The sequence below is a fragment of the Dama dama genome, chromosome 1 (genome assembly GCF_033118175.1).
Source record: "Dama dama isolate Ldn47 chromosome 1, ASM3311817v1, whole genome shotgun sequence".
NCBI classification, from domain to species: domain Eukaryota; kingdom Metazoa; phylum Chordata; class Mammalia; order Artiodactyla; family Cervidae; genus Dama; species Dama dama.
The window spans coordinates 63,841,577-63,909,206 of NC_083681.1; the positions used below are offsets into that span (position 1 = coordinate 63,841,577).

The 67,630-nt window shown below is 45.0% G+C and overlaps 1 protein-coding gene across 4 annotated transcripts; it reads left to right on the top strand.

Annotated features, from left to right (window-relative positions):
- The first annotated feature begins 20,664 nt into the window (after window positions 1-20,664).
- On the top strand, window positions 20,665-60,314 carry EHF (ETS homologous factor). 4 transcript variants are annotated; one of them, XM_061151773.1, is made up of 9 exons: window positions 20,665-20,816; window positions 42,413-42,512; window positions 46,173-46,418; window positions 48,966-49,028; window positions 52,350-52,418; window positions 52,538-52,606; window positions 57,964-58,026; window positions 59,707-59,902; window positions 60,006-60,314. In XM_061151773.1, the coding sequence occupies exons 2-9, from the start codon at window positions 42,416-42,418 to the stop codon at window positions 60,103-60,105; spliced, it is 903 nt and encodes a 300-aa protein (XP_061007756.1). In that variant the 5' UTR covers window positions 20,665-20,816; window positions 42,413-42,415; the 3' UTR covers window positions 60,106-60,314. The 4 variants fall into 4 exon arrangements, with proteins under 4 accessions (XP_061007756.1, XP_061007766.1, XP_061007783.1 ...); XM_061151783.1 differs by having other exon boundaries at window positions 57,967-58,026; XM_061151800.1 differs by lacking the exon at window positions 57,964-58,026.
- The last annotated feature ends 7,316 nt before the right edge of the window (window positions 60,315-67,630 follow it).

The window sequence follows — 67,630 nt, forward strand, 5'->3', positions numbered from 1 at the left end:
TTACCCCCTTTTCTAGCCAAGGTGAATGAGGCTCAGCGTGGTTAAGCCGCTTGCCTGAGGCAGCTCAGCCACTTCCTTGTGGTGATTTGAATCCAGGTTTGCTCAACTCCAAAGCCCAAGCACCTGAGCTTGCTGCCTTGATAATGCAACTGCGGGTCCTTCTTTGGCCACACAGGAAGCCCACTGAGCAGGCCTTTCAAACCAAGAACTTCCTGACCCGCAGATAAATGAAACAGGAGGAAATGGGGCAGGGCACAGCTTTGAAAGAACGACATGGCCATAGGACACGGCATAAACTGGGTCCAGGATGGGTCCAAATGGGTCCAAGATGGCAGATGAGTCGACTTCCACTAGACCTTGAGCCCTCAGTATCTGCTCATGGTAACACACCAGCAAGCTAAATGACACACCCATTAGTGCCAAGACAGTTCCAAGGCCAACCATAAAGACCAAAAAGTGGGCAGTGGCCCAGTTCCTGGAAATCCCAGCCCCTTCTCCCAAATAGTTGAAAAACTCCTTCCACAGATAAGCCTATGAAATTACCCAGCCTATAAAAACTAACCACACCATATTTCAAGGCCACTCTTGCCTTTTGGCATGGCCCATACTCTGTCTGCAGAGTGTATGTCTCTCTAAATAAATCCTTTTCTTACCTATCACTTTGTCTCTCAGTGAACTCTTTCTGTGATGAGACATTAAGAACCCGAGCTTACTTGAATCCTGAAACCAGGTGTGTGAACTCAGTTAAAAGCATGTGGGCTCAAGTCCCAATCTGAGTTACATGGTTTCACAAACATGGTTGGCAGGGTCACAGAATGCAGTCTTCCAGGCCCCATCTTGCAATGACTGACTCATCAAGTCTGCGCGGGGCCCAAGCCCCTTAGGTTCTGGTAAGTCTTCTCGGGTGCCTCTGACACTGAGCCAGCCCAGAGCGGTGGATCTGGAAATAAATGGGATTCGGTGAGGGCTGCATTCAGAGCAGGAGCCCAGCTTCTGGGAAGAAAGGCCACTGATGTGGAGGGAGCTTCCTGAGAGTGACCTTTGCCCTCAGTGAAAGTGTGGGGATTGAGATAAGGCAGAGAGATTACTGGCGGCAGAGAGCGGGCGGGCAGGGTGTTTGCTGTCTGGCTCCAGACTCAGCTGCTGTGACCTCTCTGCTGGAGACAGTGTGGGGCCAGCCCAGTGGAGATCGGAGGGTGCCGGAGTGAGGGAGACGGGTGTGGGTTTCATTTAAGCATGAAGCAGCGATGCTACCCCAACTGGTTCTTTGAAAGCCCCCCCCAAAAGGCAACATGAGCGTGTCTCAGTCTCAAGATGCACAAGTGCTTTCAGTCACACCGCCTAATTCAAGGCCCCCAAACCCAGGGCTTTGCTCTAGTCACTGGTCAGCAGTCCTATGGCTAGCCTCGTACAGCCTTCTTTAAAGTGACTCCCTGATCAGAGAATTTACGTCTATTTAGAAAGCGACTCTATCTCTACCCTTGATGGAAAATTAACATCACTGGCCACAGATACACGTTAACTGTTACTGAAGTGTTAGTCCCTTAGTTGTGTCTGACTCTCTGCCACCCCACGGACTGTAGCCCACCAGGTTCCTGTGTCCATGAAATTCTTCAGGCAAGAATACTGGAGTGGGTTGCCATTGCCTTCTCCAGGGGATCTTCCTGACCCAGAGATTGAACCTGAGCTTCCTGCATTGCAGGCAAATTCTTTACCTTCTGAGCCATCAGGGAAGCCCTTTACTAAATAGGGTGAAAATCCAGCAATGGGATAAACTTCTCACTGGCTCCTGCCACCGTGCCCTTTTTGTTAAAAGGGGCTATCAGCAGACTGAGACCTCCTTTAAAGTGTGTGAAAAGAAAAAAGAATTTGAAAGGTACACTTTTCTCATGATATGCCCCAGTGCTGTTGAATTCCATCTGCTATGCCTGCATCTCTATTCCTGCCCTGGAAATAGTTTAATCTGTACCACTTTTTAAGATTCTACGTATGTGCATTAATATACATTTGTTTTTCTCTTTCCGACATACTTCACTATGTATAACAGATTCTTGGACTATCCATGTCTCTACAAATGACTCTATTTCATTCCATTTAGTGGCTGAGTAATATTCCACTGCATACACATACCACATCTTCTTTATCTATTATCCATCCATGGACATTTCTGTTGCTTCCATGTCCTGGCTGTTGTAAATAGTGCTGCAGTGAACACTGGGGTACATGTGTCTTTTCGAATTATGGCTTGACATTTATACACTACCGTATGCGACGTAGATAGGTAGCAGAAACCCGCTATAAGGCACAGGAAGCTGAGCTTGGTGCTTTATGATGACCTGGTCGGGTGGGATGGTGTGGGGTGGGAGGGCAGAGATATATGTATACATAGAGCTGATTTACTTCATTGTACAGCAGAAACTAACGTGACACTGTAAGGCAATTATATGCCAATAAAAAATTAAGTCATGTCACTTGTAGCCACTAATAAATGCTACAGTATGAGAAGGTAAGCTCCATGAGGGCAGGGTTTATGTTTTTAAAATCTGTTTTAGTTGTTTTTCTATTCCTAGTTTTCTGACAGCATGGAACAGTGCCTGGAACATAGTAGGTGCCCAGATAGTTACTGAAAGTGTGGACTGTGGGACCCATGGACCATGGGGCATGTGGGCTGGGCTGTTCCATCTCTCTCTTCTTTCAGGACTGAGAAGCAGAATGTCAAAAGCAGAGGGCTTCAGACCGGCAACCAAACGTCTTGGTTCCTTAATTCCCAGCTCTTTGTTTAGGACTGAGACCTCTGGGAGCCAGAGCCAAAGCCTGCTCAGCCCAGCTCCTTCCCAAGCCTGGAGGGATTGTGAGGAGCCAGTGAGATGCTGGGCGGCCAGGACCTTGTGTGCCCAGGGCAGGGCTGGGTTAATTGTAAATGACAGGTGCCTGATTGTGACCCTGATGCTTTTGTGCACCCAAGGTCTGATCCTATAGTGTTTTCTTTGCCCTGTCTTGAGAGAGCCTGCTTGCTTTCCTTCTCCTCACCCTGGGGACTCACACTGGCCTGAGGAATGCACCCAGACCTCATGATGTGGAGACCTGCTTCCGTGTCCTGAGCACTGGGAGGTTGTGACGCCATCCTCCCTGTCAGTGCTTATCTTCCGTGGAACCATTGCTACACAGCTAAGAATATTAATAAAATACCCTCCTACTGATAATCCAAGGAGGCACCCTCTTGTCTGTCACTGAGCCAGTCTGGCTGGGAGGCAGGGGGATGGACTCCGGACCTCATAAGCCTGGTCACAGGCCTCTGCTTCTATCAGTTCTTTGCACACATGAGGGAGTCCTGTCCCCCACCCCCACCCTGCCCCACCCAAGGAATGGTGATTAGAATCGGCCAGAAATTTCTTGCAGCACATCTCCCAGTAGTTACTGCCCTTTGTAACATACCTTATTCAAAGCTTCAGATTCGCCAGACAAAGGCAGAGAGGAGCTGGCCCTGTGGATGAAGGCAGCAAGATGCCTGACACCTACCAGGACTGTGAGGCAAAGTTCCGTCGCTGAGGTCTGATACCTGTCACCTATGGTGGGTATCAGACTGGCAACCACCACACCATGACATCCCTCATTCATTAACTCTGTTCTCCGGGATTCCTATAGACACTTGCCTCTGAGCTGGTCTAGCCAAGAAGAGAGACAAGTGACGAAGCCATTGCAAAGCAGTGTAGGCCTAGAGGGAGGAAGACCCAAGGAGAGAGAGGCAACTACTCAGGGGTGATGGGGGAGGGGATGATGTCAGGGCCATCTATCAGCAAATCTCCCCAGATGATGCTCCATTTGGGTTGAGATCTGAAGCTTGGGTAGCAGTTGGCCTGGAGAAACAGGGGCAGTGAGTATTCCCTGGCAGATGGTTCAGCATATGAGATAGATCGGAGAATACAGAGACGGAGAGAGGAGAGGAGTGTGACCAGCCGGTCTGGGGGGCTGACTGGAGCCAGTATGTAGAATCAGTTCAGTTCAGCCACTCAGTCGTGCCCGACTCTTTGCGACCCCATGGACTGCAGCACGCCAGGCTTCCCTGTCCATCACCAACTCCCAGAGCTTACTCAAACTCATGTCCATTGAGTCGGAGATGCCATCCAACCATCTCATCCTCTGTTGTCCCCTTCTCCTCCTGCCTTCAATCTTTCCCAGCATTAGAGTCTTTTCAAATGAGTCAGTTCTTCACATGAGGTGACCAAAGTATTGGAGCTTCAGCTTCAGCATCAGTCCTCCCAATGAATATTCAGGGTTGATTTTGTTTAGGATGGACTGGTTTGATCTCCTTGCAGTCCAAGGGACTTTCAAGAGTCTTCTCCAACACCACAGTTCAAAAGCATCAATTCTTTGGAACTCAGCTTTCTTTATAGTCCAACTCTCACATCCATACATGACTACTGGAAAAACCATAGCTTTGACTAGATGGACCTTTGTTGGCAAAGTAATATCTCTGCTTTTTAATATGCTGTCTAGGTTGGTCATAAGAATGTCCAGTGGGAAATAACTGGAGATGAGCTTGAAGAAGTAGGAACCAAATCACAAAAGGCCTGGTGAATCAGGTGATGGAGGTTAAGCTTTACTCCAAAGGGCATGGGAGCCACAGGAGCATGTTAAACCAACAGATGAGCATTATAGAAAGGCCTCTGAGATGGCTTCTTCCACCAGAGGCTCTGAGGACAGATCCCCAAGGGCCTTCTGGGCAGAAGTTCCTGCGACATACCTTAGGTGGGAGCCATCCCACTACCATGGGGAGGTTGAGGCTCTGCTCTCAAACAGCTGAGATGACTCAGCCCCCAGACAATGAAGCAGCTAGGGGAAGGAAGCGCATGTTAGGGTCTTGCTGGCTTCCTGACGCGTGCGTGCTTGTGTGCTAAGTCACTTCAGTTATGTTTGACTCTTTGCAACCCTATGGACTGGAGCCCACCAGGCTCCTCTGTCCATGGGGATTCTCCAGGTAAGAATACTGGAGTGGGTTGCCATGCTCTCCTTCAGGGGATCTTCCCGACCCAGGGATCAAACCCATGTCTCTTATGTCTCCTGCTTTGGCAGGCTGGTTCTTTACCACTAGCACCATCTGGGAAGCCCTGATGGCCTACACACTTAATTACTAAACATTCTGACATGCTCTTGTCCTTCACAACCCCTTTTGAATCTCTGTTCTCCACCAAACTCCTCACTTTTCCCCACGCTGCTCTTCTTTCCTCTGCTCTCAGCTTTCTTAGCCATACGCAGGTATCCTGGTTTTTACCTTGGACCAAAGAAGACCTGAGGCAGCATCACTTGATCTTGGCCTTGGCAGGAGCACTGCAGGCATTGGCTGGGAGGGCTGGGAGGGTGCCTGGCACTGGGGCAGGAAAACCTAGGCTTCTCATCCTGCTGTACCAACCACCAGCCCTTAGACACAGGGCAGAACCACTTTTCCTCTCTGCATTTCTGTGTTCTCATCTGTAAAATGGGGACGGTCTCACAAGGATGGTGTGAGATTTTGATGTTATTTTATCTGTGAAAGTGCTTTGTAAACAGCAAAGCTCTGAATAAATGTTTATTTTGGGTTATTATGCACTGCTGGAGGATTCTGCAATAAAGATGTCAGGGAGAAAAATGGAGGGATCTACTGCTTTGGGATATTTTCATCACATAGATATAAATAGATAAATATACACCTGTCACAAAATGTAAACAAAGAAGAATGGGACATTTCCTCCCAGTCCTACCCCCACCCCCAGCAGCAACTATTAACATGGTCATGTATTCTCTCCCAGTCATACACAAAGTACAAATATTTAAATCAAAAAAACAAAACAGGTTTGTAAGTCTTGTTTTTTAGCTTTTTTCACTGTATGTGGACATTTTTTAATGTCATAGTATAGTCTATGGGTTCGCAAAGAGTCGGACACAATTTAGTGACTAAACAACAACAACATACAGACCTAACACTATCTTCCTAATAAAACTTTATAGTATAGACGGACCATAGTTTATTTTGTTTTTACAATATTTTTATTTATTTATTTGGCTGTATCAGGTCTCAGCTGTCATATGCGGGATCTAGTTCCCTGACCAGGGATCAAACCTGAGCCCCTTGCATGGGGAGCATCGAGCCTTAGCCACTAGACCATCCAGGAAGTCTCCATAGCTTGTTTTGACTTTCTCTTGTTGGTGAACATTAATATCATTTCCAAATTTTCATCGTGTATTTCTGTGGTCTTTTGTGCATACACCAATGCAAAAAATTCTGAGGAATGGGGTTGCCGGGTCAGAGGATATGAGCATTCACATTTTGGTAGATAACACCAAATTGCCCTCTATTAAGATTATACAAACATACCCTCCCAAAAACAGTGTCCCTCCCTCCACATGCTTGAACCAATAGTGGGTATTAACAGTAACAGTTCAGCTGGAGCTTTTAAAACTCTCGGGCCACCCCACTCTCCCAACCCACACACACACACAGCTTGCACTGGCCGTGTGGGCCACTGTCCAGCTTTATTCCACTTCTCCTCTGCCTGATAAGCTGAGTGCCACACGATAGCAGTGGGCAGAAGCCATCTGAGAAATGGTTACCCAAGGAAATGGTAGGAACCAGGCCCAAAGCTTGCCTTGAGGGTTCAGTGGAGTCTTAATGTTTCCAAACACAAAATCTCGAAGTAACAGAGTCATCTACTTTAAGCACTGTGCTTGACACAAAATAGTATTACTTTTATAGGTTTTGTTATTCTAGAAAGTTCTGACACATTGGTCTTTGTTGTGTTTCGGGAGATGGTAGTGAGAGAGAGGAAGAAGATGTGGAAAGGTTGAGGTGTGAGTTTAAAAAAAAAAGTGTGACTTTGTCATTGTCAGGCTGTCACTGGTCACATGTCCTGGTTGCATTCCAGGCTTTTGGTGTTACAAGATGCAAATCACCAGGTAACCAAAGAACATTTCCATGGAAAGAGCCCATGACCTCCTGTTGCTGTGTGCAGGTGACATAGTGCTATGGAAAGAAGAGAAGGATGAGAGTGGGGAGGGGTAGACGGTGGCCTTGCCAGCCTTTAAAACCTAAGCAAGGAGCCGTTGGAAAGTTCCAGACCCAAGTACTGACAACATGGGGCCCACTTGTGTTAACCAAATACTTACAGCCAACTTGGGCTGGGTTACCAATTCAACTGGCCTCATTCTAAAATTCCTTCAAGCAGGGACAGGGAGTCAAGTCCAATGGACTATGGGGAGGTGGTGATCAGTGAAAACTGTGTGAGACAGGAGCTTGAGGAAGAAGAGGCAGAATTCAGAATGACAGGAATAATGAATCAAGCAACTGACAAAAGTAGCCCTTTACATGTATTACCTAACTGAATTCCTTTAATTATCCTACAGAGTTAGTACTCTGATGGTGCACATCCAATAAACGAGCAAGTAGAGGCTCAGAGAGGTCAAGTCACTTGGCCAAGGTCACACAGCCACAAGTGACAGATCTGGAACACAAACTGAGGTTTCTCTGACCCTAAACCCCAGTGCTGAGGAGAACTTCTATCATGACCTAGCAGGACTCAGGACTCACCCCATATCTCTGGATATGGGAGTGGGAGGGTTTTTTTTTTTTTTTATACTGATGGAAAATGACCTTTTTTACCCTTTTGTAGGACCACATGAAGAGCCTGCCTGGCTTCCATTTTTTAACCAGGTGGCCGATTTTTGTATATTTGACAATTCTACCACACTCCAATGGTACACTCTCCTCCCACTCTTTTTGAGAATTTTGGGCTGGACGGAGCCATCCTAGGAGGCTTAGGCATGGGTTTATGAAGGCTGGCAAGGCATGAGGGTATGAGGTGTGGTAGTTGGGATGAGGGGTAGGACGTCTGGGCTTCTGTTTTAGAAATCCTAGTTGGGTCCCCAGTGGCCTGGTGGAGCTTCTGGACCTCAAAGGCTCTGAGGCTGTGATTCATCAGTGTGTGAACCAGCCAGTCCTCGGTCTTCATGCTGCCTCTCCAGCCTGTAATTAGCCTCAGCCCAGGTTGCTGCCTGGCTTTGTTCTGCAGTGAGAGGCTCTTTCCCTGGTCCTCTCCATTCCCGAGGCACTGCCACGCTCACAGGTGCCGAACCAGGCTGGCCCATTGTTCGCTACCACCTTGGAGGGCAGTCCTACCTACCACCTTAGGAAGGAAGAGGTGCCCCCGTGAGGAGGGTACTTTCACCCTGAGCCCCTCTCTTGACTTTCCAGGCACTAGTAAGGATTGCAGGCTGAGATTTGTGGAGCAGAGGATGCTACTACAGGGTGACCTTTGAGGTGGGCATGTTCACGTGTCCCATCTCATTGAAATCTTTACAGTACAGTACAGTATTACAAGAGTACATGGGGAGATGAGGCAGAGGGGTAGAGGGCAAAAATCTTGTGTCGAGCCATCTGGGTTTCAGACCCTGCTTTGTCTCTTACTAGGTCTATGACTTTGGTCAAATTTCCTAACTTCTCTGAGTCTCTATTTCCTCAACTGTAAAACAGATATAAAAAATAGTAACTGAATCAAAGAGCTTTTGAGAGGATTTAATGCAAAGATACAAGTAAGTGTTAAGCATACCTGTAAGTTCTCCATGAGGGGTGATGATGATGACACTGGGACAAACTTTATGCCCGTTTTACAGATGGGAACACTGAGCCTCAAGTTGTCAAAACTGGCATAGCTCATCAGCGGTGAAGTTGTGATGAAAACTTCAGTCTGTTTCCAAGTCAAGAGCCTTGTCCTCCGTACTGGACAGTCTACAGGAATTAGTCTACGTATAAGACTGTCATGGCCTGAAAAACAATACATCCTGCCAACTTGGGTTGGTTCTGTGTTTTCTGCAGTCTCAAGCTGGGGATCAATGTAATGAGATTATGTAAATATTTACTCAGGGTTCTGGGAAACCCAGCAGGGTTGCCGGATAAACTATTACCTCCCAGCAAGCAAGGGCTGCTAATTCCCCTTCTCCACGATGCTGATCAGATTGCTCAGTTTCTTCTATTGTAGGGGAGGAAAGTGATCAGCTCCCACCCGAGAGGATGTTTTTCACTTAAGGTTAGAGGTGGTTAGGGATGGAGGCTCTGAGGTCAGACAGTCCTGGTTTCTCTCTGTCCTTCCCAGCAGTGTGACCTCAGGCAAATTACTAAATCCCCCTCAGCCTCAGGTTCCTCATCATTAAAATGGGGGATTATAATACTACACTGAGGGGCTGCTGTGAGGATTAGATAAGAAATTGTATGTAAATAAAGTACTTAGTTTCTGGCATACAATATGTACTTAATAAAAATAATAAGGCCAGAAGTGGGTGGATTGGGGCATTGATTTACAGCACTTTGCTGGCAAATCTCTTGTTTCTTGCCAGTTGGAGGCCCTGGTAAGACTATGTCCTTGTGGCCACCTGATCCCTGGCATGGCCACCTCTAAAATAGCCACTTGGCAAGCATTAACCAGCTCATCAGTTCAGTTCAGTTCAGTTCAGTCGCTCAGTCGTGTCCGACTCTTTGCGACCCCGTGGACTGCGGCTCGTCAGGCCTCCCTGTCCATCACCAGCTCCCAGAGTTTACTCAGACTCATGTCCATTGAGTCGGTGATGCCATCCAACCATCTCATCCTCTGTCGGCCCCTTCTTTTCCCGCCTTCAATCTTTCCCAACATCAGGGTCTTTTCAAATGAGTCAGTTCTTCACATCAGGTGGCCAAAGTAGTGGAGTTTCAGCTTCAGCATCAGTCCTTCCAATGAATATTCAGGACTGATTTCCTTTAGGATGGACTGGTTGGGTCTCCTTGTAGTCCAAAAGACCAGCTCATAGGACCTTGGGTTCAACTCCAGGTCTCAGTCCAGCCTCCAAAGGCATTAATACCAGCCACCATTTATGGTGCACTGGTGTGCTCCCTAAACATATAATACCTCTTTAGTCCTCTCCAGTGCTGGGGGGGATGGTATATCTCCATTTGCCGATGAGAGCATGGGGACTCAGAGGTGGTAGGTAAGTGCCCAAGGACCCACAGCTGTGAGGGAAGATCAGACTGGAGCACAGTCTTTGTAACACACTGGTGGACTGACCAACCTTCTTGGTTTACTAGAAATTTCCTGGACCATGGCGTTTCCTGGGAGGTGGGGCACTCATTGCTAAAACCAGGGAAGTCTGGCATGAGTTAGGTTCTCTATATGCTGCCTCCCTGACAAGATCGGGCAGTGATTCTGAGAGTCAGACTGAGAGAGAGGAGAGGAGAGTGATGCAGAGAGAGAGAGTAGCAGGAATAACTTTGCACCGCTTCTTTCTGGGAAGACGGCTGCGGCTACTTCCTCTCCAGACAGTGTTCTCCGGCACCCTCCTCTTTCCTGAGGTCACTACAGAGTCTTGAGCCAGGAAGATGCTCCTTCTGTGGGTTTGATTCCCAGAGGGAATTAGAGCTGTCTGTGCCTGGAGGTGCCTCTCCTGAGGCTGGAGGAGAGTGTGCAGGACCCAGAGGACCCGCTGGGAACCATGCCTGTGACGCCTGTCCACCACGCAGTCACTGAATGACCTCTGGATAGATGCCAAACCAAGCGGGGAGGTATATCATTTCAACCATCTTGTGTGCATCACATGTCCCAGGGATTTGGGGAGCATCTAAGGAGATACACAGAGGAAACAGTTTCTAAAGCACCATAGACACACAGTGTATGTAGGTTATGCCATCACTTCTAGACACCTGAGCCCCAGCTTTGGAGTTTCACCGACTCGGTGCCCTGATACTTGAGAGAAGTACGTTAAGCCTTTCTGGGGATAGGCAACGTAGACCCTGTCTGCCTGAGTTACCCAAGCTGGCTGGGGAAACACAAAACCCCAAATGGCCCCACATGGCAGACTAGTAAATGTACTGAAGTCTTGCTTCATTAGAATCTGTGTTCCATGATAGCAGGAATTTTTATCTTTTATTTTTTCCCTCCTGTGGCTAAATCCCCATTTTCTGGTACGGTGCCTGGCCCATGGCACAAACTCAGTAAACATTTGTTGACTGCTGAATGGTTCCAAGTACAAACAAATCCTTTGGGAGCACAGATTCTAACGAAGCAACTGGGGGAGCCTGAGTAGAGAAAATGGGTTGGGTTCTGCTGGGCAAAGATGCAGAAAGGTCCATGTGGTGGGTTGGCAGGAAACAGAGAAGCACGTGGCACATGTGCAGAAACCATGTGGGTCCATCATATCTGGGATGTATATCAGACGTGCAGCTGGAGACTGTGGAACTGAGGACATGGGTGGAGACCAAGTGATGGGGATGGGTAACGGTGTGCCCTCAGAGTGTTGGGACTGTCTGCCTTTGAGCCTTTATTTTCCAAATTTTAATCACTCAAATTTTATTATCTCTATTTTTCACTATGTCTATGTACCTGTTCATATTATTTGCTTAATAACTTTCATTTTGACTTACACTGACTCTCTTTTACTTTACTAAGTTAGTTTTCACATGAAAACATATAATTGTTAAAATAGAAATTATTATTTGTGCGTAAAAATCATCCTGTCAAAAAAAAAATCATCTTGTCATCCTTTGAGGGACACAGCTCCAGGGGATGGGGAAACTGGTAAAGACTTTTTTGTCTGCCCTGGATCTTCACTGTTGTATGTGGGCTTTCTCTAGCCATGGTGAGCAGAGTGTGGAGCATGGGATCCAGGCAGGCGGACTCAGTAGTTGGGGTGTCCAGGTTTAGTTGCTCAGTAGAACATTGGATCTTCCTGGGATTGAACCTGTGTCCCCTTCGTCGGCAGGCAGATTCTTAACAACTGGATCACCAGGGAAATCCTGGTAAAGATTTCTGAGCGGGAGAATGATCTAGTTGCTTTTTGAGAAGGCGGCAAACATGAAGAATGGTGGTGTGTAAATACAATTCTGGTTCAGTTGTGACTAGAATGGTAAGGAAAATTACCAAGGTGAGTTTTGGGGGACAAGTCAGCTTCTCTAAGTCTTCAGAATGAAGCACACAGTTAACTGCTCTCTGTCTGTCTCTTTCCTTCTTGGTCTCTGCTTACCCTCTTTTCCAGCAACTCTGCCCTACCATCTACTGCTTGCTGCCAACAGGTCTGAGGAGTGGAGAGGGGTTAGAACAAAGAGTTGTCCGCTGGGGGTCAGGCCATGGGCTGGGCATGACCCATGGTGGGTCTTGATGCCCAACAATTGAGTCCATGGCGGCATAGTGCTATGGCTTCCTAGGCTCGTCTTACCTGGTTGTTCAAAGAATGTTACCCCCAGTCAAGGCTCATGTTCACAGAGCCTTGACCCATCCCCTAACAAGCCTATTTTTCCCAGCTGTGCATTCAGCATCCAAGTTAAGGTGACCTGCCAACTGAAAAGAAAATGGATTGGCAAAAATCAGAAATTTGCCAAGGGCTCCCTTCCTCCACCACAACCACATAGGATTGTGAGAGCTAAGTTTGGACTCCCTGAGGTTTTCTGCTCTAGTGAGTCTTGCAATTCCTGGGGAACCACAAACAGGTGAACTTAAGGATGATAAACCTTGGTCAGACTTTGAAGTCTTTTGGTGCTGATGGAGAAAGCCCCTGAACCACCTGGTTTTGGTGTTGATGGAGAATGTCTATGGCAAGCTGACCATGCCCTTTTTGGATGCTCACCTGGTCAGGTTGCTCTGTCCCCTGCCCTCCATTTCCCATTCTTTCCAACAGAACAGAGTTCGAGGGCCTCCTTACTTTCCACTGTAAGGAAGTGGGCAGACTGTGGCCAGTCTCTTGGGGCTGTCCTCCCAAGAGAAGTTTTCAGATGAACCGACTCTGCAGATTTTTGGTTCAGTTTACAGAGGAGTTCCTTATTTCAGTTTTACTGTATACCCACCTACACAATTATCTTTTGGTTCTCAGAATTTCAGAGCTATTAACCTCCAACCTTAAATCAGGATTCTCATAAAACTTTCCTGGCGCGCAGTCATAAAAGAAACAAGGTCTCAAAATAGGTATTTGGTATACTGTTCTTCTCCAGGAAGACAAATTGACTAATTCCAAACCCTGTACTCAACATGTGGTTGCTAAGAATGGAGTTGCGGGGGGGGGGCAAGAAAGGGGAGAAAAATCATAGACATGCCATGATACATGTGGGGAGATTTCATTTGGATTTCCCCTGAATATGGAATTATTCATAAATAATTCCAAGGGTTTCTTTCTTGACATTCCACCAATGTGCAGGTGCATATGTTTTGAATGGATTAAATGAATAATTTATTTATGCAAATGAGGTTATTTGTATAGTCCCAGCGGTTGTGCTTGTCAATGATCAGATATCATTTCCAGGAGGTTTCTAGGTGCATTCTTTCCAGAGGCATGAGCAAGTCCAGAATTTCTAGTTTCTATCTGGAAGGCATTTAGGAGCAGAATCTGATTGATTAGTATTTTATATTTTCTTGAGACACTCTCAGCTGCTTATGAAGAATGGGATTGAAACACTGATGAAAACCCCCACCTCTAATGAAGTTCCACTGCTTCCCTCAACTGTCATTAGTAATACTTTGATCATCACTCCAACTCTTGACTATTTTTCTGCCATTTCTGGATCTAGAGGCTGTGGGACTTAGCCTGCCTAGGGCTATTATTAGGCCGGGTGGGTGGCAGGGTGACCTTTGTATCAAGAGACTCATGAATTCCCAGGCAAGACCAAGTCACAGCTTTATCCAATGGGTTTCCCCTCAATTATTATTCTGGGCACTTGGCTTTTTAAATATTTGGTATGGAAGGACAGGGGTTGAAGACTGTCCTAGAAGATCCAGATCTGTTTGCCTGTCATATTTTTTTTTCATTTCAACTTTACAATCTTGCTCTTCCAAGAAACATTCACATCTCCAATTGCCTTCCAGAATTCAGCTTGGCTTTCCCTGTCCCTGTAAGATATTATGGGCTTCCCTAGGAGCTCAGATGGTAAAGAATCCCCCTGCAATGTGGGAGACCTGGGTTTGATCCCTGGGTTGGGAAGAGCCTCTGGAGAAGGGAACGGCTACCCACTCCAGTATTCTGGCCTGGAGAATACCATGGACTGTATAATCCATGGGGTTGCAAAGAATTGGACACGATTGAGTGACTTTCTATAATCCAAAATTCAACACACTGTTAAGCATCTCTTTTCTGAAGATGGTTGTAGTTGACTTGTTTTGGAATGACACTGGCTTTGTCTGAGGTCCAGCAATTTGCTTTACTGTACAGCCTTGGCCAAGTTACTTCTCAGGCTTAGGAGGCTCAGTTCCCTCCTCTGCAAGGAAGAGTATTTGTGAAGAAGAGTATTTGGTGGAGTTTTGTGAGGATTAAATGAGGTGATGCAAGTTAAATTCTTAGTCTAGTGACTGGGACATGGTTAAAAATGAACAAATGTGAAGAGTCATTATTATGCTTCCATTTTCCTATAACTTGTCCAGCATCACTCCTCCCCTTCTCTACTTTGTCTTTTGAAACGTGGAGAATTAGTTCTCTCATCACCCTTATGTTCACTCTTGCCATTTCCTGCTTGACCCCGTCCAGTTTACCTTGATTCATGAACCTAACATTCCAGGTTCCTATGCAGTATGGTTCTTTACAGCATCGCACTTTACTCTCAGCACCAGACGCATCCACAACAGAGCATTGTTTCTGCTCCGGCCCAGCGGCTTGGTTCCTTCTGGAGCTATTGGTGATTGCCCTCTAATTCTTTCCCGGCAGCATATTGGGCACCTTTCCACCTGGAGGGTTCATCCTTTGGCGTCACGTCTTTCTGTCGCTTAATACTGTTGATGGGGTTCTTGCGGTGAAGAGTACGGGAGCGGTTTGCCATTCCCTTCACCTGTGGACCACGCTTTGTCAGAACTCTTCACTATGACCCCTCTGTCTTGGGTGGCCCTGCATGGCAAGGCTTTTAGCTTCATTGAGTTACACACGCCCCTTCACCACGACAAGGCAGTGATCCATGAAGGGTGGCAGAGGATACGATGGTTGGATAGCATCACCGATTCAATGGCCATGAACTTGGGCAAACTCCAGGAGATGGTGGCAGATGGTGAGGGACAGAGAGGACTGGTGTGTTGCAGTCCATGGGGTCGCAGAGTCATACACGACTTGGCGACTGAACAACAACAGTGCCCTTATGTAACTTCTACATTCCTAAGGGGATCTCTTGAGATTTAAGCTCCATACTTCGAGGAGAGAGTAAGCATTTCCTACGAGCCCAGCAAATGCCAGACACTCTGCTAGTGCTCTGCACATTTCTAATTTAAATATCTAAATAGCTCACTGAAAGTATTTATATACCCAATGAACAGATGGGAAAGTTGAGAGCTAAAGTGTGAGTAACTATGACAAGCTCATCCTGGTCTGTCTGACTCCAACATCTCTGTCGTTTTCACTGGACCGGCTGCTTCTGAGAAAGCTGAGTTGGAATAGGTTCCGAGCAGCCTCATCTTGCAACACCATAGGTTCTTCCCAGTCATTAGACATTTAGACTGTGATTTTACATATTTTCTGCTTGGGTCTGAGAGTTTGCTGTCTCTCATGGCCCCTGGCTGAAAGAGATAAGGGACCGAGAACTTCACTCAAGTTCAGCCCCATTACAATGAACCGCTTGGACAGTAGGAACCTAGTCTGCTGATTTATCATTAGTGGAATAATATGGGAGCCCACAAAATATAAATAGATGGTGATGAATGCAATATTAATTATTGTCTCTGCTGTCACTTACCTTTGGAGGTGTCAATTTGGTCGGTGTGGGCAGGAGCCCCTGAGTTGTACGGGCGATCCTGATGCTGCATTCGTTTAGAGCATGGACATGTGGGTCAGAAAAGGCTGAGCACCTGCGGGGGCAGGGAAGGGTGACTGATCTGGGCAGGCTGCCATGCCTCACCTCTGATGCATCTGCAGCAGCATCTCCTTATTCTGCTTTAAAGTTGGGGGTTCCATGATAGTGGAACAAGTTCTTACACTTAAATAATACATTAAAATAACCTCTATAATTGTAAGAAGCTCTTGCCTACACAAAAATAAGAAAATATAGGGTGCAAGAAGGTGACCTGGAAGTGGCGGCCAACTTTTGCCTCATCTGTTCTCCTGTTGTGAGATGGAGAAACAAGCCTCCTGAAGACCCTGATGGAAATGTTGTTTAGACGCTCAAAGCAGTTTGATTCAAGAAGCAAAGTGCTTATGCCAACAGTGGAGTTGGCATTAAGTCAGGGCACCATGTAAAGTTGTCTGGGAGGAGAGATAAGGCCAGAAAGAGAGTAAGAAGATATAGGTGAAGCAGAAGAACGGGTCAGGGGTGCATTTAAAAAGGCAAGAATGGTGATGTCTTGGAGAATATTTAAAATATGAGAGGATAGTTCAGAACACTTCTTTGGTGCATTGGTGATGAGTCCAGATGCCTGAGGTGTATTTGTGGGTGTGTGTGTGCACATATGTATATATGCATTGGGTCATTTTTTTTCCAGAAATGGTGAACCACCCACCCCTACTGCAACACCAAGTTCATCCCCACCTCAGCAGGCAAGTAGGACGTTCCATTGGCAGAGAATATTCTCAGTGTGTAGGCACAAATGTGACGGCAGAAGACATGGTCAAAAAGTGCTTGCATAGCTGTTAAGACAGCTGTCAGTGTCAGACTTTCCAAATGGAACTCAAGTGCTACCTTCAGAGCCCAGGAAGCTGCTCCCCGGAGGGTTTGTAGACCCTTGAGAATCTGATCTAAGAAAGATGGAAAGATTTTGGAAGCAGAGCTCTTAGGAGGGAGTAGGGTGTGAGGCAAGATGATATTTATTAATCTTAGTTCCTTATTTAATTCTAGCCAGCCTCCTAACCAGATAATTCTTTACATCAGCCCCCTCCTCTCACCAGAGTTTCCTGTTTCTGTCAATTCTAGAGTAATATTCTTGTGTGGCTCTCACTAAATAATTGCCACATTCTGCCCTGGAGGTAATTCCATGTCATCAAGAGGGGATGATAGACAGAAACATATATAAACACACATTTGCTTTCAAAAATAAATATAGGGCCTCTAGTTAAAAGGTGCTGTGTAAAGTAAGCCAGCATCCTTTTTTTTTTTTTCCACAGCAAGCACAGTGCTCTCATTAACCTTGTAACCACAGCCTGTGTCGGTGTTAAGACTCGACCCCTTAGGGCTTGATACTTGGCTCCGGGAGGTTCTTTGTCTTGGCCTCGGTGTAGGAATTAAGGTCCCTGGGGTTCGTTGATTCTGAGATGTGGATCTCCTGGTAGACGTTTCAACTGAACTCAGGGTCCCCAGGTCACTGCACACAATCCGGCTTGGTTTGCTCTGCCCTACTCTTTCTTTTATGGGAACGAGCATTGCAACCTGACCCAAGGCCTCTGTGTCTTTGGACAGGTCTGAGACAGTGTTACAGCCTTGAAACCAGGAAGGTTTCTCTTCAGGGTAATTGAGTTTGCAGAGTTGGTTCCAGTTCTCGGTATTATCTGGATCTTGACCTGAGGGCAGGCTGCTTTGCCTCTCTGTTTTCTGTCTTCACATCCTTAAAACCTAGGCAGTCAGCTTTGTCTCATCACATCATTGCCTCCCTTTGTCTTTATCAGTCGCCAGGAGATCCTGGGAGCAGAGAGCAAATGGAACCTATGCTGGGGTTAGAACTCTGACGGAATAATGAGACTCTTGCCTGATTTCTCCTGGGGAAGGTTATGACTTTCGAGAAATTAACAATGTGTTCATAAACAGGCTCTGGTATGTTTGATGGTTTTGTGGTTACACTTTTAAACTTACCCAGCAATGACATGCTTGATATGGATTAATGCTCTTGCAGTTGAAGGTCTCATCATCAAATCCAACTTCTGACATTTGCAGTTAAAAATCAAGTAAGTAAGTGTTAGTTGCTCAGTCGTGCCCGACTCTTTGTGACCCCATGGGCTGTAGCACACCAGGCTCCTCTGTCCATGAGATTTTCCAGGAAAGGTTACTGGAGTGGGTTGCCATTTCCTTCTCCAGGGGTCTTCCCAGCCCAGGGATTGAACCCGGGTCTTCTGCACTGCAGGCAGATTCTTTACTGACTGAGCTACAAGGGAAGCCCTTGTAGCTTGATTGTAAAAATCAAGTTTGTCTTGATTGTAAAAATCATGACTGCCATCCATTCTATCATCTTTATCTATCTATCAATCTAATTTGATATAAGTGCCATCTCTTTTACAATAGAGTAAAAGACCTCATACTTTGAAGGAATTCCTCTATGGATGTGATATCCATTGACCCATCTGTCTGTCTATCTTTGTAACCATCCATTTGTCTAATTTGATGTACGTGGTGTCATACTGAAGTTAACCACAGGGTATAACACCTCATACTCTGAAGGGATTTCTCTGTGGATGTAGCAGGCCTAAACATCTAGTTGTTTTTTTTTTTTTGATGGAGGAGGAAGATGTTTTTGCTTTTAAGGGAGGTTTAGCTGAGTCTCAAGTAAGGAAAAGAAACAATACTTAATAAGAACCCAATAAGGACCAGACACATTGTTAGGTATTTTGTATATATACATAAAGACTCCACAAATAAAGTGGTTTATGAGAATGGGGTGACATCTTTCCTTCCCCTTTCATCATTTCCATCTTCAAATGACTCTTCTCATGAATGCCTTAATGGAGTAGTCCTCTGATAGAAAATGAGCAGGGTAAGAGCAGATGAAGACATTGGAGATATAACTGGACCTCTTCAACTAGAAATATTAATAAAAGATCCTGCAATTAAAGGTGGCTGGGACTGGATCTGAGAATCACATCACTTTTGGAGTTGTTTTTGAAGTTAACCACTTCTTGATCACACACCCCCTGCCTCCCACATATGCCCATGCTGTCTCAGGTTAACCTCAGGCAAAACTGTAAAGAAGATCAAGTTTTCTTCCTGGAGTTACACTGGTACTCATAACACCCCACCACCCCTTCCCACCAACACACACACACACACACACACACCCCTGCACACACACACACACACACACAGAGCACCCCCCTGAAGTGGGTGGGGCTGCTAGTTCAGATTGCTCCTGACTCATCCTTTAAGCAAAACCCAGTCTGTTCCTTGAGGGCCCTGCTCTCAGATCTGGAGCTGATAGACTAATTAGGGCTAATGTGATAATGGGCAATAATGACATTTACTGTGTTTATCAGATATGTGTGTTTTAACAAGGCCTTTGGGAAACGAAGGTTGAAGGTAGGGAATGGTGGGAATGTTTAGTGAAAGCCAGGGAGATAGAAGTGTTTTTCAGAGCCCCCTTAAATTATACTTCTAAAACCTTCAAAAACCTTCAGGACCTGCCTGAGTTCTGAGACCCTCCTGGACCTACCCTCCCACCAAGTCTTTTACACCCTCCAGAACCTCAGCAAACACGGCGCCCACACAGGACAACCAACAAAAAAGGAGTGCTACCGTCCACTCACTAGCCCGCCTCCTGTTGGGCAACGGCTTACTTTTTGTTTGTCGTTGCCCATATACAGACTTTCGTTTTTTGCACAAGGAACTTCTTGCTTTTGATCACAAAATCTTTGTCTCTTTGCCAAAACTCAAATTCCCTCTCCCCTCCCATAGAGGGGAGGGCTGGTAGTTAAAGAAATCCACTTAGACACTTAGCTCATGCCAGGCCAGTGTCCAAGGAGACCCAAGGGAGAAAGTTCATAGTATTTTTCCTTGCCAGGAGCTGACATTCACCTGTATTGGAGGAAGGGCGTCTGTGAGCCAGTGAAGCAGGCCCTTGGCCATGGGGGTGGGAATTGTGTGGGTATTTGAAATCCCTCCCTCAAATTTGGATCCTCCCTCAAATTCCATCTTCTTGCCCAAAGTGTGTTGTTGTATTTCTAGTTTCAGCATCTTGGTTTTTCTCTCTTGAGCACCTATACGGAGGGTTGATATATAGTTAAAAAACAAAAGACCATGGAAGTGTCAAGAGGAAGCATCTGGCTAAGCAGACACCAGAGAGTCAGGCCTTTGCGTTGTTGACAGCTGACTCTTACACTTTTTCAACTCAGGGTAGACTCTCCCTCCCAGGACCCTTCCTTCAGATTTTCCAAAGCTCATACCTGGGGCCAGGGGGGATGGGCTTTTAGGGGGGATGGGCTTCTCAAAGTCCACTGAAATTTCCAAGGGTCCATGTCAAGGAGGTAATCATGGCGCCTGGAGAGAGAATTTATGTTTCCAGCAACCTGGCCAGGAGGCCCATAAAAACCTGGTGTCTTTGTGGCCAGGAAAAAGATCTTGATTTTGAAGCAGAGTGGACTGAACACAAATTAGTACATGAAGACAGAGGTTTAAGAGAGCCCCAGAATCCCCTATACCACCATCTCCTCCAGATTTGAGCTTCTGCTTACATCACTTTTACATTCTCTCCTCCTGGTGCTATCTTTGGGGAGCAAGCCTGGTGTTTTTCACCTGAAACAGCCTCTAAGCTGAAAAGAACAGTCACCACCAAATCAATTCCTCATCCATTAACAGGTTGTCTCTCTGTTCTCGAGACACAGGCATAACCTGGTTAGACCTGTTTTGTTTGAACACTAACGTGTGAGTTGGCCAAATGCAAATGAGCAAATGTTTGTAATCCTTTATTTTATTTTTTTAAAGGGCCCGGCAGCCAATCAGAAGAGGGGGAAGTGACTTAGGGAATTCCCGGTTGGTGGCTTATTGCTTAACATCCTACAAAATGATTTAAAATTATTGTCATGTGCATTGATCTTCACTCTGATGAGGGCTCAGACGTGATAACACTCCTGGTTCCCTGTCCCCGTACAAGCTGGCGTGAGTGCTTCTAGCAGTCTTCCCTCCATTCGCCACAGCTATTGGATTTCCCACCCAGAATCTTTAGGTAGATGAGGTAAGTCCTTACTTTTAAACCTTCTTTGGAGTCTGGAATTCAAATACCTGAGTGGAAAGAGAAACCTGCCTTGAATCAGACAGAGGAAAATAAAAGAGACTCCCGGAGGCAGCTGGCAGGAAGTGAACGCGCCTCAGCTGTGTTCACCTCACTGGGTCGTCTTAGGACTTGATTTTGGAGGGCGGCAGGCTGACTTTAAATGCTATCTGAAGGGGCTCCCAATCACTGAATTTAAATGTCCCCTGGTTTCCCTCTCTTTTTGTGACAAAGCCATTTCCCTGGATTGAATTGTGAAATTCTGAAAGCTGGGGACAGGTTCTTCTCAGTGAAGAACTGGTTGGCTAAATTGCTGTTGGGGCTCAGAACACACATTCTCATTTTCTAGAGATGTCTGCTGTTGGTGATTTTCCTGACTCATTCCATTAGTTGTAGGGAAAGGCAGATTCATCTTCAGTATATTCTGGTGTTGGAAAATGGCTGGAAACAGGCAAAGGTGTAATGCACCCACATTAGAAAAAGTGTTCAGGCAGTGTTCAGGCAAGGGTATTGGGGAGCGTTGCACACCTCTGTCCAGAAAACAAAAACAATTTGGGCAAAGAGTTTCGCCATATCACAAGGGGACAGACTAGCCCTTTGTTCCATGATGGGATACTGTGACCAGACAGGCAGACGTGAGTCAGCAGCACCAGATGTCTTCTAAGACAGGGGTTCTTTTGATTTCGTTTGGTCACAGTGGAGAAGTATTGGCCTCCATGTGGCTAGAACTGGAAACAGTGGGGAAATAATCTTCTTGTTGGTAAATGACAATGCCGAGTCAGGAAAGTGACATTTTCACCATCCGTCTTTGCCAAGATTTAGGATACTGCTAGGATTGTGGGAGCATGATCTTGTTAAGATGAAGCGTAAGCTTCTGGGTCTAAGTTCACAGGTGTCTTGCTGCACTGACCTTAGTAACAGGGATAAAGTGAGGGAGTGTTTGGACTGGAGAACTTTTCAATGGAAGGTCTAATTCAGGAGTTTGTTCTGTAGGCATGGCTGAGAGGATGTATTTAGATAGAGCTTTTCACTGCATAAAAGTGTAGTTGGGGCTCATGAGTGGCCATGCGCTAATTCCACTGAGGTCAAGGGAAGAGTTGATTTCCAACAGGAGAGATGAAGTTGTGTTATTAGGAAGAATTTTAGGGGTAAGGGATGCTACCAGGAAAGGCTCTTAAGAGATTTTAAGAATGACTTTATGTATCCCTATAAAAGTTAATACTCTTTAATTCTAAGAAAAGGAGAATGACTTTAATAGCTGTGTTCGGATTTTGTAAAAGGCTCCACTTATCTTCTTTTTGAGAACTTGAGTCCTGAAACTATGAAATAACTCATCAAATTCATCTTTTTATAATCTGAAATCATGTAGGATTACATTATTTCTGCACCATCGCTAATGGCTTATGTGGACAGACTTTAAAAGACAGTGGAACGTGAAATGAAGGTCATTCGAAAATGTGTGATCACATTTGAAAAAATAATAAATATAATGGAGATAATCCTCCATATTTCTAAACTATTTTAGAGAGGCACTTTAGAAGAAAGTAACGTTGAGGGAACAACTTTGCTTTCAGTTTTCGTGCATTACTGTTCAAGATGGCGGCATTATTTGGAAACTTTTTAGGGTGATTGTGGGGAGTGTGATGCCTTAGATCCAGGCCTCATATGTGTGAAAAATCTCAAATTCAATTATATTTTTTTCTTTTGAGTTAAAAAGCATCTATTTTTTAAATTCAAACAATGCCCTTTTGATTTTTTTTTTTTTTTTTGCTTTTTAAAAAAAATATACTGTGAGTGCCTCCAGATGGAAATAATTTGTGCCTTTCTGGACCTCTGAGAAGTCCTATGTTCACACTCATGATTCCACATTTGTGCTCCCTTTAATTTACTATCTTCATGCAGATTCTCTTTCAGTACCTTTTTGATGATTTCAAAGGCCGAAACAAAATGGAAACTGAGAGGCTAAAATATTTACTCAACTGTATTCGATTAGCAAACCAGAAACTGGAAGGAACTCATATCAGGTCCTAGGCCAGAATGTGAGTGCTGTGGGTCAAAGTTCACTTCTAGGAAGTAGAATTTAATGTTGTGGATTCTACTAATATTTTATTTCTTCCTCATCCCCATCTACTCCCCACCCCTAAATTAAGGTTAGCCCTGAATTGTGTTGTTTAGACCATCTTGCTTTTTGAAAGCTCAGTGTAGGAACCCTGTTTAATGTTCAAGTATCAAGCCCAGTTGTAGAGGTTTACACGAATCATTCGAAAGTGATTCAGTCTTTGCCTTGCTTCCTCCAGTTAGAGTCCTCCCTAAGTCCTTTGGAACAGATGGGATTTTCAAAGACCTCTGGGAGGTAGGGTGGGGTGGATACTGACAACACCGTGGTAGAAACTGCTAAAACACTTGAGAGGCAATGCCACGGTTTGGAAGAATCAAATACAAGGTCGGAACCTGATTTTCGGTGATACCTTTTTCTGCCGTTTCAGACCATTTCTCTTGTTAAGATCCCTCTCTGGTAGAATTGAAGTGACAATCATTTCTGTTGTGGGAGAGGCCCCAGTTGGGAGGCTTCGGCTCCATGCGGCTTTGGCGTTGGAGACCTGGCTTCTCACCCTGGTTGTGTTACTGGGTAACCGACCGCGCTGAGCTCTCAGCCAGGGTGAGGCACGCTGGCAGTGCGCGGGGGATGGTCGTCTGAAGACGGAGGCAGGACGGCAGCCGTGTCATGGTGGGGTTCTCTTAAATCTGTTGCACAATCACTGAAGGGACAGGGAAAATAATAAACTTTATTTAACATTTTCTTGTCTAGTTTTTCATAATAGGATTTTAAATCATATGATTTGTTTTGAGGAGCAGCCATTGTGCTCTTATTAGATATATGTGACTATTATGTTTATTTAAATCAGACAGGGCTTTAAAGGTCCAGGCTATTAAGCTGTGCAGAAAACAAAGAGTGCAGTGAGGGAGAATGGGTCATGTTAAGATGGAACATATATTCAAGCCAAGTGGCTTTGATGTCAGGAAGCTAAGATGTGCCGGAGTAGAAGTTTTCATGGATCCCTCAGAGTTATTTGATTAACGAATTATCGGACTTCAGAGGGGAAAAAAATTTCTTTACAGATTCTCCTTGAAGAATTCCAGACTCGTGTTTTTGAGTGATGGGAGCACGGCGTAGACCAGGCAGGGTGCGGGACAGCCCAGGACTGGCAGTCAGGAGATCTGGGTTTGTAGTCCCAGCAAAGCTGTGTGCTCCCAGCAACACACTCCACCTCTCTGGGCTTTTGATTCCTCATTTTGAAACCTGGTCATCCTTAAGATACACTTCGGTCCTCAGAATCTGTTGACTGGGGAAAGCTAGCTACGTCTAGAGGTCAGCAGGTTTAACTTGGGGCTGTGAAAGCTGAGAATGGGATGAGAGATGCCCTCATAAGGATGAGACAGGAAAGAAGACCAGTGGGAGCCCTTAAATGGCTTCCTTGGGGTCTTCAGAATTTTGGCCCAGGGATATGCCTTGTGGAGGTACTGCAGACTGGATACCGGGAGACTTTCCCAGGGGTGCTTGAGTCAGTTCCCATGACAATATCCCATCTTTGTTCATTGTCTCATTTATCTGAAGTCAGCATGGGTATAGCAGCAACTGCAGCTGACTGTTCTGTGGCCTCTGGCAGCCGCTAGCACTCCCCGGTAGGCACTCTAATGCCCTTTTCTGTAAAACCCCGAAGCAGCTGGCTGAAAAGTGGATATTCAGGCCCCCATAGAGGCCACTCAGATTGTGTGGTGCTGGTCAGCTCACTTGACTGATTGTCCATGAATTACTGGGTAGACTGGATGGGTGTGGGCTCACCTCCTATAGAGGAAGACCTGAGGGGTCATCAGAAGAGGAACATGGCTGGCCTAGCCACTGGGCAGCCCATCTGGAGATGCCAGTCTTTCCAGAGGCCCTCGGCCTGAGTCTGGAAAAATCAGAGCTTGTAATAGAATCAAGCAGGATGGCCCATTTAAAGAGGCTCCCAGGGCTTTAATTGGCCTTGTTTTAAAAGAAGTACCCTGTAAAATACTCCTTTGAAAATTGATTTCACTAGCACCTAACCACATTCTGTCTTTGGTCTGTTTTACGGGGCTGAGCCCCTTGTTCTGGTTCATTGGATTAATATTATGTCTTCTCTTCCAATTTTCCCCCACACCCTGGCCCTAAGAGTTTCCTTCCTGTCCTTTTTCAGCAGCATCTTCATTATTATTAAGGGTATCTATTTATTTTAAATATGACCAGCATTTTAAACATGCTTTGTACATTCCAAATGTGCCTCTGATGAAAACCAAGTCCCAAATCAAAAGGAGCCAAAAGGTCTACTATAATATTTTGATTACTGGACTATTAGACTACTTCATGAACCCCACTATTATAATAACTACTTATTTTTACTTTTGTAGGTCCTTGTCCAGATGAGCACTTGTTTTTTGATGTTGTGATGAATTTAAAAGTTCCTATTTAGCCATGTACCCCTCACTCTGTATCCTAGTCACCACATAAATGGCCTTGGGGACTAGGCCTTTATGGGCGTGATTGTGGTGTATTTAAAAGTTCTTATTCAGCCACATACCCCTCACTCTATATCATAGACATCACATAAATGGCCTTTGGCGTTAGAACTTTATTGGTCCAATTGTGGATTTGAGAAATTTTAGCTCACCTGCCATCCCTTTCTTGACCTGATGCAGACTTCTTCCAAAAGTCTATCAAGTCTTTGTTGGACTATGAAAGAAGTCTGCTACTTTTATATGTGACAATAGGGCTTGGATCATATGACTCTCTCAAAGAGGTTTTTGAGGGTTCCCTCTGAGGAACCTTTAAAAAAATTCTCTCATAAGGACTAATGATATACTCTATTAGAGGAGGTAAGTAGGGCCTGAAAGGTAAAGATTATTTCAGCCTTGTCTCCATGGTAACTACTGACAAGACTTGTTTTTTTCCTTGCAACTGGACTTTAGATTTGGCCTCAATTCAACCTCTGTCTCAATTATGTCCACTGAGAAAATCAGAGGACACCTAGCTTACCTTTCTAACTCCCTTGACCAGAGGCTGTGGCTTGAGAAACATGGGTGAAGTGTAGACTTTAACGGCTTGTGTATCTCAAGAGGCAGGGGGCTATGGGTTTTTGTTGCCTGGAAGCAGTTGGAATGTGGTAGAAAGAACACAGGTGTTCTGGTAAAGTCAGAACACCTGGGTTCACATTCAACTTTGTCACGGAGCAGCTGAGTGACACTGGGTGAATTATCTAAGCTCCAGAATATAAGTTTCCTCATCTGGAAAATGGGGGTAATAACATCTGCACAGGTTGTTATAAGGATTAAATTAGACAAAGAATCTGAAAGCATCTGGACCCACGCTTATGAGTAAACAATTAGTAATTGTGGAATGGAATTGGAGGATCAGTCCTCAACCTGGGTGTTTTCAGTGAGTCTCTCTTGAGGAGGAATGGCTGGATAATTCTGGGATTTTGTTTTGTCAAAATGATCAATGTTGGTTCTGCATTGTGACCTTGGTAAGCGGGGTTTTCAGTGGGGAAGGTAGGTAAGCAGGGAGGTAGGATGAGCCGTGTGAAGGGGGATCTCTTAGCGGAGACTTTTGTTGAGCTGGCTGCAAACCACCACCCACGGGAGCCTCAAGGAAGACCTGGGAAAGGTACATAGCAAGTTTTTTTTTTTTTTAATCCTGTCTTGATGCCTGGCATGTAGAAGCCTCTAGAAGAAACTGATCTCCTTCCCGGCAGTCCACATGACTAATCACAACTTTATATGCTTTGCCCACCCCTTAAATTCTTGAGTGTCTCCAGATACTTAACTGGCCACAGCATCTAAGGCATTAATCACTCTGGGTATTCTAGAGGCTTTCAAAAAAAATGCTACTTATTTTGGCAAGGCACTATGGGGTCTACCTCCTGTAAATTGTTCTAATGAGGCTTCTGGCCATGTAGAAGTGGTACCTAGAGGCTCTTTGAATTAAACAAGCAGTCCTTACTACAAAAACAGGAAATGTTTCTAACCTGGGATCCAAGGATCTCTTACTGTCCATGGGGATAAATCAGAGGCTTTGTGGACTTGGATGTGAAAACAAATAAAATTTTTATTTTCAGTAATTTAAAATTCAATATTCAATGTGAATTCAATTCAATTTCAGTACGACTGTAGCGTACTGAACTCCTCAGTAGCAAGAGCTGTAACTGGTTGTCACCCAGAGAAATTACAGATATTTCAATATCACATTGCACTTGTTACAGATGTCTTAAAATATCAATATTCATCACTAGTTTGATATCATGGAAGTTATTGAACCTGCACTAGCTATTCTTGTTTAATATACTAATAAAGAAGCACACGGCATCACTGACTCAATGCACGTGAGTTTTGGCAAACTCTGATGGTGAAGGACAGGGAAGCCTGGCGTGCTGCAGTCCATGGAGTTGCAAAGTCAGAAAAGACCGAGCAACTAAACAACAACAACAAAGAAGCACATATATTTTTATGTTATCACACATTTATTTCTAAAAGTATTTTGAAAATTGTATTTCAATACAAACTTCCTTTCTAATCTTAGTATTTTACTTTGTCATTTCAAAAGTGTTGTTTTGAGGAGTCCATAATCCTCAGTGCAAGATGGGTTCACAGTATAAAGAGAAGGCTAAGAATCCCTAACTCATAGCACTCTCTTACACACAGCTGATGAAATGAACAGCAGTAGCTAATAAACAGTTTCTATCAGAGTGGGGTGTGTTTTCTTCCCACCCATCGTTCTTGTCTATGGGTAGCTTTGGAGTTGTCAAGGGACCTTGGCATCATGAAGATAATAGCAATAATAATAATCATGCTAATAACAGCTAAAATGTGTTGAGTGCTGCCATAAGCCAGTTGCTATTACAGGCATGTTCCAGGTCATATTTTTTTTTATTCTTCTAACTACTTTAGGAGCTTTAGACAGCAAAGTGTCCCCTTGCCTTCCATGATGATAGAGCAAGGGCATAGGTGAAGGCAGGAATTGGCACTGACCCCCTGGGATAGGGCTGGGGTCAGCGGAATACAGCCACGCAGTTATTCAGGGTCCAACACTTAGAAAGCACCGTGATTGGTTTAACACTCTGTTGTTGCTGTCTTGAAGTTCTTAACACATTTGGGACAAGGGGCTCTGGATTTTCCTTTTGCATTGAGTCCTGCCAGTCACGTAGCTGGGCTCCCTTTGATATGATGAAATTATTCAAATGTGTGACAACTCCTGATGCTGGGAAGCTGCAGGGAGAGCCCCGGCTCCTTCTTATCATGCTCATCTAGCTGACCTCGGCTGTTTTGATTTGATCATTTGGAGTGTCAAAGATGTCCACTGAAGCAAGGGGAGGAATACCTGAATAATCAGCTGGAAGGGATTTGATCCCTGGGAAAAACCTTTTTGATTGGAAGTCCCTTGCCTTGCTGAGGAGTATTTTCATGTGTTATTTTCTAGAGGGCTTACTCCACAGGTCAGAGAGCTAGAGGAAGCAGAATGAAGTGTGTTCTGGAAGGGAAAATGAGACCCGGTATGCCTAGAGTCTACCGGTCTTGCAGCAAAACTCTAGAAAGGAACACGACTTTTTTGTCTATGGTTGTTTAATGATTGTCTGTACAAAGAGAAAACCCTACTTCTTCTAAAGAGGAGATGCTCTAACGCATGAAAAAATTCATGTATTATTTGTTTCTTACGTTGCAAAGATGATGCTGGAATGAGTCTAGTGAAGTCCTGTCTGTTTTATGGCTACGTTTTTACAAACAGTTGCAGGGTCATGGGTATGACGGAGGTCGGGGAAAACTTTCCTAGACTTCTCAGAGGGATGGAATGCAGGCTCCCAGACCCCTCCCCTCATCAGCGTGAGGTCCACGACACAGTGGGTCTGACATCAGGACCCATGTGTGATGGCTTAGTCGTCAGATGCTTTTCTAAAGGAGGCATAATTTCCCCTTAATTTTTCAATTTCCTTGTTATTATTACCGCTCTTTTATCATGGCTAATAAGTCTGAAGTGACTTCAAGCAGCCAAGCCCAATTGCTGAGTCAACCTGGGGCTTTCAACTGGAAGCCAGGCTGAAGTTTTGACAGATGGGTTTGGGTGGACATGAACGGGTGTTTTGGTAGCATCCACACGGATGGATACTAAAATAACTTTCAACTCAGGGCACAGGGATGCTTAGCATGCTTCATGCTCACATTTGGGGGAAAAAATTATACAGCTGAACTTAAAGGAGCTCAGCTTCAAAAAAAAAAGTGTGTGATCCTAAAAGAGAATCACCTTGACTTTGGAAATACAAGGGTCCATTTTCAAAGCTACAAAAAGTTATATGGCACTTGCCCTCCACACCCCAATACATTTATTATAATACATCCAACCATCTACTAGCTTTGTGTCTTTGAGTAAGTTACTCAAGTTCTCTGTGCCTCCTTTTCTGTAAAAATGGAGATAATACTAGTATCCACATCTGGGGTTATTGCAAGGAGTGAATGAGACAATTCCTGTAAAGTGTAGCTCAATGCCTAGCACATCATAAACACTCAATAAATATAAACTGTCATCCTCATAATAATTTTGACTGCTGTTTTGTAATTATACCATCTGTGAGATCCCAAATCGGTGGCTGTTGATTTTTCCCTGGCTGGGGCATCTCAGTCTTTCTCTGGGAAGAAACTTTAATCTCGACCTGGTCAAATCCATTGTCCCAGTCCATCCCAACCCTTCCTGGCTCTGATTCCAGCCTCTTAACCTCCCTCCACCCTTCCCGCATTCCTGCGTCCTGGGTCTTATTTATTTTTCAGTCAACTGAGGGTGTTGTTAAATCTTTTATTTTTCTGGCTGCCCAGTTTGGTTCTGAGGCAGTCCACTCCCTGCCCTGCTCATGACAAGAATGCTTGGGAATGCTCAGCCAGCCATATCCCTCCTCTTGTCAGAACACCCTGTTCTTAACGCTCCTTGAGAAGAGGCGTTTCGGAGGCTTCCCCCCCACTGCTGTGACCTCCCCTCCCCATTATGCCAGTGGTCTGGTGATAATGAAAGCCCAGTGGCTGAGAGAAAGCTGCGGGGAGGTGGTAATCTCGGGGAACATCACGCATTGCCCGCACGTCCCAGGTTTTCCGCTCAAGGCTTAAAAAAAGAGATATTAAGAGGCTCTGCCTGACAGTGTGTTGAAGGCTAGGTAATGATGCCACCGCTTAATTAGTGTTGTCATGATCTCCATTTGAGTGATTTGTTTAGCTCTTTGTAGCCCTTTCTGGCTTGAGCACATCATGTGATATCGACAAACTGTTGGGAAATGAGAGCGTGGTGATGCTTGAATTAATGTGGGCATCATACAGTGAACATCTTAGGTCCTTTTGATAGGACACCTGGGATCTCAAGTCACTTGGCAGGACATGAGTGAGTCTACACAGCTTGCCTTGGAGGTAGGTATGGCTAACCTCCTTTCCCCATTGGGAAAGCTATGGTCCAGGGACTGGGGGTTTTCAAATTATGCTCATCGCCCAGGACTGAATGAAAGAAGCCTTTGGGAGAGCCACGCTGAGTCTCTGCTTGGGGAGGTAACCCAGAGACCACACCTACTCCCCGAACTTACTGACTTTTGGAAGTCAACCATTTGGAAGAGTGTGGTTTGGGTTATGATCGTACCCTGGCAGCCCCTTCTCTGGCCTTGTTCATCTGATTCAGGATCTTAACCTGGGCTGGCTGGAGGCTGGCCATGTCATTCTGCAGATCTCAGACACCCCTCAGCGCCCTCGTAGAGCCAGCCAATGGAACAGTACAGTGTCTTCTGGCTCCTGGGCCCTGCCAGCTCTGGCTGGTCTCTTCGATACCACCTTTTCTTCTCAGGGAGTGGGAGGATAGCATTCAAACTGAAAGCGCTGGTTTTTCTTTGGTTTTTATAGGAAAAACAAATTGGCATGAACGCTCCGTCAAACCAGCTCAGGCTGTTTGGGCAGATGCCTTTCTTTGCTTTTTTTCTGTTTATTTTCCAACAAATCAATGCTTAACTGAGTTGTTATTGGAGCAGAGCAACAGGTGCAAAAAAATAACTCTGCTGCCAACTCAAATGAAAAGGTAGGGCTTATACCCTCTGGGAGGTATTCAGAAGATAACAGGAGCCCCTGCCAGCAACTGAATTAACAGGTCTGTTTATGGTGGGTTTTATGTTAACCTGCCCCTAACCCTCTGACACATAAACACGCTATTGTCTCAGGGAGAGACATGCAGCCATCCAGACAACCAGCTGCTTTATTCTGTCCTGCGTGGAGATTGGTTTTGGCTGAGGCTGCTTTGTGAAACTCATGGCTGCCAACTCCAGGTCTTGATGAGGGTTTCCTGTGAAGCCAAGGGCTCGGGGTTGTTGGAGAAGGGAGAATCAGTCCTGGTTTTATTTTTGAAATTAATTAATTAATTAATTAATTTTTAATGGGAGGATAATTGCTTTACAATGTTGTGTTGGTTTCTGCTGCACAATGAAGTGAACCAGTTATATGTAGACATATGTCCCCGCCCTCTTGAGCCCTGCTCCCAATCCCCCGTCCCTCCCGTCTAGGCCATCACAGAGCCCGAACTGAGCTCCCTGTGCTATCCAGCAGGCTCCCACTAGCTATTTATTTTACACACAGTAGTATATATATATATGTCAACACTACTCTCTCAATTCGTCCTATCCGCTCCTTCCTCCCCTGTGCCCACAAGTCTATTCGCTACACCTGCATCTCTATTCCTGCCCTAACCCTGTTTTTTAAGGGAGTTGAAGTTCTTTCCAAGCGTGGTCATTCCCAAATGCCAAAGCAGGTCACCTGGCTCTCTCTGCTCTAGTTCTACTGTAACCCCAGCAGGAGATGGCCAATGAGGCCAGATGACCTTGGAAAGAGCTATTATATCATTTTCAGAAGGGGTGCCCTTGCTGGACAGTCCAATTGAGCAGGGCAGCTTCTGTGTTTTGTTCACTCTTATGCCCCCAGCACCTAGTATAGTGCCAACATCTAGTAGCTCATCAATGAATATCTATTAATTGGAAGGGATCAATATCTGTACTAGCAGGGCAAACATTTCTTGATGATTGTTTCTCTCCATTGAAGGCTAAAACACCAGTTTTCTTTGGTATGAGGTCTAAAAGCCAGGGTGGTTAAGTAATCTTTGGAAGAGCTGTTGTGGGGGTAGGATGGAATAAGGGGTGACTCAGCCAGTTATGAAATCCCCTTGATGGAAATAATCATTACAAAAATCCTCCGCAAATGCTGTGTTCTCAGGACTTTGTTTGGCCTTCACAGACTTATACTTGTTAAGTTGCTGAGCACTGTTGCATTGAACAGTTTGGTAGTACTAGATGTTAGGAACTGCTTTACTTCAAGTTAGGCAATAAGACAGGGAGAGAATCTCCACAGATGAACTGAAGCTTGAGTTCTTCGAATTGAAATGTGTTGCCTCTGACTTTACGAGGACTTCCTGGTGTTTATGGATGTTTATTTTAGGGCCAATATCTGCTGGAGTTCGTTATCTTGTTGTGGGAACTTGAGGGAACTCAAGTAGATGAGTCTTTAACCAGAAGCTCTTAATGGTAAGAGTGCTTAAGGATTGGTGAAGGTGGAGTCTTAAAAGCATAGATTCTGATTCACAGGTCTGGGTAGGACCTCAGGAAACTCCAAGTTTAACTTCTTGGGGGCTGATGATACAAGTCGCCTGTAGACCAATCATGTGGCCTCTTCAGTCAAGTAGGAAAATAAGCATTGTAAAATTAATCTCCCAGTTCCCATACCTATGCCTTTCCAAAGACTTATGGAGACCTCGGTTGTAAAAGTAGGTTGGGTTTTGTTTGTTTTTGCTTTTATTTTCTGCTATGTGTTGTTTATGGTTACTTTGTTTTAGAAGAGAGATCAAGGATTAGTCAGGAGAGAGATACTGAGGTTCAGGGTGGTGGGGTAGACGGTGAATTTTTTACTACATTGCCGAGCAGAGGTCTAGAATGACTGTCCTGGACGCAGCCTGGTTCCTACTTCAGCTGCTGATAGACAGGGACAGGGAGGCCCTTCCTGCTGCCATTGTAGGAAAACTATGCAACACTCATGTCAAGTAAGAGCAAGAATAAAAACTCTCAGGGCTTCTCTCAGAGGTCAGGGTAGACTTTCTTCTGACTCTGACTCCATTACAAGTTTTCTTTTCATTTCAACCCTAAATGAGTGCAACAGAGATTTTGTTTTAAAGATCCATGGTGTCAATAGATCTGTAGCGGTCAGTGGATGGTCTTTGGAGGGCCTTTTGCACAAAATATGTGCAAAACTTGGTGTGAATGTGCAGTTTGGGGAGGAGAGAACCATAGTTTCTCTTGAGGTCTGAAAAGATTCCGTGACATTCATGTTTCAAAGCTTGCCCTATCCTTAGTTAGTCATAGCTGAACACGATTGATAAAGGCCCCTGAGATCATATAAGGGAATCTTGTTTTTTGATCAATTTTGGTTCCTGTCCCCTGTCAGTGTCTGTTTCTTGTCTGAACTGTCACTGAGACTGATAAAAATCAGCATAAGATGCATATTTTCAACTGGCTTATAGTTAGTAAAGTGTACCTATAATGAATCGACTCTCAGGCTCCCACTATGGCATCATTGCTCATGTAAACCCTTGAAAGCCCAGGAATAATGCTTCCGATGTTGCCCCTGGGAACATGAAATGTCTGTCTTGAAACACATTATGAGGGTATGAAATTGCCTGTGATGTAATCCCGAGAGGATCAAATACATTCCCCAAGCTTGATTCACATTTTGATTCATTTGGAAAACATGAATTATCATCTTTGTTACATTCAGTTAGATTTCACATGTACTTGAATTTTCTTTTCTCCTCACTGGGAGTAGTTCTCTTGAAATGACAGTCATATTGAAACAGGAAGTCAGTAAGCTGTTGCAACATCCTTCGGGCAAATGCTGTGAATTCACCTGCTGGTAACTTTGATTAAGGACTGAAAATGGTCTGCATAGTGCTGTCATTGCAAAAGCGATTATTTAAAATGCCCAATTGCTCCTTGGGCTTGAGGAGTAAAAACACCCACATGAGGCAGTATTCTGAGGCAGTTTGGGGATGATGTGGTTGAATGAATCAGGGATCTGGGAAGAAGGCAGACTGTGGCTTTGACTCTCAGTCCCCTAGGGCTGGGAACAGGGAATGCAAGCAAAGCCCTGCTTATGATCTGCCGTGTGGCCCTGGTGGCTTCCAGTGTATCTTCACCCTCCCAACAGAAGAAAACCCTACTTTTTGAACTAATTCAGTTCTAATTCAGATGAAGCATAAAGAATTGTGAATTGGTTTATTTCTAAACTATAAACTAAAAATCATTTTATTGAATCATACAAGGAATAGTCATATGTGTATGCAAATATATTCGTGTATTTACATGTATAGATTAATATATTTGCATGAATGTATAAATACTCCTTTTATGATACCTGGGTTTGATCCCTCAATTGGGGAAGATCCCCTGGAGGAGGGCACAGCAACCTACTCCAGTATACTTGCCTGGAGAACCCTAGGAACAGAGGAGCCTGGCGGGCTACACTCCATAGGATCACAAAGAGTTGGACACGACTGAAGCAATTTAGCACACATAAATCTATTTTAACGGCTAAAAGTATCATAGATAAAACTGGCCCTAAATATTCCTATCTGAGTATATTGTAGGTATGGAAAAACGATAACGGAATTCTGCCCTTTCATTCCAAAAAGAACTCTTGAATATATTGAGAAGAGAGATGACTTCAGGTTGCTCTGGAAAAAAAGAAATGTGTTTCAATCAGGGTCCCTGCATGATTGAATGACGCAGAGAACTTTGGAATCTAAGAGAAACCTGGCAAAGGTGTGAGGCCCCAGGTGGCACAGGGAGAATGCTGTGACTATGTGTAGGATGGGGCTGGGGCTGAGGATGAGCTGAGGGCATCTTTCTTCTTTGGCAAAGCACCCCCATCTCGGCAGAAAGTGCCCAGGGTTTGTTGCTAGACACTCAGAGTTTGAATTCTCTGCTAGTTTCAGTTCTTTCAAAACTGTGTGAGCTAGAACAAGTGACACAACCTCTTGGAGCCGCAGATGAACCATTTGCTGAATGACATAATGCCTTACAGAGCAATTGTGAGTACTGACTGACATAATGGATTTAAAACTTCGAGCACAGAGGCAGCAGATTTAAAATGTTCAATAAGCCCTAGCTACTGTAGTATATGGCCACTGTTATTATTATTAATTCAGCACTTGGTCTTAGGTCTCAGTAGCCCCACCACAGAGCAAAAGACACACCTTGCTCTACATGAGCGAGCCCAGGCTGGGCTGTGTTTGTCTCTGCTGGCAGGTCCTCTCTGTATGTTTAAGAGAGACCAGTGGAGCAGGGCTGGGCCTTGCTAGGAGTCCCGAGCCTGGGCAGAGCCTCCTGGGCTCCGGAAGGCATGGCTCTGGTCCTTTGCCAAAGTTCCAAGGGAACCTCCTTCTGCTCACTTTTCTGTCCTTATGGGCTCAAATCCCAGACCCCTTCTAGTAATTGCGCAGTTCGTGTGCTAAGGGACCCTGTAGGATAGAGATCTGCAGTCCGTCTTCTGCCGGGAGCTCCCATCTTAGACGAGCTGCTGCCCTGTGCACCTGCAAGCCAGCCGTGGTGTGTGGGAGCAATGCGCTGGGGTGGCAACCCAGGGCCTGCAGAGGTGTGCCCTCCCACTGTCGCTGGCAGCAGCAGGCAGCATGTGTCTGGTGGCACGAAGGGGAGCAGGAAGCAGGCGGAGGGGCAGAGCCCGGCTTCTGTGAGCAGGGGCTCAGAGACGTGTCCATCGCTCAGCCTAATGGTGTGTCGCCCAGCAGAGCAGGATGGGGCTGGGGAGGCCCGAGTCCAGCCCTAGGCTAGAGTGTGGCAGCTCATTGGGACTGCTGAACATTATGTAGATGGTAGAGGTTAGAAGCCTTGCTTGAAATAAACTTAACCCTCAATTTCCACCTTGGAGGCTCAATGAAATAATAAGTCACAACACAATAAATAAAAGATAATAATAATAATTAGGGACTTCCCTGGTGGCTCAGATGGTCAAGAATCTGCCTGCAATGCAGGAGATCTGGGTTCAATCCCTGGGTCGGTGAGATCCCCTGGAGAAGGGAATGGCAATCCACTCCAGTATTCTTGCCTGGAGAATTCCATGGACAAAGGAGCCTGGCAGGCTACAGTCCATGGGGTTGCAAAGAGTCGAACACTACTGAGCGACTAACACTTATTAGCTCGTATTCACCAAGTACTTAATATGTAAATTGTGATATGTGTAATATGTATCAAGCATTCTACTGGTATGGCCTCATTTTGTCTTTCAACAACCCTTTTCATAGCATCCCCATTCTATTAATGAGGAAACTGAGACCCAAAGAAATTTAATCACTTGTCCAAGTGATTAGTCAGTTGGCAAAACCAGGCATTGAACCATGGCCATTTGACTCCACAGCCTGGTGCTTCCCCCCATTGCACCACCCTGCCTCTGAAGAGTCTACCTCAACCCTAAGAATATTGCCCAAGCCAACCAACACAGTTCAGAGAGAGATTTCTGGGCAGACCCCACGGTGACAGCTAACATTTCCTGACATACTATGTGAGAATTTTACAAACATTCTCATTTGATCCACACATCAACTCCAATTTCTTCCACCTTTTATCATGGGGGAAAGTGAAACTTTAAACAGGATGGTACTTCCCCAGGGTCAACACAGCCTGCCAAGGAGCAGAATCAAGATTTCAGTCCTCACCATCTGAGTCACCGTGAGAACTGCCCTCTAGAAGCATAGCAACGCTGGGCTGGGTTTGAAGCTCCTCACACCTTGAGTACGTCCTTGCAACCCAGATGTTAGTGAGATTCTGTCTCTGTGACTGGTCTCACCCACTCCCAATTGAGTTGCTGAGCAACAGTTAAAATGTGACACTCTTAAACTTTAGGGTCAGGCTAGGTGTTCTGCTGGCCCCCTCCCCAATCCGTTGGTCTTCCTGGTGCATGGTGGTCAAGCTGGTGCTGGATGGGAATCCACCCTTGATGAAGGTCTGGTAGGGTGGGTACAGAAGTGGTGGGTTGTCTCTATATGTGGGTGGCCCAGAAATAGTCTGAGTCGGTAGCAATTTAGGGCACTGTGGGTGCTTGTGTTTAATCCCAAGGGGCCCCTTACCCAAGTGGGGAATAAAGAGTGATTCTGGCCACCCCAGCATAGCACAGTGCTGCCTCTCCGCCAAATTGGGTTCGGATTGGCCAAACCCTAGTGGCCCAGGGAGTTACTGCCTATGGTAGAAGAGTGTCCGACTGGACGGCTGGCATCAGGGACCATCTGCTGTAATTGATTGGATCCCACCCATGGTTCCTCCTCTTGAAATAAAGAGCAGACTTCTATCATCCAAAGTGTCAGTGTTAGAATTGTGGTGCAAAGGGTGATGTCTTGGGTGAATGTGGAGGAATCAGTGAAGAGAAAGCACATGGAAAAACCTTGTATATCTCAGTGCATTTCAATCTTTTGGTTTGAATTAAAACTTACTTTTTTCTTTTTCTGATATGCATTTTTCAATACTCCAAGTAACAATTTATGCTGTGTTCCCAGAATACATACTATGTGAGACTGGACAAAGGGGGTCCAATAGTCAGTGCATTTTCATAAACTTCCACCTAGGAGGCAGTTACCGGGTATGGGTATGACGAGGCATTGTGCCAGGGGCCCCATGGTCCTGAATCTCCTTCAGTCTTCCAGCAAGCCTAGGTGGCAGTTTCCCAGGAGAGGATATAGCAGCTCAGAAAGGCTAGTCCAAAGTCACCACACCAGCAAGAAAAAATCTGAGCTGTTGTCTCCAACAGGCCCTGATTTGACTGGAGCTCATGACAAGGCGTGATCTGGTTCCGGGACTTTTCTCCCAGGGGTGGTGCATGAGTGCTGCTAAAATCTAGTGGGAAGAGGCTAGAGATGCAGCTAGGCATCCTGCAGTGTACAAGACAGCCCTCCCAACAAGTGCCATCCTGGACCAAAATGCCAGTCCCTCCCAGGCTGAGAAGCTCTGCTTTTCACCCTAGAATTCTCTCTCTAGCTAGAAATGAGGTGAAGTGCATCCTTCTCCAGCTTGCTTTTAGCTCAGAGGGTGGAACTGTTTTTCCTTAGGCTCTCAATTTATTGCTTCCCATCTTGGAAGAAGTAAAATGTGTTAGAGAAACACCTTGAGAACTGATGTTTAAGAAAAGGAAAAGAAACATATTAAAAGGGCATGTGTGCTGGCGCTGTACTATGTGCTATGCTTAGTAGTTCAGTCGTGTCCGACTCTGTGTGACCCCGTGGACTGCAGGCCGCCAGGCTCCTCTGTCCATGGGATTCTCCAGGCAAGAATACTGGAGTAAGTTGCCACGCCCTTCTCCAGGGGATCTTCCCAACTCAAGGATTGAACCCAGGTCTCCCACTTTGCAGGTAGATTCTTCACCATCTGAGCCACCAGGGAAGCTCAGGACATTTAACTTCGTAGCATTACTTATCCTTCCAAATAGCCCTTAAGCTTGGAGGACATCCACGGTCCCCTGACTCCCTCTTTGGAATCAGTGAAGATGTTGAGCTGGGAAGGAGTAACACACTCCAGGTCACATAGCTCAAAGACAAAGATGGGGAGTCTGGGTTCCAACCCAGCCCTCAAAGTCTCCAAAGTCTCAACCTTCCATAATGGATACTTTTTTTTTTTTAAAGAAAATAATAAAAGTTATGCTGAAGGTAAAGTAAAAAGATGAAAGAGAAGCATTAATACTTCTGAATTAAAAGGATTGCTTTTCATACCTCATCAGGTAATCAATCACCTGGGCTTCCCTGGTAGTTCAGCTGGTAAAGAATCTGCCTGCAATGCAGGAAAACCCAGTTCAATTCCTGGGTCAGGAAGTTCCCCTGGAGAAGGGATAGGCTACCCACTCCAGGATTCTTGGGTTTCCCTGGTGGCTCAGCTGGTAAAGGATCCACCGGCACTGTGGGAGACCTGGGTTTGATCCCTGGGTTGGGAAGATCCCCTGGAGGAGGGCATGACAACCCAATCCAGTATTCTTACCTGGATCCTATGGACAGAGGAGCCTGGCAGACCACAGTCCATGAGGTCACAAAAAGTTGGACACACGACTGAGTGACTAAGCACAGCAGAAGGTAATCGCCATGTACCACGGAAAGTCTACATATGTATACGGGAGTGTGGGTGAGTTGGCTATAATAATGCTTTTTCTTTCTTTCTTTTTTTTCCATTCTCAAAAGACACATTTATTATCTATTATCTCATTTGATCTTCTCAACCATCTTGTGAGGCTGTTGGGGGGCAAATGTCCTCATTTTACACCTGAAAACCTGGGCCTCCAAGGGGGGTAGAACTTGGTTGAAAGGCCTTCAGCCATGCTGGCCCCAGGGGCCTTCCGTGCCCACCCTGAGGGCATGGTCCCTGCCGCCGCAAGCTGGGTTGAGAACACTGACCTTCTCTCCTCAGCAGCCTGGGTGAGCTCAGTGAACTCTGACTCACTGAGGAATAAGCCACATAAACTCTTTTATGGGTGCTAACCATTTACTGGGCCCTGTAAAAAAGGGCCCCTCGTTGTCCTGGCTGCTTTCCCTTGGAAAGGGGGTGCCAGCTGGGAGTGCACTCAGCCTCCTGGGGCCCAGATGGAAATGGGGCAGCTGTGACCTTGTAGTCCCCAGGACTTCTCTCTGGCTGAGAGTAGTTCTGGATGCCTCATGGCGAGAAATGATTCCCACCTGGAGGAGAGGGGCTCTTGGGGCGTTTGGTCATAAGAGGGAGTCTGGCTCCCATGTTCCTGTGACATTTATTGAATTCTTAGTACCCGCTGAGCTGCGTGCACAGGTTCATTTGATGCCCACAGCCCTTTGAGTTTGGGTTGTTCCCGTTTTACAAGTGGGGAAAGTGAGGATCAGAAAGATTCAGGTTGGACAGACTTGAACTTGTTCAAGGTCACCCACGGGGAGCAGGAGAACTAGGATCTGAGCCCACCTCTTCCCAACTCCAAAGCTGGGTGTTTGGTCCTCACCCCACCCTGTCTTCTAGATTTTGGGGAATTGGTGAAGAGAAACCCTGAGCCAGCTGGCTGAGGAAGTAGGTCATAGTTGGCCCCAGCAGGCCTGACTTCCACTGAAATAGCCACTTTGAAACAGCCCTGCAGGCAAAGCCTTGTGAAAGAATTTCAGGGAAGCCTCCCCTGCACACCCCACCCCCACCCCCAGCCTGGAGGGCACATGGACTGCGCTCTGAGCTCCAGCCCTTTCAGGGTTAAACAGTAACCTTTCTACTGCTTGTAGTTGAGCAAATGCTGGCAAGGAACAAGCCTAGCCTTGAGCAAACAGGAGCTGTGCCATGTCCTCTCCCTCTCCCAGCCACCTCTCTGGGGACCTGGAAGCTTTCTTTTGCCTTCAAGTCCCCCATCTGATTTCTTAGCTTAGGGCTATTGCTCTAGAAAGCTTGATGGGGAAAAGAAAAGGAGGTTTGACTTGGGCTGGTTTTCTCTGAGAGTGAGAATCCAAGACATTTCTGGAAACGAACTTCAAAAGCAATTTACTCGCCCTTCACGTTGCACCCGGGGAAACTGAGGCCCACGGTTACTTCTGGTTCAGGTTGTCCAGAGGCATAGTGTCCCTCCTCGTCATAACACGCCTGCTATGCAGTCGCGTCCTATTTGGTGCCAAGTGCTCGAGGTATGGAGACTCACTTAAGCCCCAACCAATACATACGGTGGGTTTCATAGTCTGTATTTTATATAAAAGGAAACTGGGGCTCAGAGAGGCTAATAACTTGTTTGACTTCGTACAAACCTTAGCTGGTATTAAGTGGTGGAACTTGGGATAAACCCCAGCTCTTTCTGATGTCGAAAATCATCTTTATGGCACCACCACATATAACTCAGCTGGGCTACCTCCCCTTCCCCGTGGTCTGTTACAGCGCTCATCATTCCCACCCCATCCTGCCTTCTACCTTCTACTCAGGCTGAATTCAGGCCTAATTATTTGCCAAACAACCAGGATGATGATGTTAATAATCATTATAAATGTTCCTGTTTAGCCTAATTCAACTCTTAATCACTGCTCTACTCCCTGTTCCTAGAACTGTGCCCAACCCATTTCAACGCTTAAATATCTGTTGAATGAATGAATACATGAGTGAATTTCTATGCCTTTTCCAGACTCCTTTTCTCCCCTCTTAAGCCCTACATTGACCCGAAGGAGCAGTAGTTAAATTAGAGGAAGGGGTTTTGAGGGAGTGGAATGGTTCTGGTTGGGCAATTTCCATCCTGGGGATGTTGGTGACACATGAAGATGCAAGTTTTCGCCCAAACAGGCAGAGAATTTTCCATGATCTTCTATTGTAATGGTAGCTTCTCCCAACTCCAACATTTAGAAAGAGCAGGTTACCCTTAGAGGTCCCGGGTAAGGCTCAGTCACCTTCTAGAAACAGGCTGCTCATCCTTTGAATGATTGAACACACTTTTGAGGCTTTGAGTCCAGCATGAGGGTAAGAACATTGTAAGTGCTGGAGGACTGAGGTGAATAATTTCTAAAGCGTAAAATTTTCGTACGGTTTAAAAAAATCCAAAAGCAGGCTCATGGAAGAAAGGCTCTTCTCCTTGATCCTTTACTGAGAAAATGAGCCCCATACTGAGAAAGTCCCGTTCAGATCAGCTGTGAAGCTTGCAGTATCCTCCAGATAAATGGCATCATCGGCTCAATGGACATGAGTTTGAGCAAACTCCGGGAGATGGTGAAGGACAGGGAGGCCTGGCGTGCTGCGGTCCATGGTGTTGCAAAGAGTCAGATGTTGACTGAGCAACTGAATGGTGACAACTAAAAGGAAAGGGAATATGAGGCTGAACTTCTTACCGAGAAGGAAGGGAAGGGTCAGTGTCTTGGAGAAGCCAGTTGATTTATAACATTATCACAGAGCTTAGTACTTGAAAAGCTCTAGGTCAAATATGGCTGAGGTCCCCTGAGACCAGCCCATCTCTTGGCAGATATCCTCGCTGAGGAAATTTACTGGATGCCGAGGTGCAGGCTGCTCAGGTGTGTCAGAACTCGTACATGTCTGATTTCAAGTCTGGGTTCCCACACAGGTGTTGGGTCTGTTCTGCTACCCGTTTGGGATTTTACCGAATGGCAATTCCTCTTTCAACAAAATCTCTCTGACATTTTCACTTTTGTAGAAAAAAAGAAAAAAGTTGGCTGCTAGCCAGGCTCACCCGGTGAGCAGGTATTACATTTTCCTCCTGTTTCATTCCCGAGCAGAGATTATTCATTTATGAATGGGTGGCTGTAAAAACTTGCCTCATGCATATGAAAATTGAACCTGGAAATTTTTAATTGCCAGTCAGTTTTGCTTTTACTGAAAGGGCTGTGGCAACATGCTTGGCAGGCAGTGGATGGGAGGACACGTTCTTTCTTCCTTCCTAAATTTGCTCTATGATCCATACTCTGAAATGACGTTTGTCCCAGAGGCACTGACGGAACAGCCTGTTTGATCCCCTTACAGATCATGATTCTGGAAGGAAGTGGTGTAATGAATCTCAACCCCAGCAACAATCTTCTCCACCAGCAGCCGGCCTGGACAGACAGCTACCCCACGTGCAATGGTAAGGGGGCTGCGCATGTCTTTCCCCTTGCAGCTTCTTCCTTTGCTCTGATTAGACTTCATTCCCCAACTTCATGAAGCATACAGGGGGTGTGGGAGCCAGGAGGCCTGTGGGAAATACAGGGGATGTGGGAGCCAGGGGGACTGGAGAAAACTCTTCACACAGGAGATCCCAGAGGTCCCCGGAGCCCCAGCCAGAAGCCCACTTGAGATATTACGTGGTTTCCTCTCAATATTCAAAGTTCCAGGTTGGTAAGCTGACAGAGAGGGTGAGAGAAGAGATACCCCAAAGTAAGGCCATTTTAATAGTGTTGGCTGGGATATGAAGATGGGATAGGAGAGAAAACTGTGTGTGTGTGTGTGTGTGTGTGTGTGTGTGTGTGTGTGTGGCATTGAAGCATGAACGTTAAGGAGAAGAGAGTTAGAGCAGCTTCATTTTTCTGTTTCATCTTCCGGTGACTTCCCTCTGTAAAGGGTGGGTAGATTTGTTAGGAGACCATGTGCCTGCCTGTGGTGCTTTAATCTGGGATTGATGGATTAGAAGAGGGAGGGCTTAACTCTGGGGCCTACAGAGGGTTTGGTGGATCCAGCCCACGGCTTACTGTAGAAGCCAGATTGAATACAGTCGTTGCTAATCAGGGCCGTGCACCTCGTTGTGAAGGCAGTCAGTTGGGGCAGACTGCTATGCACTGGACCGCAGCAGGTATAAGGAGGTCTGGGCCTTCTCCCACCCTCTGCCTATTGCTAATTTCCTCCCCGGAGACTCTGCTGCTCTTGCTTCCCTTGAACATCATGAAAGTGGCTCTTGGTGAACAGTGTCTGGGAGGCAGGAGTGGGATGCTAATTGGAAGGGTTGCATTCTCCAAGAAGCCGCCGATTCCTGGGCAGCTCCACCTTTCAGTTTGGAATCCCCAGCCACACAGCATGGAAAACAGGAAGGGCAGACCTTCTCTTATTTGATCACCTGTCCTCCTGAACTGCTATCTTTTCTGGGCATGAGCTTCCCTGTGGGGACCTTGAAGGATAATTCTAAACAGGGTAAAGCTCTTCAGGCTGGAAAGTCTTTTGCATCCCAAGCCCTAGGACCTTCCATTATGGCAGCATTCCACTTGTTTGCTTTGCAGGGAGTGGAATCCACTCATCACTGTTACATTCTCACTTCCAGAAGCTCCTGATCTTGATTGATGGGGTCGGGGAGACCAGTTGAATGCCAGAGAGGAGCTGAACTCATAGGCTTTTCAATGCTTCTCCCCAAACTTCTGGAGGCTAGTGGGGAGCCTGCCCTGTTCAACTTCAGACAAAATTCTCTGGTTCTGCCAAGTTCTCATAGGCTGCACTGTCAGGAACCCTCCTCTCATCTGAATCACGTGACATTGAAAGAAGAAAGTACTGGAGGCCCGGTGTGGGGTTGTTGAGAGTAGTTGTCTCTTGTTTTCAAGCTCAGAGTTGCACAGTTAACAAAATAATTAATTTAAAGATAAAAGAACAGAGACTTGGGGAGCTGCAAAAAATATAGCCCATCCTTCAACAGCTGTATTGTTGAGACACCAAAAAAAGTGGGGGGAATGAGAGACATCCCGTCTAGGCTCAGTGTGTTAGTATATTTGGGAATATTTCTATGTATTTAAATGTGGGGACTAGATTCTTCCAATCCTTACCCCTTCCCCCTTCACTGTTGGCTTCCCCTTTAGGACCCCAGCTGAGGGTTCAGGCCTGCTTTTGTGTGGTTGTGAGATATGAAGAGTAAGGCATCTAATGTGAATGGCAGTTATGACCCAGGATAGTACCTTTGTGCCCACGTGATCTTGACCTCCTGCTCTTAGCAATCCTTAAGTCTGGGGGCAGTGGATGAAGTCCAAGAGGGTGAGCAAAAACAGGAGTGGGTTGGAAGCATTCCCCCTTCAGCTTCTCCTCGGGGAGTGTTGAGGGCCAGGCTATGGGTATTATGGGGATCAGACCTTTTGGAGCTCTGTATCTCCTTGCCACGCAAACTGTGTCCACCGACAATCATCATCATCATCCCCATCCCTGGGACACTCACCAGGAATGCAGAATCTCAGGCCTCACCCCAAGTCTATGGAATCAGAATCTGCATTTGAACAACATTCCCTGGTGATTCATAATTACTTTAGAGTTTAGAGAAATACTGATCTAGCAGGACCTTGAAGAAAAAGTTAGGGACCATTTTCTCGTGCCACATTTTCCTTTATTGGTCCATCCTTGAGGTGGTGGGAGTATCTGTGTGTTATGCTCAGTTAGATTTCCCCTTCTTCAGCTTGGTGGGCTATAATAGGGTCTTCCCCTTGTCCCTACCCCGCGCCTTTTCCAAGACAGTGCTCCCTTCCTTGGTCCCTGCTTTAGAAGGGATCGTAAGAGCTCCCAGCCTGGTCACATGCCAACAGAAGCTGGCTCTCTCTTCCCATCCCTCCAGCACTCTGGGTTGATTTAGTGATGTTCTCTTAAGTGAATATGAGAGTCACATACATAGATGGTTAGTCCATAGTGAGCTCAGTAATATTTATTGGCTTGAAGGAACTCCTCTTCTTCACTGGTACTTGAATCAGCCATCCTGTGAATGAACCTCACAGCTCTTCCAGGTTCCAATGTTATTTCTTCTTCAGCAACAAATTTACTGAAGAAATAGAGAAAGCACCTATGATGGCAAAAGCCCTGAGTAGTTTTTATGAGATACAAGGATGGGTAAGATGGATACAAGGATGGGTAAATTGAGCATACAATTTACAAAGAAGAATAGGACTGCAAAGACCTATCAAAAAAGGCAAAAACAGGACAGAAGTCATGAGAAATGGGAATGTTTCCTGGAGATTTAGAGACGGCAGCCCTCGTAGTCGGTCAGGGAGTCTGTGATGGCTTTATGGGTGGTCGGAGTCAGTGAGTTGGGCAGGAAGTCAACAGGGAGTCATAGCTAAACCTCAAACTGGCCTAAAGGACAATATAGAAAAAAGGCAAAAGGTCACTTGAGGAATAGTGAAGAGCCTCAGTACCTGACTTGGAAGTTTTGGACCTAACTTCAGCAGATAAAGGGAAGTTGCTGAAGGTAACTGGGTAGGGAATTGACGTCACAGTGGTTGTAATAACCAGTACTAGGCAGGGGGACATCAGTATAGCGAGCAGATGAATCATCTGGACCACTCTGGGGAGAAACAAAGGCATCATAAAGAAGAGAACCCGAGTCTCAGGCTTCTGGTTGAAAATGGTCTGAATTGGGGGTATGTGTGTATGTATAGGTGTGTGTGAGAGAGAGAGGGAAAAAAAACCATGGGAACTATGTGGGTGTGGGCAGAAAGCCAATACGTTGCTGAAACTGTAGCAATGCATTAGCTTTCTTGGTACTTTGTGGAAGATGGGGAAGAAGCTCATCATCTCAGAGCATTTCAAGTCTTGTGTCCTTATCCAGAGCCCAGGGGTAAGTATACAAGGAACAACAGGAAGATGTGGGGAGGCTGAATGATTGGCTCCCACCACAACTAGGGAAGGAATTGCATTTCCCAGAGCCTCCTCTCCAGAGCCCATCCAACCTCTGCTGATGCATGCACACCTTGGCTACGATCCCTGTGACTTCTGGTGGTGCACCTCCCTGTCTGGGATCATGCTCAGAGACAGACACAGGTCACTCACAGGGCTGCCTCCTCTTTTGCAGTTTCCAGTGGGTTTTTTGGAGGCCAGTGGCATGAAATCCATCCTCAGTACTGGACCAAGTACCAGGTGTGGGAGTGGCTCCAGCACCTCCTGGACACCAACCAGCTGGACGCCAGCTGCATCCCTTTCCAGGAGTTTGACGTCAACGGCGAGCACCTCTGCAGCATGAGTCTGCAGGAGTTCACCCGGGCGGCGGGGACGGCGGGGCAGCTCCTTTATAGCAACCTGCAGCATCTCAAGTGGAATGGTGACTCTCTTTCACTCTCTCTACCCTGCTAGGAGCCAGCTGGGAAGGGCAGAGACTCCACGACTGTCAGGGTTCCTGCTTAGGGACATCTGAGGATGGTCTCACCTCCAAATGACTGTTTCCCAAGACAGGGAAGTAGAAGAGAGGTGAGAGGGGACAGGCTTGAAGCCTAGGGTACAAGGTGTGCCAAATCCCATACAAAGCTAGGGTAATGTAATTGTCTCCTTATGGTTAATTCCCAAGGAGACAAGGGTTAGCTGGGTGTTCACAGAATACTTGGTGCTCTCAGAAAACCACTTCTTTCTCTTACAAACAGGGTTTGATTGTTTCATTCCCAATCACTTGCTGGTTAAGATCACCATGGCTATTTTAAAAAATATTTCTATACTTAGGTTCCTACAATGGGACATATGTATGGTAAAAAATAGGTGAAATTAGATCTAGTTTGTTTTGGGGGAGGAGAGAAACCTTATGTTATTACAACAGATTCTTGCTGCTGCTGCTGCTAAGTCACTTCACTCATGTCCGACTCTTAGCAACTCCATGGACTGCAGCCCACCAGGCTCCTCCGTCCATGGGACTTTCCAGACAAGAGTACTGGAGTAGGGTGCCATTGCCTTCTCCGACAACAGATTCTTAAAAGGTCCTAAATCAAAAAAAGGGTGAGAACTAATGGTCTGGACAGGTTTGGGATGTTTCTGCAGTGACTTTTCTGACACCTCACCCAGCGCATAGACAGGAAGCATTCAAAGGCTACCCACCAGTGATAGTTGGTTCACACACGCATGCACGCTACACTGGCTTGGAAGGCTTGGTAGGGGAGACAACTATCTTGCAGAATGCCCATGACACTGACCTAAAGTTCTTCTGATAATGCTTATTTAAAAAACAGCTCCTCTGAGAACCCTTTTGGGAAGCAGTGATACGTATGAATAGTGGGCTGGCCTGTCTACTTTGGAACGGGCACACCTATCCAAGCAGAACCTGTGTTTGGACGTGGAGCTGGGGCTGTGGGGAACATGAGCTCCAGGGCTGGGGACCAGATTCAGATCCCAACAGCTGCCATCAACACTGAAGAGACCCAATGCCTGGCCGCTGAGCTGGCAGCAATGGTGGCCGTTTGAGATGACCTCATTCAGCTCCAGGGCACTCCCTGCTTCCCGCCCTGCTCAGAGGTGGTTGCTCATTTTTCTTTTACTAGAACCAAACCAAACAAGGCTCTAAAAATAACGCCCAGGAGTCTTCAGAAACAGCAGACTTATACTTGAAGAATTAAAAATATTTACCTCCCCACCTCCAATTAAATCCACTCCTTTAAAGCTTTGTTCTGATTGAAGCTTAAGACAGGGAGGCGTGGGAGGGGATGTGGTCACCCTTGACTTCCCAGCTCTGGCCTTCCATCTTTGGCCTTCCATGACTTGTCTGGTCCCACGGCATACTGCCGGTGCCTCTGACTGCCTCCTGGCCAGATTTCTCACCTTGTTTTTGCCGTTTGCCTTTTTGTAGACATTCTACTAACTTACATTTATTGAGTATTTATTTATACAAGGACTCCAAGTAAATGGATTCATTTGATGACCTTACGAGAAAATAAACATTGCGCCCATTTGATAGGGGAAGTTTTCTTCTGGGAAAACTGAAGGTCAGAGATGTTAAAGCGTGACCTCTGCTCCTGAGATATTTGTAATCTAGCTGTGGAGGACAAACATACAAAATGAATTTACATGTATATATGTGCTTTAATGGGGTGCTTCCAGGTGGTGCTAGTGGTAAAGAACCTGCCTGCCAATGCAGGAGACATTAGAGATAAGGGTTCGATCCCTGCATCAGGAAGATCCCCTGGAGGAGAAAATGGCAACCCACTCCAGTATTCTTGCCTGGAGAATCCCACGGACAGAGGAGCCTGGCGGGCTACAATCCATAGGGCTGGACACATCTGAAGCTACTTCGAACATGCATGCATGTGCTTTTATACATGATACATCTGAAGAGAAGTTGTAAGGCATACACAAGAGAAGAATCACTGCACGTACCCAGACTTCTCACAGATTAGATCTAACCAAAAGGGGTTTCATTTAAGATCAAAAAAGAATTAAGATGGTTTTGTGTTTTTGTTTGCATTTTGTGTCAGATCTTAGTATGGGAAAGCACCTTAGAGGCCATCTAATGACTTTATCTAGCTTAATCCCCTAAATTTACAGTTGAGGAAACCAAGACCGAGAAAGCTGAAGTGACTTGCAGCTATTGGTGGAGAAACTGGTTTTCTAACATCTAAAGTTCTTGTTCCCTTATACTGGATGTCTTCTCTTTAAAAGGCCAAATAATTCCATCTGAGGTGGGTGCCTCAGCTATTGATTTTCTGGGTCAAGGACCCCAGGCTTGAGATTACAGATGCAGAGAGGGAAGCCCCCTCTCTGAAGTGAAGGATAATGATCAGGCAGTGGGCTTGGCAGAAACTGTTCCATGAAGCCAGCTTCATCCTTGGCCAAGCAACACGTTTTGGCTCCGTGTGGGCCCGCTCTGACTTTCCCAATCTGCCCTTCACAGGCCAATGCAGCAGTGACCTGTTCCAGTCCACGCACAATGTCATTGTCAAAACCGAACAAACCGGTGAGCCGTGGTAGATGAAGGGAGCCAACTTGGGAAGCAAAGGCCTGGGGAACACAAGTTGGGAGCGAGTGTGAGGGAGAGTGTGGGAGCAGGATAGAGCCAGTGTTTTGGCAGGAAATCCAGAGATGCCTCTTCCCTGGCTGTCTCCAATGGGCCTCCCACCCTGCCACGAATCTCATTCCTTGTCCTTGGGACCATGACTGCCAACTGTTTCTGACTTCTAGACTGGTGGTGAGCCTAATTCCTCCCACACGTCTCTGCTTCCTGTGGTTGGTCAGCGGAGCATCCAGGCTCTGATCCGGGAGCCCAGAAAAATGCAGAGTCTAAGCCGGCATCCTCCTCACCGCAGAGAGTCAGAGGGTTGGACTTGGCCGAGTCAGGAGAAGCAAGAGGAGAGAAGAGGAAGCATCAGTGTCTCCTCTCCCTCTTCTCACTTGGAGGGAGTGTGTTTCATAAAGAGGAGGAAGCTCCGGACTGGGTGTCGTAGTTACTCTATGAGGAGATAACAACAGGTGTACAGGGTGACCCAACGAGGAGAGAAGGTGTTACCCCAAGAGACTGGACTTGGGGAGAGATTGGGGACCTTGGAGTTTCTTTCTTTTTTTTTGGAGTTTCTGTAGGGATATCCAAAGCAGTTGGGGAACTGACTCCTGCCTTAAGGGCGCTTTCAGACAAAGGCTGCTGTTCTGAGCTCCGAGTAGAATCTGCGGTCCCAGAGCCATTACATTCATTTTGTTCTCCTTCTGCCCAATCCTCCCTCCTTCCTCTGTCTTGAACTCTCTCTTCCTGGGGACTTTCTGTCTCCCCACCTCCCCGCTACCCCCCAGCCCCAGGGTACCTGCAGAGAACAGTAACTGCCTCCAGAAGTTGTGCCCCAGAGCCTGGTATCAGTCAGAGTTTCCTGTCATATTGCCCCTTTATGACCTCTTAGTCTAGGGAGAACTCTGCAAGTCCCCCAAGTCCACAGGAACTGCCCCTGCTCCAGGGTCTCTCCCCATGCCCACATCAGCGAGAATGTGGGTCACATGGGCCAACCACAGAGTCAGCCACAGGTCTCCCTGAGGCTTTCGTGCCAGTCACCAAGGACAGAATTTGACCTGGGGTGATTTGTGAGTCACTAGGGGCAGAAACTGGCCCCATGCAGTTATTTACTCTTGTATAAGGGGGCTGGTCTACCATTATTAAAGAAAAAACAATAGCTGCTAAGCATGTTAATTAGGTTTTCCAGCCCTGCCCTTCCCCCCACCAGAGACCAGGGGTTGAGTTACCCAGATGGTTTGTGCTTTATGGGCCTGACTGCCTTAGAAGCAGGAATAGAACTTGGCCAAGAGGATGGTGGCCCCTCACCTCTAACCCCCATTATTGACCAGACAGATAGCCCCAGTGGAAGAGCTAGGAGGTGGTACCGGAGAGGTCCCAAGTACCTGACAATTCCTCCTCGACCATCCAGACGTTCTTGTGTTGCCAGTTCAGGAAAGCTGAGCTGAAGGGTGGGGAAGAAGGTGCACCCTGGGAGGAGAGGAGAGGAGGCTCATACAGGGGCCAACACCCCCAAACCTCGTTTGGTTCAGTTTGTTTTCAGAGACAACAACAGGTGTACGAAGTAAGCCAACGAGGAGAGAGGGTGTAACCCTAAGAGATTGGGCTTGGGGTGCCCAAGCATGTAGCTATTAGTTCGAATACCAGCTAAATCCCTATGTCATAAACAAGAGGACTTAGCCAGTGAGTCAGGTTTTATACCATTTATGCTATAAAAACAAAATGAAACTTGGCCAGTGGCTTACCACTCCAGCCCTGAAATTCAGATGCTGGGCAGGAGGGAGCTGAGGGCATCTCCATCTGTGAGGAGGGGAGAGCAGAAAGTTCCTGGTGGGGACAAGGTGACAGCTCCTGCCAGATCGCTCAGCTCTTGGCCAGCCAGGAAAAAAAAAGAGATCTTCTGTTGGAGATCAGCCCAGATGTGGGGGGTGTGTAGGAGTTGGGCTGCTTTTGGGGTAGGTGGAGGGGAGTTTCTGTTGAGTCTGAGATCTAAAGAGTCAAGAGATGTGCTTAGCCAGCACTCTGAAGAAAGAAAGAACTTCTTTTCCAAGATGAGGCAATGAAGCCCTACTCTTTTTTTTTTTTTTAAACTTTTTATTTGGTATTGGGATATAGCCAATGAACAATGTGATAGTTTCAGGTGGACAGCCAAGGGACTCAGCCGTACAAGTACATGTGTCCCTTCTCTCCCAGACCCTACTCCCATCCAGGCTGCAACGTAACTTTGAGCAGAGTCCCATGTGCTATACAATAAGTCCTTGTTAACTATCCATTTTAAATATAGCAATGTGTATATGACCATCCCAAACTCTCTATCCCATCCACTTCTGGCAACCATAAATTCATTTTCTAAGTTTGTGAGTCTCTTTCTGTTTTGTAAGCTCATTTCAGTTTTCACATATAAGGAATGTCATATGATATTTCTCCTTCTCTGTCTGACTTACTTCACTCAGTATGATACTCTCTAGGACCATCTGTGTTGCTGCAAGTGGCACTATTTCTTTCTTTCTAGTGGCTGAGTAATATTCCATTGTATATATGTACTGCATCTTCTTTATCCATTTTAATGAGGTTCTACTCTTAAAAGCTGTTTATTTGATTCAGTTACAATCTCCTCTCCTTCTCTTCAGTTTTATTTTGAAAACTTTATGTCCACCTCTTAAGACTATTGGAGATGTCCTGGAGGGAGGGAGCTGTCACCCAGCTTAAAAAGAGTTTAAAAAAAAAAAAAGAGTTTCACTCTGGATTTTAGCAATAAAGATTCTATGATAAGACTGAGCGGGCTTTTTATGAAAGAAACATAATTAATTCTCCCAGGAAGATATTACTAGGAAAAGATGCTCATTCATCATGAAATTACTTGTCCTTACCATTTTTTAAAACTAGTATAAAAGTATTCTGGTGACAGTACAGTAGAATGTATGACAATGCCAGGCCCCTGAACTCCCCCACCCCCAAGTGCAGACTGGAAATACCCCCAGGAAAGCATTGGTCTAGGATAGGATCCCACTGTTGCAACTGCTCTCACGTCCCTCAAAATGCAACAGGTGTAGAACACCTGGATGAGGCTGTAGCAAAGTCCATCTCCCCCAGGGCGCTGGAAGAAAAACTGGGCTAACATTATTGTAAATCAACATGTGACTGAAGTAGAATCTGATCTCTTTTCTCTGAAAACCACCTTCTTGTCCCACACCTTTTTGATAACGAACAGTGAGTAAGAAAAGGCAAACTCCCCACCTGCGGAAGGTGGCTGCTGACATTTCCATTTTCTGTCCTTTGTAGACCCTTCCATCATGAACACCTGGAAAGAAGAAAACTATTTATACGACACCAACTATGGTAGCACAGTAGGTAACTAACTCCCCAACACTTAAGACCCCCTTTACATTCTGATTCTGTTTTTCTAAAAGCCAAAATTTTATGTCGTAAGGAGGGGGATCTTAATGCCCCTTATGTTTTCACTGCCACAGATTTATTGGACAGCAAAACTTTCTGCCGGGCCCAGATCTCCATGACAACCACTGGTCACCTTCCCATTGGTAAGTTGTCCTGACACCCAAGGCTGAGTGTACCTTATGCAAGTGCTTACTGAGAATTAATGAGAATTACCAATGCTCTGCATTTCCAGCTTTGCTGGAGTCTTTCCCAAAGAAGGTCTGGGAAAGGTTTATAAAAGAACTGCTTTTGAGTTCATGTTTATCTATTGAAAATGATCGGCAAACATGTGTCTAGGAAAAGTGTTTCCCTCCTGTGAAACCAAATCACTCTCTTGTGACAAGAAAAACTCTCTTTTCAATAAAAACTTACTTTTGTGAAATTATCTGATAAAATCATTAATAAATGGGTATATTTATGGGGGAGAAGGCTCTATTTAATTTTCAACAAGCTGTCTTTGGCTTTAGAAAAAGAATGTCTCACAGTGGAATCCAGAGGTCCGTGAACTTGGGAAGATGGTCTCTGGGTTGAAGGTGCAGCTGCTTAAAACTTCTAGAACCTTGGGAATCATGGGTCAGTTTTAAAGTCTGCACTTGAAGGTTCATCAGGACTATAGTTAATCAGACCACCTGCACATTATGAGTTATGTTCATATTAGTTGTGTTCAAGATTGGATGTATCCGAAGGCTATCCATGACTCAGTCAAAGTCACAGTGAGTGAGAGGGTGGGTCTGTTGGGAGTCTGGGAGAGGGGCTTTCAGGTTATTCCTCTCCATCCACTTACAAATAGGTCTATTGGTAGGAATGAGCACACTGGGAAGGTGAAGAGATGGTTTCTTGCCAACTCTTGATCTCATTGCAAACTTGTGGCTCTGTCTGGCTTTGTAAACTAGACCTTAGACCTGTTACAAGTGACTCTATCTTTTCCTGGAACTTAATTTGGGGGCAGCTTCAGAACTGGGATTTAAAAAGAGTGCTTGTGAAAGGCAAGAGTCAAACAACAACCCCTTCTCTCTCTCTCTCTCTCTCTTTTTTTTTTTTTTGGCTTTTGTTGAGTGTGTTGTTGAGAACTGAAAAAACGAAAGCTTTTGGTTTGAGGTTTTGTTTGGTTCAAGCCCCTTGATTGAGACAGGGCTGGGAGCCAGGGTAAATGCTTCTGGAATTGAGGTGAAGAGCGAAGGCCAGTTCATTTTTTTACTTCCCCCTCCCCCACGGTGGCCCATCGCATTATGTGTCACTCTAAATATTTGTTGAAATTAGGGAACTAGATCAAACACTGGAAACGTTCGGCAGTGGATTTGCCATTCTGGGGGAACTGAGCCAGTCAGAGTAAAATTTTGTTGCCACTCAGTCAAGACTAAGGTTTTCAGAGCTGAAGAAACCACCCCTGTCACCCTCTAACTTCCTGCCATACTTCCTAAGGTATTGCCTCCCTTGTCCTGAGTCTTTGGCTTAGGGCAGAAGATAGCAACTAAGAATGAAGTTGAACTAACCACTTCCCGAGCCTCAGGGGTGGTTAGCTCTCAAGGCACCTGGGAAACCAAAAGCAGTAATCACAGCTCTGCTGCCCTCACGCCAGGCGACCCTGCTCTCTTTTGCATCCTGACTTACCTGCTAGAATCTCAGAATCAATAGGAACCAATGTCTGTTTTCATGTTTGTGGGCTTCCCTGGTGGCTCAGGAATAAAGAATTCACCTGCCATGCAGGAGGCAGAGGAGACGTGAGTTCGATCCCTGGGTGGGGAAGATCCTCTGGAGGTAACAAAGAACTCACTACCTTCTGAGTTCACTTACTCTACTTTTGAATAGTCCCTCTTAAAATGAGCTTTATAAATCCATTCTCCTTCACACCTCTTGGTTCTTTTTTAAAAAGTTGATATGTTGTATTTTCATTTTTATTCAGTTCAAGAAATTTCCTTTCCTTTTTTCTGGTATGGGGCATGTGGGGATCTTAGTTCCCTGACCAGGGATTGAACCCATGCCGCTTGCTGTGGAAGCACCGAGTCATAACCACTGAATTGCCAGGGAAGTCCCTTCATTGATTCTTAATCTCTTTATCCTGGATTCCTATCCTGAAATTGTAACACAGGCTGAAAAAAGAGATAAGCCATTCAGGAGCTCTATCAGAATGATCACTTAATCAATTCAGTGTCTGGGTTGGTAAATTCTTTGGGGTAACAAGCCCTCCAGGTAGGATAGTTAATTACAGCCTTGTAAGGATCAATCCCTTTCAGAATAGTTTAGTCTCTACTGAATGGAACCAGGACCCCCCAACCCCCTCCCCACCCTGCTGCAACCCCCCAGCCCTGCCCCAAAGACCTGTCATTCGTCTGAGTCTTCTGATTTCCAGCTCCCATGAAATGGAAGGCAGTTAAGTATCTTTATGTGTTTTAATGCAAGTTACAAGCCACACTGAGGTGAGGCCACACATAAACTGATGCCCTCGCTGATAAACACAGGTGGGGAAGCGGGCCGTGTTTTGATTTCTCTGTCATCTGCTCATTTCATAAAATGGCTGCCGCCAGTGTTCCTGATCTGCCCGATAGTCCCCAAGCCAATCATGCCAACGCAGGCTTGATGTGTTTATTCACCGACTCGCTGAGCCTAGAGCGAGGGTGGCATGGTCTATTATAACACTGAAATTTGTATATCCCGTAAAGAAATGGCTCACAGCTGAATCATATGCAAATACTTCTAATCTTTGCTTCTCGTGAAGCAGCTTAGCTGAAGTCATGCTCTGGAACTCTTCATAAAGTTGTGCCTTGGTGCTGCCCGGGTCCAGACTGGACCTTGGCCTGAGGTGCCTGGAAGCAGAGCAGGAGAAAGCCAAGCTGGACAACTTCCTCAGAGCAAGCTATTATTTTATAAGGATGAGTCACTTAACCACACGGCTAACTTCAAAGGTTCTGACTTTTATTTGAGGGCCAGGGGAAGAGCCAGGGGGAGAGGCCATCGTATTAAGGTGAAGTTTCAGATCAAAAGATTTTAGTGCTGAGGCAGGTGGGTGATTCTACAGATTGACCCCCATGCACTGGGGACTGGAAGAAGAGGCTAGAAGAAATTCCAGTTTTTTTTTTTGCCTGTGGCTGCATATTCTTCCATACAATGATGGTCACATTTTTATTGAGGGCTTTTTTTTTTGGCTGAGGTTCTTCCTTAAGATGGATGGAGTCTAGCGTGGGTAAATAGTTGACATCTCAAAGAGAACATTTCCTTTTGGTGTAGCCGGTCTGGGGGTTCTTAATCTGGAATCCATGGACAGCTAGATGGCCCACAAACTCCTGAAATTGCTACAGAATTTCATGAGTGCACACACACATATGTGCCTTTTTCTGGGGAGAGGGTCCAAGGTTTCCAGTTTATTCATAAAGGTACTTTAATCTCCCAAAGTAATTGATTCTTGCATTACGTGTGTTTGCAACCCCTAAGTAAGGATTGAGGCCAATAAGCTGAGAGACACTTACACTTGGGTTTTCCTGACTTCAACCCTGGCTCTGAAATAATGGCCCTGCACCACTCCTGGATGCCATTTGAAAATAAGCTTTGCTTGTGGCCTGCTGGGTAAATGCCACTCTTTGTCTGCAGAACAACGTGGCCCTGTCAGAGTGATGCATCACTTGGAAACCGGGGTGGGTGCCAACCTGTCGCAATATTGTCACATCCTGATGGGATGTCGCAACCTCACTGTGAAACCTACAGAGAGGGAGAGTGGAGTCTCCTTGCATTTTCTGTGAATTTGTTTTTCCAGGTTTCAGAGAAATCTGAGTCAGGTGCAAACCCTCCTGCTGACATTGTTGTAGTGGGGAGGGAGTCGGTGGGGGGGAGTGGAGGGTGGCGGGGCATTTAACCACCAGAAAAAGAGGTTTCTCTTCTAACCAGATCTGATTAAAACTCTTTCATCCACCCCACCATGACTTTCAAGCTGCTGGGAGCTTCGAGTTGTGACAGTCTGGGTGCTCAGATAGGTGAATTCGTCTATGCACGTTGGGAAATACAGAATCATCAAATTGGAATGACTTCTCCCCACTGACTAGAGTATTGCAGAACTGAACCTGATTCTTGGCAGGGAAAGCATTTATGAAATCTGTTATGTGGCACCATCTTTGTAAATGGCATAGAATAGTCGTTATGAGTAAAACCTCTGGATCCTGCTAGTACTTTCCTCATAGGGTTATTGTGTGAATCACATAATGTGCTTCATGTAAAGTATTGACCGAGTGCTGGTATAAAGTAAGTGCTAAAGAAACAAGAGCTAGTCTTTACCATTTTCATAGGAGCTAGTGGTGTTCAAACCTTACTGAATAATCGACCACTCCTGCCAATCTCGAATGCTTGGATCCTCTTCCTTTGCCAGCAGTGCTGGTCTGATTAAAGTGCTCTTGAAAGCCACATGTGGGTCAGCAAACCCTAAGTTAGGGAACTCTGATGTAATGGCCACAGAAGAGATGTGCTATACTGGCCCAATTTCTTATTGGGATTGGCTACCACTTACGAGCAGTTCTGTATTCAAGTTGGCAGATTTTTGATGGTGGGATTTTTTTTTTTTTTTGGTAAGATCTGCTTTAGTTCTCCTGATACTGGACATGCCCACTGACATAAATACACACACACACACACACACACAGAGGCACACACACACACAGGAATACACACACACACTGCTAAGTCATTTAGTTTTGTTTTTAACAAGTTTTATTTCACAAATTTGCCTCTGTCATTTTCTCTTGTTGATAATTTCAAGGGTCACCATAATGAGTCATTTGTTAAACTAATTTGTGTTTCCACAGTCCACTGTGGCCCTCTGTGCTGAGCTCAGGCCAGTCAATGGCACCTTTGTCTGGCTGATTAAAATGTAACTTTGCATGCCAAAAAAGGCACTCCTTTGGCTTAAAAGTCATCTTTCTTTGTTTTAAATGTTTACATTTTGGTATTACATTAGAAAAAAAAACTGTTCGATGACCTAAATCCTTCAATGACTTCTTATCTCTCACAGAATAAAAACCAAAATCCTCAAAATATCCTATAATGCCTTAGTGATCTGAACATCACTGTTTCCCCTCTGCCCCTTGCTCACAGCCACACTGGCTTCCTTCTATTCTGTGCACATCAACCTCAGGGTCTTTGCACTTACTACTCTCAGGCATAGAAGGCTCTTCCACAAGTTCTCTGTGTGACTGTCTTCCTCACGCCCTTCTGGTCCCCTTATCAGTTCTTCTGTGACCACCTTATATTTAATTGCAAATTATTCCCATTCCCACATGTCTACCCTTTTTTTCTCACCCTGACATTTTTTTCTCTGGAGCACTTATCGTCTCTGCTCTGTTTTGTTCACAACCAACTACCTGAACAGTGCCAGGCATGTAGTAGGTGCTCAATAAATATTGGTGAAATGAATGGATGAATGAAGATGATAATTGTAGGAAATAGGGAAATGAAGCAGCTCTCCTTTTTTTCTCTTTAGCAGAGTCACCTGATATGAAAAAGGAGCAAGACCACCCCACAAAGCCCCACACAAAAAAGCACAGTAAGTTGGCTGGCTTTCAGTTGCCTCCTGGCCCTTCCTTTTGTACAAGTGGAGGGTTACTGGAGGCCACCAGTTTTAAGGCAAACACTGCCTCTTCCTGCTGCCTGCATTTCTTCACCTCAAATTGGGTGGGGTGTGAAAAGAGAGGCATCACTTCTTGGCCAAGCAACCCCCTCTGCAGTGGTTTCTCAAAGTAGAGTTTCAATGGCTATTTCCTCCTCACTCTGTTCTATTTGTTCTACCACCAAGACCTCTGTGAATGGGAACTTCTTATAGGCCTGGGGTGGACTATCCCCCTTTCTCCAGGGGTAAAAAAAGTGGGTGGGATGAGGAGAAAGGTGGGAAGAAACAGCTGAGGTGTATTCTTTTTTTCTTTTGCTGAATGTTGGCTTCTTACTTTTGTTGAGTTACTGTGCCAAGAGATATTGTTTATTCTTAAGCGTCAGCAGTGCTTTTGCGGAGCTGTATTTCCCCCAATAATAAAATCTTATGAAAGTGTATGAAATATCAGAGATGTAGAGTTGGTGGGGGAAAGAGATCAAGGTGGTATAATTTGGAAATTGTAGGGGTTGGACATCTTTGCTATCTTCTACTCCAGGTCATCCTGAAGGACTGAAGGAACACAGCCTCTCTAATTGGGGCTTGGGGAGGGAGTTTGTGTCACAAATCCTATGGGGATAGAATTGAATTTGGTTGCTAATGTCATTACAGTCGCTGTTTTATTTTCAGATTGACTCCCTCAACCCCTGTGAGACCCCACGGCAATATATTCTAGACCTAAGAGTTCTAGAACCCTGTGCATTTGGCTGACACACAATTGTTGGGTTGCAGCTGTCTAATTGGTTGAGGTTCTATTAATAAATAAAAGTGGTTGAGCATTGTTCTTCTGGGAAGTAACAGGCTGAAACGAATCCCCAGCAATCTGTTAACCATATTTTGAAGATACTCCCACTAGCCTAGGTGATCTAGACTGATTTTTTAAATTTGATTTTTTTATTGAAGTTAATTTACAATGTGTTAATTTCTGCAGTACTGCAAGGTGATTCAGTTATACATATATGTATATATCTATATACACATATTTTTTTATTATTTTATTTTTTACTGGAGGATATAGCTTTATAATATTGTGGTGGTCTCTGCTGTACATCAATGGGAATCAGTCATACATACACACACACACACACATACATATATCCCCTCCCTCTGCATCCTTTTTTAAAATATCTTTTCCACTATGGTTTATTTATAGGATATCAAATATAGTTCCCTGTGCCATACAGTAGGACCTTGTTGTTTATTCATTTTATCTATAACAGCTTACATCTGCTAACCCCAACCTCCCACTCCATCCATCCCCCAACCCCTTCCCCTTGACAACCACAAATCTGTTTTCTAGGTAAGACCTATTCTTTTGTCTTGACTTTGCCACTGATTTGCTGTGTGACCTTGGTTAAGTCAGTTAACTTCTCCATGCTTCAGCTTTCTGATTTGTAAAATTAAAAAACTGTGTTAGTTCATTCTTAAATACTCAATACTGCGATGTGGTGTCATAGGTGGGTAGCAAGGTACTGAGTATCTCTCACTTGATGGAAGATGTTTCAGCTCCAGGCTTCCTCGAGCTGTTCTTTGGTGTGACTTAAGCTGCCAATAAACTCTTTCTTTTCCACTTGGCCTCAGATCCGCGAGGGACTCACTTATGGGAATTCATCCGCGACATCCTGCTGAACCCAGACAAGAATCCAGGGTTAATCAAGTGGGAAGACCGGTCTGAGGGCATCTTCAGGTTCTTGAAATCAGAGGCTGTGGCCCAGCTATGGGGGAAAAAGAAAAACAACAGCAGCATGACCTACGAAAAACTCAGCCGAGCCATGAGGTTAGGAGTTTCACGTCTCCAAACATGAGAAGTCCACATGACCATTTATTCCCCCAGCCGTCTTAATTAGACCAGCCCCCTTATGCAATGTCTTTTGTTACAGATATTACTACAAAAGAGAAATTCTGGAACGTGTGGATGGCCGAAGACTGGTATATAAATTTGGCAAGAATGCACGTGGATGGAGGGAAAATGAAAACTGAAGCTGCTGACACCTTTGAACACAGAGCTAAACACCCCCCCAAATGATAACCAACCATGAAGTTCCCCGACGTAAATATTTCAAAGACTACTTTTTTCTGATATTTATGTACCACGAGGGGGAAAAAAAATACATCTACTTCTAACAGGAAGAAGGAACATGACAGTTGATAAAATTATTTTGTTACTTTTGAAGTATGTCCTATATGGGGAACAAACGTACACAGTTTTCTGTGAAATATGACGCTGTGTCTGGTTGTGATTTGTTTTTGACTCTATTGTGAAGTTCTTTTCTGCTGTAAGAAGGACAGTGTCTTGTGCTTCTTGCTAAGAGAAAGAAAAATAATCAGAGGGCATTAAATGTTTTTATATGCAAAATGATTTAGGAAAAGGTGACATGTCCTCCACACGTAAGCATTCACGTGGCCTCCTCAAGTGAGGTGGATGTAGTCGCCAGGATGAACTTCAGGGTCTCAGATTGATGGGATGAACCAGAAGGATGCTGGGATGTTTACCTTGACCTTCAGGAGTGAGTGAGTGGAGACTGAGGACTTCTGCAGTCCAGGCTGGACTGTAATCACTGCATAATCACATAACTTTTTTGTTTAAATCAGAGAAGAATAATGGTGCAAGGGGCTTTATACTCATTCAGGAATGATTTACCTGGTGTGAAGTCTATCTTCCCTCCTCCTTCTCAACTCATTGGTGAAAAACTTCAGTTGCCACCTCTGCTCACTTTTGGTTATTTAAGAGAAGGCCTGGCCTTGGTTATTTTTATATTAATTGCTTAAAAAAATCAGTGGGAAAAGGAGATGATGAGTTTTCTCTTGTATTCCCATTATCTGTGGTTTCAGAATTGGCACAATTGACATTTTTGGCTGAATTCTTCTTTGTTGTGTATTATTTTGGCTGTCATGTGTGTTTTGAGATGTTTAGCATATCTATGACCTCTACCTGCTATATGCCAATAGCACTGTGGTCATCAAAGTTGTGACAACCAGAAATGTTTCTAGACATTGCCAAATGTCCCCCAGTTTGGGTAGGTGTGGGGATTGCCTTTGACTGAGAACCACTGGTTTAGCCAGTCAAGATGAAGATGGTGATTTACTCTCAGAACAACAGCAACAATATCCCTGGAGTGAAGACTTTAAAGTCAACCTATTTTTCATTTTTAAAATGTTGGGACAATGGGTTGAAATTGCTAGAGGGACTTCTTTGCAGAACCCCAGATGAGAGCTGGAATTAGATAACTTAAACAAGAGCTAACAATGCAACACATTTTCAGTAGCATGACAAAACAGAGAAAAAATTATATTGTAGAAGGAAACACAGAAAAGAGAGAGGGAGACAGACAGAAAGAGGTTATTTCCAGGGAAATATATTTGCAGATATTGCTTCTTATAATCTTTCCTCTTTTGGATAACCTTCCTGTCTCATTTTAACTCTTTCCAAAGTGAATGATGTCTTGTCTAGATTGGGATCTAGGGGAATGTTAAAACAAACAAGCAAACAAAAAAAAGACTAAAGAAAGGAAGGATGAAAGAGAAAAACAGAAAACTCAGTTCAGGAGCTGTGGTCAGGAAGGAGTTAGAGACTTTCCTCAGTATCTGTAATTTGACAATGCTGAGTAGTACCTCTGGAGGTTACCAAGCCAGGCAGAAAGAAAAACAACTCAGTTGTACCTTCAGAAGGTCATTCATCTCACTAAGCTGTGCTCCAAGGTCACTGGCCATAATGGCTCTCATTATAAGGACAATGAGCAGCCCAAATCTGAGGCATTCCCACAAGAAAGACAAACCTTGCTCTCCAAGCAAGGCTATAGAACTGAGGCTTTCCCAGCAGTTGACCATACTTCCCACAGAAGAGATTAAACTTCCAGATATTTGAATTAATGTAAACATGTGAATGTTTGCATGTCTGTGTGTAGTTATTAAGAGACATCTGCTAATTTGCTCTCTGCTGTCCTCTGGCTTGGCCTGTTCATCATCTAAGCTGCCTGGATCATTCTCTGAGCTCTCCCTTCCTCAAAACTGTAAGTTTCTCATGTTCCTCCAAATTGGTCTTGGCTCTTTCTTCACCCTCTCTGTTGAAGAGCAACCCCTGCTAGGTAGTGAGTCTGGGGAGTACTGACTGGAACACTGCAGATAATTAGCAGATTGTGTTATTTGTTGAAAGTGACGGTTTCTTGGCACCTGGTTCCTACTTAAATAGGTTGGCGTATTAAGTTCTCAGCATATCTCTCTATTGTCTTGGCTTGAGCTTGATGCATTTTCTATGTGCTATTCGTGACTTGGAAAACGCAAGGTAATTGAGCCATGCCAACCAACTTGGGGTGTGAACAAAATCTTTCCCACCCCAGTGTTGCAAGGGAGAGCAAAATCTCAGCAACAAGCCAGCAGTAGGTGAAGCCCCCTTCTTTTGGTAACTCACAGCTTCTCACTTAAGAAGCTCTCATCTGAGCCAACACTCCTATGGTCACTACACATGGCCTCCTGAAACCCCTCTTACACTAAAGGCTTGGGCTCTTATTTTATTTTTTCATAGGAACCCGAGGAAGGAAATGTATTGCTAAGACTTTACTAGATTCAGATCATCTTGGGGCCTCTAGTTAATTGACTTGATGAAACCAGCAAAGCCCTGATTCCCAGTGACGTGCCTACAACTTCTGGAAGTTGCTTTCTGAGCAGCACAGACCAGGGCAGTGAGTTTTTCTTTGAAATGTGCTTGTTCTCCTTCAAACTCTCCTCTTGCTAGACTGTAAGCTCTGTGAGGGCAGGGATGATATCTTAGCAATACTGTTTTTTCAATACCTACATGAGATAGGTCCTTAGTAACTATATGATGAGTTAATGAATAAATGTCTTCTGGAAGACTCCTCGGATTGGGAGCCCATATCCATAATCGTGATGTAAATTGTTTCTTTACTGGACAAAGAGCACAACAGCCAAAACTTCAAGGACTTACTATCTGTCAGATGAATATTTTACTGTGAGATTCTTTACTTTGCCTTCCTACCTGAGCTGAAATAAAACCAAAACAGGTTATTTGGTTCTGCAAATCAACCTATGTTGTGTGAGAATTCTGTCACCTCACTGGGAACTGTGAGAATTACCTGGTATAAGAGAAGCCAGTCGTGAACCTTGAACCTGTCTTAAACAATGAAGATTATGAATGTTTATATGATGTAAATTTCTATTTAAGTGTAAAACAGTTCTAAGTTTTAGTATTTGGGAGTTGGTTTGTATTTTTTTTTTCTTTTTGAAAAATATTGAGGGATCTTTTGATAAGGTTAGTCATGCACGTTAGATTTTAGTTTTGCAAGTGTGTTGCTTTTCAAATGTATAAAATATAGGAGAAGTTAAAATAGTAAGAGGGAAAGACAATTATATTATTCTTCTATCGTTAAAAAAAAAGTTGAGTGACCACCTGTGTGCACAGCATGGAACCATCTTTGGGAGGAGTCTGTCTAACCATATAGGGTGTAAGAGATGCTCCACAGGAGCCCACGGAATGGCTACTTCCTGTGTGAAAGAAAGTACGTGAGCTGACTTAGCCTCAGCACTGCTTCTCAGGATTCCATTTCTGGAATAGGAGAGAGAACATTGAATAAAAACATGTTGAGACTTGGTGTCGCAAACCACTGAAATGTGTAAGCCTTCACGAGTTTAGCTTAATTGGGATTAACCTTTCTGTAACTGTCTGCCTAATTCTTGCTTTTGTTCCCATCTGGCTTCTGGGTTGACATTTTTTGGGGAAGCAACCCTACTACCGCTATTTTTTTAACAATCAGAAACCTTGCCCTTGAAACTGTGTTAAATTCAAACTGAGTATTTCTGTTTTATGAAAGAATTATTTTTTTCAAAATAGTTTTTTTTTTTTGTTTGTTTGTTTGATGGGTCCCAGAAAACACTAATAAAAACTACAGAGACCAGCCTGTAACTGTGTGTTTCATGCTTCAACAAGCCATCCAGAACTGGGCTTAGAGGAATGCACTTAGTCTGTAGCAACACAACTTAGGCAGTTTCTGCATGTGTTTACTCAATAATCATTTACCGAGCATCTATTCCTACGTGCCAGGCATTGTCCTAGGCACTGAATTATGGCAGAAAATGAAAGAGACAAAAAAAATTCTGCTCTTGTGACATTTATGTTCTATTGGATGGAAACAGATGAGAAACAAAATATTGACAAACACAACATGGCATATCAGATGTGTCATCAAGAGATGTAGAGCAAGAAAGAGGAGTAGAGTATGCTGGCTATGTAGGGGTGATTGTGAGTTTTGGCAGGGTTAAGAAAGATGGAAGGAAAGGAACCGTGTAGATAGCTGGGGTGGGGAATGGTACCCTATTGGAGGCACCAGCAAATGCAAAGTTCCTGAGGTTCTTGACACCTGTTCCTGAGATGTCCAAAGAACAGGAAGATAGTCTGTTTGCAAGATAGACTCAGCAATCGTAGGAAATAACGTCAGAGAGCTTGGAGGCCATGCTGAAGGCTCTAGTTTGAGTGAGATGGGGAGCCAGAGAGGAATACCATGCTCCATTGCTGGTTTGAAAGGGTCTTTCTAGCTGTTTTGTTGAGGATAAATTGCAGGAAGCCATTCAATGCTTAGCGTACATTCCTAGTGAAGGATGAACAAAGGGAGGCAGAAAAGATCAGTCACATCCAGCTTTCCAATACCACACTTACAAATATTTCCAGGCAGGACATATGTTCTACCAGTTCATAGCATATTTCTCCTGGGGGCGTGGAGTCTTCAGTCCTTCACTTAAATTCATAAGTCACAATGAAAATAACTTGGGGAAGAACCAGTTGATCCCAGGAACTGGGATGTGTTCTTTGCATACATGATTGCATTTAATCTACATGCATCTTGTTATATATATAAATATTATCTCCAATTTTCAAATGAAGGAAATGAAGGTCAGAAAGGTTAAATGACTTTCTTAATGTCACACAGTTAGTAGTAATTGGTAGAACTGGCATTGTTCACCCAGATCTCTTTTTCCAAAAGTCCACATTCTTTTTTTTTTTTTTTTTTTTTTTTGCTGCACCAGGCAACTTGCAGGATCTTAGTTCCCTGACCAGGGACTTAACAGGGGCTAAGGGGGTGAGAGCACCGAGTCCTTGCCATTGGACCACCAGGGAATTCCCCCAAAGTCCATACTCATAACACTAACATTTCTTTAGTGTGTCAGAACACTAATGTTTTACACACACACACACACACACACACACACACACACACACGAGTTTCATGGTTAAAGACATTGAAGAAACAGTACTGAGTCAAATGATGTATTACAGAGTTATTTACTGTAGGCTTTTCCAGAGCCTTTGTGTTATGACATGCATTATGAATCTATAAGAGAGGTAAAAAAGCGTTCCCAATTCTCCAAGCCCAATTTGACAATGGAACTTTTTCATCAAAGAAGACTTCATGGAATCAGCACCCTCTGGAACACTCTTAGGGAAATGATGATCTCTTGAGATTACCTCTCTGAGCTACAAGAAGCAGTATTTTCATTTTCAGGCCAAATTAGTATGCTGATAATATTCAAGCACATCAAACTCAGCCCACTTAATATAAACTCCATTTTTTTCCATGAAGGAGAAATTCCCTCATTGCCTTGGGAATTATTTGCACTGACACATGTCTCAGTAATCATGAAGAGCTTGCGGAGTATCTCCTCTTTGGGAATCAGGAACTCTCCTGAATTTTAACTCTTTAGAAATATCTGTTTGTCCAAAATTATAGGTGCTAGCCACATGTGGTGATTACCATTTAAGTTACTTAAAATTATAGAAATGAAAATATAGCTTGTTAATTGCACTACCATATGTGTAGTCACATATGGTTAAAGGTTTCTCTATTGGATAAACAGATATAAAACATTTCCATAATCAAAGAACATTCCAATGGACAGCACAGCTCTAGAATCCGACTTGGGAGGATGGGGTAAGGGTGGAAAGGGGAAAGGGCAGAGAGCAAAACTAATCAACAGTGAAATAAGATCCACTAAGCCTTAGAAACCAGAGGTGACCCTGAATTCTAGAGAACAAAAAATTAATAAAGATCCAAAGCAAATATCTCTGTGTTTGCTGGAATGGTGACAGTTATCTACGAGTGCAAACAAGTTCCATGCTGTCAGTGGAGTCTTGGAGTGGGAGGAATTGACTATGCTTATCTCCAAATCCCACAAATACTTTATAGTTATTAATGTGAACATTCCAAGAATGTGGCTCTCTGGTCGAAAATTTTGGTATTGAGGAGATATCACTGAAATGGGAAGGGAAACGAAACGTCCAAAATAGGAATAGCTGGTATTGCCCACTGTTGGCTATAAATGTCATGAACACCATTTTCTTCCTACTTTTCAGGAATGACTTCTTGAGTGAGTAGTTGACCAATGGTGGTGGTGGTTTAGTCACTAAGTTGCAACCCCACGCACTGTAGCCTGCCAGGCTCCTCTGTCCGCAGGATTTCCCAGGCAAGGATACTGGAGTGGGTTGCCACTTCCTTCTCCAGGGGATCTTCCTGATCCGGGATTGAACCTGGGTTTCTTACCTTAGCAGGTGGATTCTTAACTGTTGAGCCACTAAGGAAGCCCAGTTGACCTATAGGCTATTTTCTTATGCCTCGATTCTCTTCTGTTAACCCATAATCTGGCCTCTGTTCATATCAAGTCACTGAAAATGCCCCGTGAAGATCATAGTCAAACTCATCCATACCTCGGGGACTTGGTTTCAGTTGTTCCCTTCACCTAAAATACACTTTTGGTGGCCTTGTGGTTGGCAGATTCCTAAAGCCACCTTTGTTAATCACGTGAGCTTCAGCTGCTCACCCACTGTCTCCATGACTTGCTATTGTACTATCCTCATTTTATCTTCTTTTCAGAACTATCACTGCTTGCAATTACATTTTTAGGTCATTATGTTACTCTTACAGTATTTGTATTCCCTGCTAGAATGGAAGCTTCAAGAGAGCAGGTATCTTGTCCACCACATTCACCAACATATTCCTAGCGTTAGGATGTGCCTAACATATGTATCTGGCTCAATGAATATTTGTTGAATAAATGAAGGACTTTTTTGGTTTCAAATTTCAAGACCTTTCTTTTGACTTCATGAGTTTTGATATTGCTGACCTCCCTCTCTACTTTGGAAAAGATCCATTTCCTTTGCTGCAACAGTTTTCTTCTCCTGCTTTCCTCATTCTTCAGTTCTTACTCTTCCCATCCTTCTAACGACATGTGTTCTCCAAGATAAAGTCCTTAGTCCTTACCCTCCTCTCTTTACATTCTCACCCTCAAAGCTTAGGCTCTTGAAAGCTCAGTTTAGAGACTTTGTGATGATATGAGGGATGAACAGGCTATTTTCTTTCTGGTCCTGGCTTCAACTCTAACTGGCTGGAGACTGCAATCATGTCATATAACTTCTCCATTCTTTAGTTTCTTACTTTCCTAAATGGAAATATACACTTAATTCCCAGCAGTGCTGTGGGAATGGAGTGGACAGAATCTAATA

Excerpts from the sequence above, each read along its gene's own strand:
- EHF (XM_061151773.1), top strand. The coding sequence starts at position 42,416 with ATGATTCTGGAAGGAAGTGGTGTAATGAATCTCAACCCCAGCAACAAT. Across the intron at positions 46,419-48,965 it reads GCAGCATCTCAAGTGGAATG|GCCAATGCAGCAGTGACCTG; the intron begins GTGACTCTCTTT and ends TGCCCTTCACAG. Across the intron at positions 52,419-52,537 it reads CAACTATGGTAGCACAGTAG|ATTTATTGGACAGCAAAACT; the intron begins GTAACTAACTCC and ends TCACTGCCACAG.